Below are 72089 nucleotides of genomic sequence, written 5' to 3'. Positions count from 1 at the left end.
AACTTAACCTAACTAGCGTGAGGTAAACAAAGCCACGTGTTTTTTGACAGCCACGTGCTTTTTGACAGACAACAACGCATCGCTAACCTCAGTACTGCCATCTTGACGGGCCTAAACCTTAGTGGTACCAACTTAACCTAACTTGCGCGAGGTAAACAAATCCACGTGTTTTTGACAGCCACGTGCTTTTTGACAGACAACAACGCATCGCTAACCTCAGTACTGCCATCTTGACGGGCCTAAACCTTAGTGGTACCAACTTAACCTAACTAGCGTGTGGTAAACAAAGCCACGTGCTTTTTGACAGCCACGTGCTTTTTGACAGCTGTCATCTGCCATCTTTAAACCACAGAGCACTGTGCTGCCCTCTTTATCGTAGTAGATGTAGATTCATCACCTGTCATCCGCAGTGCTGCCATCTTGACGGGTCTAAACCTTAGTGCTACCAACTTAACCTAACTAGCGAGGTAAACAAAGCCACGTGCAGCTGTCATCCGCCATCCTTAATCTATAGAGCACAGTGCTGCCCTCTTTGTGGTGGCGGATAATTTGAAAAATGCTTTTTGATAGCAGCCATCTTTGAGCACCGTGCTGCCCTCTTTAGCTACTTACCTTTGAAATGTGGTGGCGGTAAATTCCACGTGCTTTACAAACCTATATGCTTTTCTGACAGCTGTCATCCGCCATCTTTAATCCAGAGAGAACAGTGCTGCCCTCTATGTAGTAGCGGCAAATTCCACGTGCTCTTGTTTGGAAACAAATCAACATGCTTTTTTTTGACAGCTGTCAACCACCATCTTTAATCACCGTGCTGCCCTCTTTAGCTACTTACCTTTGAAATGTGGTGGCGGTAAATTCCACGTGCTTTACAAACCCATGTGATTTTCTGACAGCTGTCATCCACCATCTTTAATCCAGAGAGAACAGTGCTGCAATCTTTAGTTGAAATGTGGTGGCGGCAAATTCCACGTGCTCTTGTTTGGAAACAAAGCCATGTGCTTTTTTTTGACAGCTGTCATCCACCATCTTTAATCACCGTGCTGCCCTCTTTAGCTACTTACCTTTGAAATGTGGTGGTGGTAAATTGTACGCGCTCTTGTTTGGAAACAAACCGGCAATTTTGTTAGCTGTCATCCACCATCATTAATGAACAGAGCACCGTGCTGCCCTCATGCGGGGTAATTTCGTCAGCTGTCATCCGCTCGCATACCCGCAGTGAGGCATGTTTAGACTTGAACACACACATACTACTGTTCAAAACTTATTACAACTTGAACTGCATACTAGTGTTCGATGTTGTTGAACACTGCATTGTATAACTAGAATCGAGCACTGTTTAGAAAGAAAAACAAAATATCTTCTCAACATACTTACTAACTGCTCTTCTTCCTCTATCAAGCTACATCTCTATCGAACGTGCATTACAAAAGCAAGAGTATTGCAAGTTTAGACATGAACACATACTACCGTTTATAGTTCGATGTTGTTGAACACTGCATTGCAATCAAACACTGTTTAGAAAAAAAATTCTCTTCTCAACATGAGCTAGACAACAACATACTTACGAATCTGCTCATCACCTTCTTTCTTGCTTTTCTTCTTTGAGTAATAAACAAAAACTCTATCTTGCAAATAAAGAGCGGGTGGAAGGTAATACCTAACCTAAAATAAAAAAAATATGCGAATTCTACATTATTTATTTACATCTTGTATGTACAAGTTTTATCTCGAATCATTTTACCCTAGTGATGTTTGCGTACTTCTCAATGCAATTCTTGTATGTACAAGTTTAAACTTGCAGTACTACGCTCTCAGCGTACGTTTCCCTACAATATGTACAGTGAATTGTGATGTAAGACAGCGTAACGTAAGTACACACCTCTAGCATAATGTTTACACACACACATCTGCTTTATGTAAAGTAGTACCTATCAATACTACTATGCCCCCAGGCTAGAGTGTTGGTAGAATTTGGAATGACAAACCGTTTACAATCATCGCTATTAAGGGCTACCTTACTAATTAAATGAGTGTACAACTGATGCTTCTTGCTTCTAATGACAGACATTTGCTTATGCAAAACAGGTGGATTACTTTTAATGCAATTGTTATAGTTTTCAAAACTTAGCTGATTCTGAACGACATTCTTTTTAACCCCCTTCAATCTCTTTATTTGTAATTCATTTAAGAGTTTTATGCAATATGACTTGGATTTAGTACCTACAAATGAATCGATAATATTCCCAGCACATTCATCTTTCATTTTACCTAGAACCTTTTTGTTCACTAGTGGAAGATGATATTGATTATTTGCAGGATAGTTACTTGTATCAAACCTACCCAAGTCTGGCTTTATATCATTGTAATAGTCATCAGTTTTGATTTGATAAATAAACGAATCGGTATCTGTGTAGAGTAATTGCGCATTATGCGCGTACTTCTTCATCATATAATCGTAATGGAATTCATACATGAGTGTTTTAGCCAATTCAAGTACTGCGAAGCCGACGTAGGTAGGTTTGTCATACTTAACCTTAACACGATTCATCTGTATAATAACTAAATTCTCATGTATGATGGTGCAGCTGTGGAAATTTGGTTTACTTATTAAATAGTTAGCACCATACCTTTTCTTAATATTCTCCCAGTTTGTAATCAATTTTACATCAACGCGTTTGTCAACATTTTCTATAGTCTTACCAAACACACTGTTATTCATGAGCTTGTAGAAATCTTTTTCAAACTCGTTAACCGCATTCGTTCTTAAATTATTGTTCAGATCGATATATGGCTTTAGCCACGGTGACTGATTAAATTCTAGTACGCGGTGAATTTTGGATAACTTCAAACCATGCTGCAAACACTGTTTTAAATTTCGGTAATGAATGATATACTTAGATTTATCTCACAAATTAGCAATGAGCATTTTCGTCATTGATGCGATGTACGGGGGCTTCATATTTTCAGAGCAACGGTAAGTCATTATGAGAAGTGTGTAACTCTTTAGGATACTGTAAGTCAACTTCGAGGAAATAGCCTTTATCAGCTTCATCGTCTAGGGCGTGCAGCTGTAAAGCATCAATTTCACACTGCGTTAGCCAGCGGAAACCACTCACCGGTAGATGCTGACTCATCGCCCACCCATACTGATTATTAGCATCGAGATAAACGATATACTGAGATTCCTGACTAGAATCGAAACTCGGCATGTACTTACTATTTGCCTTGGAATACCGCCCGCTGCACTGACTTAGACCGCCTCGAATAGATGATTTTATAAAGTGCACCATATCAATATCAGTTAGCAGTTCCAAATTCACCTGCGTGTATTTTAACATCGCGTCCCAACTTAACCCAGGCGCAGTAAAATACTGACATGGGTCAAGGCTGTAGGTTTTCTTGCAAACACAGCGAAAATTTTCAAAAACATCAGCTAACAAAAGTACATCCGTCATTAAATATAAATCGGAGTATTCACCTAGCGTTTGAATGTGGAACTGCTCCCAGATATGTTGTGCATGTAAATAGTCATCATCACTAATATCTGCTGAATTCAGCGAGCTGTAAAAGGATTGTTTCGATGGTAAGGCACGTTCTTCGAGGCGTTCTAAGCAGTCGAGATATTCATAACAAAAAACACCCTTACGCCGAAGTAAATTAAACTGCGCTTCTTAGGGAAAAACGCGTCGAATTTCCGTAAATTGTTCAGGCTGTAAATGACTAGAAAGTTTATCGAGGCTACTCGCCATAAAGCGAAACGAGTCAAGGAATCTCAGTTTTATAGAATGCTCAGCATCTACTTTTACAGACTTTGCAAACGCAATGTACCGCTCTTTAGTCTGAGGGATTATATCTACTTTTTCATCTGAAGCTCCAAATTGTGAAATGATGAAATGAGAGTCGTAACCAGATAAGTTATGAAAAATTACAGGGATAAATTTAGGAACTCTATACTTAAGATTTACAGCTATAATGAGCGGCACATCTGCAGAAACCAGTTAAATGATCATGATCAAAAACTTTAGGGTCATTTTCGGAAAATCCCCCATCACAAATGCTACACTTTGTAGCACGTTCATGATCATTTAACTGAATTTCGGTGAGTGGCTTCATAGGAATATTACTATTTAGAATACGACCGAGACGAACTGCATCACTTTCAAGTCTTTCTAAAAATACTTTAGCAGCATCATGTCCTCGATACAGCTCTAACTTGTTAAGCGTACTATCGTAACTACACTTGATGTAATACGCGAAGATATACGGGACATGCATGTGCGTAGTATTAGTGAAAGAGTTGTCAGGATTAGGTGAGCATGTGTTGCATGGCATGAGGATGGCTTCAAAGTCTGCATAAATCACGAACGGTACCCACATCTGCTTGTGAAAATTTGTAAATTTTAAAACACTATTGCCTGTAGTAGGTATCTCTGTACGTACATGATTGCAGTCATTCTTGGAATGCTTCGTTAACTGATCTTCAGTTCTAAAATACTGCAAGCATCCATCACATAGCCACATTTTACACCTTTCTTTGGATAACTGACTACCAACAAGTCTACTCAGATTTTTAATCCAGCAAAAGTGGCTATTTTCACTGTTTTCGATATAGAGTAAGTTAACATGAGTACTCTTCTTATGACATGTATAATACAGAGGACCTACTACAGACTTTTTCTCTACACCATACACATTAATGCTAATGCTATTTAGTTCCTCAAAGCGCTTAATATCTTTTAACTGCACAGGGAATTCTATACTATCGAAATTTAGCTGCGTTGAATAGTGTGGATACGATGATGTTCTATTCGCTACATTCGATTTAGCAGGATTTAAAGCCGACATCACCGCCCATGCAAAACATGCTTCGTCATTGTTTTGGATGTTTACAACAGCTTTTCTTTGCTGAATCCATGTCGGCAGCTCGATGTACGATGAACCTCGCATGGGATTGTACTTATTGATGTTAACTTCTAGATACATTATCTCAACTAAAGCCCACCCTGATTCCTTTTCCTGAAATTCCTCGCTCTTAGTTGAAATAATGTTAGAGACATCCCTAAGTACATCACCAAAATTAGTCGACTCACTTATGACAAAATTCTTCGTATTAAATGATTTAATGTCCGTTATTTCGGATTCATACGTGCTTTTAATGTACAAGGCGAAAAGTTCAAAATTAACTTTAAATAAAATACGATTGGACAAAGATTTAGCAAGAAGCTGTTGTACATCCGGTTAAACGTAATTTAAAAAGGTTGAAGTGCTCTGAAACGTTTGACTGGTGCGAATTCTGTAACTAGCAATCCTACTTTTAAATGCTGTATTAATTTCCTCGATGTTTGCGTTACTACCACTTCTACACGCATTATTTTTATGCGCATTACTCCGTAAGTGTCCCTGAAAATGCGAAGATTGTACATCAGTGTTACAGTGCTCGCAGTGAATAGTTTGAAGTTCATGATTTTTTCTAGGTTTTTTACTACTAGTACTTTCTACAGCTACATCAGTAGCTGCACGCTTTTTCCCTACTACTACCTGAGGGCAAGTAGATATTTGATGTACCTCTACTAAGTGAGCCTCGTATCGCTCTACGTTAGCGAAATACACACTACAAACTTTACATAAAGCAGATGTTATGCTAGGGTGTTTTGATTTCATATGGCGCATGAAGTTATCTCGCCTTGTAAACGTTACATTACATTCCTCGCAGCAGGGGAACATCTGAAAAGAGAACGACCGATAGAGATTGGGCGAAAGTTACGATGTTCGGAAGAAACCAAGTTTCAGCCTGTTGAGGTCAGACATAGCTATGTGTGTTTGAAATTATAAAATTAACCTAGCCTATAGCATGAGGATTGAAGAGAACGACTATTTATCAATTGACTAAAGTTACGATGTTTTAGAAGAAACCAAGTTTAAGCCTGTTGAGGTCAGACATTGCTGTGTGTTTGAAATTATAAAATTAACCTAGCCTATAGCATGAGGATTGAAGAGAACGACTATTTATCAATAGACTAAAGTTACGATGTTCGGAAGAAACCAAGTTTCAATGTATAGAGGTCGGACATTGCTGTGTGTTTGAAATTATAAGATTAACCTCGTCTATGGCATGAGGATTGAAGAGAACAACTATTTATGATTATCTTAAAGTTAAGATTTTCGGAAGAAACCAAGTTTCAACGTATAGAGGTCGGACATTGCTGTGAGTTTGAAATTATAAGATTAACCTCTTGTATGACATGCAGATTAAAGAAAATAACTATTTATCAATAGACTAAAGTTACGATGTTTTAGAAGAAACCAAGTTTCAGCCTGTTGAGGTCAGACATAGCTATGAGTGTGTTTGAAATTATAAAATTAACCTCATCTATAGCATGAGGATTGAAGAGAACAACTATTTATGATTAGCTTAAAGTTACGATGTTCGGAAGAAACCAAGTTTCGGCCTCTTGAGAACAGACATAGCTATGTGTGTGTTTGAAATTATAAAATTAACCTCGTCTATAGCATGAGGATTGAAGGGAACGACTATTTATCAATAGTCTAAAGTTACGATGTTTTAGAAGAAACCAAGTTTCAGTTTGTTGAGGACAGACATAGCTATGTGTGCGTGTTTGGAATTATAAGATTAACCTCGTCTATAGCATGAGGATTGAAGAGAACAACTATTTATGATTAGCTTAAAGTTACGATGTTCGGAAGAAACCAAGTTTCAACGAATAGAGGTCAGACATACCTTAAAATCTTCGCACTGCAGACTGTTACTCGGATGAATAAAATGCGTACTTTCAAGCCTGTAACTCGAATGATAATATTCTGGTCGTACCTAAAAGAAAAGAACAAACATATATGAATGTAGTGTAGGGTACATCAGTTAGCCTAGCTATCTTTACAACTCAAAGTTCGAAAACATACCTTAAAAATGCACGTGCTGCAGACTGTTACTCAGATGAATAAAATGCGTACGTTCAAGCCTGTAACTCGAATGGTACCTAAAAAAAAGAAAAGGACAAACATATATGAATGTAGATGTCTATTACCTAGCGTAGAAGTTGCTTTGCAAACAGTAACTAACAGTTCTAGCTTACCTTAAGATAAAGGCTGAAGAATAATATTCACAGCAGACAGTACTTAGACGAGAGATGTGTGCGTAATAAACGCATACAGAGAACTGTGAGCGCTTCACGCAGACTGCAGCGAGTCAATATGCTGCTTGTTACCAAGCGGATGTGAAAGTCGCTGACAACTGCAGTACAGTCGGAACTAAATGTTTATGCAGCAAGAGCTCTCCTGAGGGTCCTACACTGAGTTCTGCAGGCTGACATATTTAAGCCGGAATCGAACCTCCTGTTGATGCCGAGGTGTCAGAATTTAAGAGTTCTGCAGCGGATCGAGCCTTGGAAAGTTAGCGCGCGATCCTCGACTTCTGGACTTAAACGGGAGGGTACTAAACTACATCCGCGGTATTCCTTACCTGTAGGCACTTAAAGGTATTGAGCTAGATCATGTAATTACACGTTATGACGATCGCGCAGGCCCCTCGCCTAGCATTTGCTATTTTTTACGGCTTCCAACAGTAGGAGTTCGAACCCGCTATCTTCCGAAGTAGCGAGAATGATTGAAGAGTGTTGAGGGTGATTCATTTGTCGGATGGAGGCGTTAAGCTGTTTGCAGGCTTCTTCGGTAGGAGTAGGCTATGTGCCGGTACCGGGACATCTAGTTATAAAACCCGCTACAACAAATTTATCGAGTATACTGCGATTTAAAATCCTAGTCGGGTAGGGTAACCGGTCGTAAAACTATGGTGTATGATCTAAGAGGCGGGGTGTGCATTAAGTAAGGGCTGTTGATGGGGACGTTAAACCTTGTGCAGGCTCCTTCGAAAATGATTTTGAGTACAAGACGTTGATGGTGATTCATCCGTCGGATGGAGGCAATAAGCCTTGTGCAGGCTTCTTCGGTAGGAGTAGGCTATGTGTCGGTACCGGTACATCTAGTTATAAAACCCGCTACAACAAATTTATCGCGTATACTGTGATTTAAAATCCTAGTCAGGAAGGGTAACCGGTCGTAAAACTATGGTGTATGATCTAAGAGGCGGGGTGTGCATTAAGTAAGGGCTGTTGATAGGGGGCGTTAAACCTTGTGCAGACTCCTTCGAAAATGATTTTGTGTACAAGACGTTGATGGTGATTCATCTGTCGGATGGAGACAATAAGCCTTGTGCAGGCTTCTTCGGTAGGAGTAGGCTATGTGTCGGTACTAGGATATCTAGTTATAAAACCCGCTACAACAAATTTATCGCGTATACTGCGATTTAAAATCCTAGTCAGGAAGGGTAACCGGTCGTAAAACTATGGTGTATGATATAAGAGGCGGGTGTGTAAAAAAGCCAGCATTAAGTAAGGGCTGTTGATAGGGGGGCGTTAAACCTTGTGCGGACTCCTTCGAAAATGATTTTGAGTACAAGACGTTGAGGGTGATTCATTTGTCGGATGAGGCAATAAGCTGTGTGCAGGCTTCTTCGGTAGGAGTAGGCTATGTGCCGGTACCGGGACATCTAGTTATAAAACCCGCTACAACAAATTTATCACGTATACTGTGATTTAAAATCCTAGTCAGGAAGGGTAACCGGTCGTAAAACTATGGTGTATGATCTAAGAGGCGGGGTGTGCATTAAGTAAGGGCTGTTGATAGGGGGCGTTAAACCTTGTGCAGACTCCTTCGAAAATGATTTTGAGTACAAGACGTTGATGGTGATTCATCTGTCGGATGGAGACAATAAGCCTTGTGCAGGCTTCTTCGGTAGGAGTAGGCTATGTGTCGGTACTAGGATATCTAGTTATAAAACCCGCTACAACAAATTTATCGCGTATACTGCGATTTAAAATCCTAGTCAGGAAGGGTAACCGGTCGTAAAACTATGGTGTATGATCTAAGAGGCGAGTGTGCAAAAAAAAGCTAGCGTTAAGTAAGGGCTGTTGATAGAGGGGTGTTAAACCTTGTACAGGCTCCTTGAACAGGAGTAGCCTACATGCCGGCGCCGTGCAGGCTCTTTCGATAGGAGGGGGCTATATGCTAGCACTGTGTGTTTTAACCGCTCCGTACAATCATGATAATTTATGTTAGGAGCGTACACGGTGAGTTACAAGTAGCTTATCACCACGCAGTGTCTTCGTTCAAGGTTACTACAGCCGGAAGCCGAGTGTACAATTTCAGCCAACACATGCATTCCATACATCGCTCTGAATGACAACTTCAAAGATAGTGTTCTATGCAGTAGAACAAAAAATGTAACCCATAACCCGTTCCTAAAGCTTAAAACTGTAAATGTTTGAAGCTCCTGTTTTTACAGCTAGATGTGGTTCCTAACGTAGCAGGGCCGGGATTGAAAATATGTTTTAAAGCCGAGTGCCTCCTCCTGACGCATGAGTTTAAATCGCAAGAATTCGTTTTACGACCGGTTGCCCTTCCTGACGCGAGATTTTAAATCACAAGAATCTGTTTTACAACAGGATGCCCTTCTAGGATTTTAAAAAGAAGTATCTAGCCTCTTACATCATACACTATTGTTTTCGACCGGTTGCCCTTCCTGACGAGAGAATTTAAATCACAAGAATCTGTCTTACAACTGGATACCCTCCTAGGATTTTAAATAGCAGTATCTAACCTCTTACATAATACCGTACTGTTTTCGACCGGTTGCCCTTCCTGACGTCAAAGAACTGGGATTAAGAATCTGTTTTACAACTTCTAACACGAGAATCGGGGTTTTACAGCTAGATGCTCTTCGTAGATTTTAAATCGCTGTATCACGAACTATTGTTTTACAGCCGGATGCCCTTCCTGACGCAAAACTAAGACTTTTAAATCGCAAGAATTTGTTTTAAGACTAGTTGCCCTTCCTGACGCAAAACTGGCAGTATCTAACCTCTTACATCATACACTATTGTTTTCGACCGGTTGACCTTCCTGACGTCAAAGAACTCGGATTAAGAATCTGTTTTACAACTTCTAACACGAGAAACGGGGATTTACAGCTAGATTTTCTTCTTAGATTTTAAATCGCTGAATCATGAACTATTGTTTTACAGCTGGATGCCCTTCCTGACGCAAAGCTAAGATTTTAAATCGCAAGAATTTGTTTTAAGACTAGTTGCCCTTCCGGACACAAAACTGGCAGTATCTAGCCTCTTACATCATACACTATTGTTTTCGACCGGTTGCCCTTCCTGACGTCAAATAACTGGGAATAAGAATCTGTTTTACAACTTCTAACACGAGAATCGGGGTTTTACAGCTAGATGCTCAAAGCAGTATCTAGCCTCTTACATCATACACTATTGTTTCACGGTATGGCTGGTTGCCCTTCCTGACGCTGAAAGACCGGGGTTTAGCCAGTTACCCTTCCTGATACAACAAGACTAGGATTTATTTTTTTAGACTGCACTTGGCTAGAAATAGCCACACGAAATTATTATATAGAAAGAGAATTGCTGGGTGGATGACAGCTGACGCAAGAGTGTGACACGGTGATTAAAGATGGCGGATGACAGCTGTCAAAAAAGCATGCTGATTTGTTTCCAAACAAGAGCACTTGGAATTTGCCGCCACCACATAGAGGGCAGCACTGTTCTCTCTGGATTAAAGATGGTGGATGACAGCTGTCAGAAAATCACATGGGTTTGTAAAGCACGTGGAATTTACCGCCACCACATTTCAAAGGTAAGTAGCTAAAGAGGGCAGCACGGTGATTAAAGATGGCGGTTGACAGCTATCAAAAAAAAGCATGTTGATTTGTTTCCAAACAAGAGCACGTGGAATTTACCGCCACCACATAGAGGACAGCACTGTTCTCTCTGGATTAAAGATGGTGGATGACAGCTGTCAGAAAATCACATGGGTTTGTAAAGCACGTGGAATTTACCGCCACCACATTTCAAAGGTAAGTAGCTAAGGAGGGCAGCACGGTGCTCAAAGATGGCTGCTATCAAAAAGCATTTTTCAAATTATCCGCCACCACAAAGAGGGCAGCACTGTGCTCTGTGGTTGAAAGATGGCGGATGACAGCTGTCAAAAAAGCACGTGGCTGTCAAAAAGCACGTGGCTTTGTTTACCACACGCTAGTTAGGTTAAGTTGGTACCACTAAGGTTTATGCCCGTCAAGATGGCAGTACTGATGTTAGCGATGCGTTGTTGTCTGTCAAAAAGCACGTGGCTGTCAAAAACACGTGGATTTGTTTACCTCGCGCAAGTTAGGTTAAGTTGGTACCACTAAGGTTTAGGCCCGTCAAGATGGCAGTACTGAGGTTAGCGATGCGTTGTTGTCTGTCAAAAAGCACGTGTCTGTCAAAAAACACGTGGCTTTGTTTACCTCACGCTAGTTAGGTTAAGTTGGTACCACTGAGGTTTAGGCCCGTCAAGATGGCAGCAGTGAGGTTAGCGATGCGTTGTTGTCGATGACAGCTGTCAAAAAGCACGTGGCTTTGTTTACAAATTCAAATCTCGCGCCAAAATTCAAATTTCCCGCCAAAAATTCAAATTTCCCGCCAGAATTCAAATTTCCCGCGGGAGGAGGCGGCAGAATCCCTGTATTATACTACTAACACCAACAAAAGTTCAATTTTTATTTATTTTTAAAATATATCTTTTATGGGATATTCCATTTTAAAACAGTGTCCTTTTAAAAAGACCTCAGTAAAATGGTTTCAGTCCGCAGGTCTGTGCTGTTATCCAGAGTCACTGAGTAGTGAACAGAATATTTCACGCACTTTTTTAAATTGCTCGTCCAAATTCCCCCGCGCACCCTCGCCCCCCTCCTCCCTCCGCCCAACAAATATTCGATGCTCTGGAAAGGGAAACAGCTTTCAACTTAGGCGTTTTTGAAAAACAGAAAGTTCTTGACATTGTTTATAAACACATTTTTATAATTTCTCTATTTTTAAACGTACGCGCATTGTTACCAGTAAACAACAACGTAACAATAACAAACGGGGTTCTGTATCCTGTGGTGCGATGAGGTGATATCGATAAGAGTGTATCTTTTTGATTACGTTCCGAAATTGTGATTGGATGGGAGGTGGTGAAATTGACTTACATGAAGGAAAATGCGCATGATGATGAAGATAAAAGCAAGACTATTACGGCGCTGTTCGATCTTTAGTGGGTGGGTGTAACATGGCCTTAGTAACGTAGGTCACATTATATAGCGAATGGTTGGCGGTTGCAATATAGCCTTTGGTCTACAAGTGGCCAGGGTTGGTCCGCGGTCACACAGCTCTGCACTCTGACCGACCAACCGAGCAGAGGAGGGGTGGCGTAGCTCTACCGTGGTTCTGCACCTCCGCATATGGGAGAGGGAGGGTGTTTGGTCCCCACATTAGGCTGTCCTGGGAATGGTTTTCTGAGGTTTACCATTCTCCTGCACGACGGCGAATGCGGGGACAGTTCCTAGCATAGGCTACGGCCATCAACCCCTTCACCTTCTCCGAACATCTCCTTCACCGAATCTAATCTCCCTGGTCTGAGAGGCGGCGTTACCGTCTTGGAGGCCCACCCACCCCCTTCAGGATCGGATTAAAACTTGTCAGTTGTAGTATAGCGAACATGGGCGTTTTGCGCGTGTTGTAGTTCATTAAGTGTGGTGTACATGGCAGCAGTCGAAATGAGGAAATACCTGAGAAAAAATTAGGCAAATAAATTAAAGCAGGTTACAGCCCTGCCCTATTCTTCTCTGATTGAGAGTAACTCCTCATCTATAGCACCTCAAAATTTCCTCTATTGCAATAAAAATTTGCACCTAATATTTTTCATAAGCGTGTTCTATCATATAAATCGTAATGGTATTGACAGTGAGATATTTTTACATTTGTAACTTTCTTTTTTTTACTTTGAAAATCTCTAAAATTTAATAAAAGACTAATTTCATCTTTAATTCTTAAATTCATCGGAGAGTGACATTTCCCCAATGAAACGAGGGCAGTACTAGCAGTTTTATCATTTAATCGGATCAGTTTACAATTAACCAGGTTCCCGCTTCAACTCGTTTGCCTCGTAGAATGTCCCAAGGGCGCATCGATCGTTTTAATCATGTTACAATGCTGTCTATCGATCGTACACAAGTAATGTTGACTCTAACAAACACGACACTGGATTGTTTTCCGAACTCGAGAAGAGGCTAGTTTTCAGATCAGATTTCGCTCTCAAAGCAATTGAAGATCAATGAAAGTAGATAAACAAAATATCTTCTTTCAGTGAATACTACTTTGTGTTCTGAAAGTGTTCCTGGTATCATGAGTATGAAGAACACACCGACGCCTACGAAGCAATATCTCGTATGTCACAATGCTCTTCCTGTACATTACTTTCCTTAAGACTGGTTACGTCTCCCAGCCCCGTATGGGTGGTATGCATCCTTCTTTTTCCGGTGTATTCATTTTGGGATGCGTGTGTATAACGGAAAATGAAGATCATTTACAATAAACTGTGTGAGTGCGTAAATTCGTCAAGCTAACATGCATTCCTCCAGTACTGTATGGTACGGTGGCTGGGAGGCGTCACCAGTCTTAAGGAACATGATGGTTGAGAACAGCATAGTGAGATACGAGATATTGCTTCTTAGACGACGATGTCGCTTTTCTAACGTTCTTAACAACGTGTATCCTCATTTTGGAAAGGAGATAACTTCTGAAATAGGCGTGATTTATTACTGATATACTTGATTATACAAAGGCAGATCAAATAAAATGTTACGAGAGCTCGCGAAGACAATTTTTTATTTTAGAGACTGGTAGGAGGATACACCGTAGTGGGGCACTGACAAGCATTGCTATTCATAATAGTTACCATTCTTGACCAAGAATAAAAACAATGACCTTGAATTCAGTCTGAAAATGAGCGAGTTTTTAACTGAACTTCGTCGCGCAATTGTATGAAGTTATAAAAATAGGGGAATCTAACAACTATGTATTCTATGGTGAAGTTCTATAATATCATGCTTATACGTAAATTGGTTCATTTCTTATGTCTTTAACATTGTCGTGTTTTTTACCACATTAATGTAAGACTCTTTAGTTTTTAGAAAAATACTTTTTATGTTATATTAACCTCATACGAGATTAGGTTACATAAAATTAGATTATGAGTACTGCCATATCAATTGTAGATTGTACAACGTAGTTGCCACAGTAATTGGGACATTAAGTCCTGTAATGTGCAAAAATATATAATTAAGTAGCACACCATTTTTCACGATCCTGGACAAAACATTTTCTCCTATGGTACACAAAGGGATCGATACTGGCATAGAATAAGTCTGCGGCCAGTCTCTGAAGACAATCCATGACGGCCATATCGCTGTTGAATAGCTTACTACAAAGGAGCTTCTCCAATTGTTCAAAGAAGTAGAATTCACTGGGTTCCAGTTTGGGGCTGTAAGGAAGACGGTCCAGGCGACTGATTTTCTCCTCAGGAGAATGACATTGAAGATACTTTACAGTGACACACTGGACAGTTTGTGAGAACGAATAGGGGAAATCTAGGAACTACACGACAACGCCAGGCCACACTCAGCAAACAGCATGCGTGAATTGTTACGGCTCTTCCGGAGGGAAGTTGTGTTCTGCAGTAGGCCATACCACTGAAATATCCTTTTATAAAACATTTCAGTTAAATTCAAATCTTAATCTTTAATCTCAGTCACATGAAGAACTTTCTATACATCCGTTTCTGACGTATTCATATTTACTAGCTCTTATTTATTTTGGTGCCAACGGCCGTAGCCGTGTTGAAACACTGGGTCCCGAGAGATCTCCGAAGTTAAGCAACATTGGGCGTGGTCAGGAGTTGGATGGGTTGCCACGCGCTGTTGGTGGGGGGAGAGGGAATGGAGGAGCGGAAAGGAACTGGCCACCCTACCGAACGTAAACACCGGCTCAAGAACACCTCTGCGGAGGTTCGGACCTGCCTTCGGGCAGAATAACCCTTACCTTACCTATTTATTTTGGTCTGTCAGCTCTAGAAATATGAGCACTGAATTTTGTTACACTCGGATACAACCAAGGCGGTTATAGGACAAATATTTTCATAAGGATATGATAGTCTCCATCGACATTAGCGTCATTACATTTTAGTTTATTATTATTATTATTATTATTATTATTATTATTATTATTATTATTATTATTGTTGTTGTTGTTGTTATTATTATTCTTTTGCATCCTTGAGCTTTAATTCTTTGCCAATACTCCCGCATTCGCTTTCTGTGAGCCTCCTTTCTTTCATCAGTCCACTTCTTGCCTGTTTTCAACTTCGGCTTTTCTTGGAATCGCTGGTATGCTCGAACTTTCTTCTGGAGAGCAACACGTTCCTGGATATCTTCCTGTGTGATCCCTAATTTTTGAAGGTGTTTTTCAACTTCGGTGAAACAGAGTCCCTTGGTTTTCTTGTTTACAAAGTAGGATAAGATCCGGTTGGTCAAGCTCTGCGAGCTCATACGTGTTAAGTGGCCATAAAAATTAATCCTCCATTTCCGAATGGTGTACGTTATCCTTTCCACATGCAGGTACAGTTCGTTGTTATGCCGTCTGCTGTACTCACCATCTTCTCTGATTGGTCCTAGGATCTTTCTCAGGATTTTCTTTCTTCGGCTTCTAACTTTTCAATTACACCCTTCCTGTTCAATACAAGGCATTCTGCTGCATAAAGGGCCTCTGGACGAATGACTGAACAACAATGCCTAAGTTTGGCCTTGATGGACACTGATCTTTTGTTGTAGATATTTCTAGTTAGTTGGTATGCCACTTCCATCCTTTTGTTTCTAGATGTGATTGCAAGTTTCTCAGAGTTGTTAGGTGCTATCCACTCGCCTATTTAAACTTTCCTGCTCGTTTTATTTTCCCCTGTTCTAAAATTAACTCTCTAGGAGGTGGCTTGATATTCGTTATAAACTCTGTTTGTTCAATGGATATCTGGAGGCCGGCATTTGCTGCTTGGGTTTTAAATAGGTTGATTTGTTTCACAGAGGTATATAGGGAATCAGAGAATATCGCAAGATCGTCCGCAAAAGCCAGGCAATCTATCGACAGACCAGTTATCTTGTATCCTATTCGAAGTTATATCCCGACCTCTTCCTTGCACATCTCTTTGCACCATTCGCGATATATTTTCTCCAGTACACAGTTGAAGATTAAAGGCGATAATCCGTCTCCCTGCCTTACACCTGTCTTGATTTTGAAGATGTCCGAATTCTCTCCCCTGAATTTCACTCTAGAGGTTGTGTTGGTTAGAGCCTGCTGGATAATTTCTTTCGTTTTGTTGTCTAAACCCATCTCCTTTAGAATTTGGAGGAGTGTATGTCAATCTATAGAATGATAGAATGATAGGCTTTTTGAAGTCGACGAAGGTAACCACAAACTTCCTATTTCTTAGACTCAGATAGGAAAGAACAGACTTAAGATTCATGATCTGCTCTGCGCATGATCGACCGTTTCTAAACCATCCTTTGCGGTTTCTAAAATGTAGACTTGGAGGGGTGTATTTTGTGAGGTTGAATGTTCTACAGAAATCCCTGGTGTTGTTCCTGTTGAAAACCTGTTTGATCTGTGTCAGTTGGTTCTTGTCAAATGGGTGCTTTGCCTCACGGATGACCTTTGCTACATATTTTCTCGCTGCCAGGAAATCCTCATCTTGATTCTTCTGTGAGTTCCATCTTTGCCAGGCGAGTTGTCCTTGTGCTATTGCTTCATCACATTCATGAGTCCACCACGGGTGTTTCTTTGGTTTTGTTAGTAAGACCGTCTTCTCAGCCGTTTTAACAATGGCGTTTTTCAGTTGATCCCAATTCTCTGGATCCAAGGACTCATGGTTATGAGCGAACTCTCTGTCAGTTTTCAGCTTTTCAGTGTCAAATCTAGTTGTTTTCTTTGTCTGGACTCTTCTGTTGTTCATTGGAAGAAGCTTGATTTTGATCTTGAAGAGATAGTGGTCCGAATCAAGGTTAGCGCTTCTCAGCACTTTCACATTTTGAATTTCTCGTGTTGCTTTCCGTGCAATGACTACGTGATCAATTTGAAACTCACCCAGGTTTGGATTTGGGGATGTCCACGTCTTTTGCTTCCTTGGCAGATATTTGAAGGCCATTTTAGAACTAGATTGAAAGCCTTACAGATTTCTATAAGACTTTCTCCATTCCGATTGATTCGTCGATGGGCTGGGTAGTTTCCAACTATGTTTTGGAATTTCCTTTCTTTGCCAATTTGAGCATTGAAGTCTCCAAGCAAAATGATCGTGTGTTTATCGGAAACTTTTGAGATGACATCTTCCAGCTCCTCCCAGAATTTATATGTTCCATCTGCGTCTTTCTTGTTTGACCGGTTGATTGGTGCATGTACATTCACAAGCGTGTATACTTCGTTCGTGCTTCGGAAGCTAAGCATCGATACTCGGTTGTTTGGAGAGCTGAAGTCGATGACCGTGTCTAGAATCTTTTTGCTGACAATAAATCCTGTGCCGAGGTGTGGAACAGTTTTCATCACACGTTTGCCAGTTTTCTCTTTGAATATTCTATTACTTTGTGACTCAATTGCATGTTAATCCCTAAACCTTGTTTCTTGAATTGCTGCGATTATGATTTCATAATGAGAGAGGATATCTCGCGGTAACACATGGAAAGGTACCATGGAAAGTATTGGAAGGGAATCAGCCATGGCCTTTATTCAGGTACAGCCCCAGCATTTGCCTGGTGTGAAATCCGGAAATAACGGAGACCATCTTCAATGGTAGGATACGAACCTACCATCTCCCGAATCCAAGCTCACATCTACGTGACCCCAACTGCACGCAATCTAGTAATTAGAAATTATATACCACCGACTCTTCCACCCTGCCGGTCAAAGTTCTGAAGGTTAAAATATCCGACCCAGCCGGCAATCGAATCTGGGACCTATTGGACGAAAAGCCAGCACGCTAACCATATAGCCATGGAGAAAATGTGTGTCCTCAATCCGAGCTCCTGCAGATATTTGCAGGCACGGCCCCAATGAAGGATACTTGTTAGACATTGCAAATACGCTTAACTTATTTTGATGAGTGTATTTATGACATCACTATTTGTACCCAAATTCTACACTGAAAGTTAGCGTTGTCCATTTTTTATCACTTACAACCATATCCTGTCCAAAGAAGTAAATTATATTCAGGATATGCATATATTTTTAACATTAATTAATATAAAGTTTATTTCCCATAAAATAAAAATTATAGGAAATGCCTTACGTGGTGTCTGTTCAACCGTACTTACAGACAATTTGTGTCTAATCGTGTACTTTCACCATGTCCTTACCGATGAGATTGATTTGATTAAAAGTAGGGACAGATAATTCTATGACCTTGTAAACGCCATTTCAGAACTTGTGAACTTAGAAGAAGCATTATATAGAAATTCTATATAGATTTTGAATATGTTAATAGAACAATTCACGGAAGCTAGGATCTCAAGTCGTGAAAATTACGAAATAATAATAATAATAATAATAATAATAATAATAATAATAATGTTATTGGTTTTATTTCTCATTACTTTTATGTTTCAAATGTAATAGAATATTGTCTCGCAGGATTTCTGTTACATTCTTGTAAATTTACGGAGGTGAGCCTGAAGTTCTTAAGGATCTTCAAATACCTCCGAACTGAGTCAAGAATAAATCTGAAAACATGGGTTCAGATAGCCAGTGCTCTCTCTAACAGACTGAGCTGGTCGGTCCAGAGAGAAGGACGTATTGTTAGAGGTTACTTTGAGAAAATGAGATAGGAGGTTTGATCTGAATCATTTATTCATTTTAATTTAATTATTTAAATACTAATAGTACCCGTGTAGGCCATTTTATTCATTCCTCCATGAGCCGATAGTCTACAAGGCTGAGAGATAAGGCGAGAATTACATCATTTTAAAAATATGATGAATGACAAGAAAGATGAATCCAACAACTCCCAATGGCTCGAGCTGATTCATGTGCCTCCACTTTAATTAAATGCTGCTGAGACAAGCTTTGTGTTGCTCGTACCCTGTGTGTGGTCGACTGGTATCCATTGTACACAACTCAGAACTGGCCGAGGACTGCTCATTCTATACATCTTCACACCATCCTACTGTGCTATTTAATTCCCTTTAGTCCGTCCAACAGTGTAGCTGTCAGGACAATGCGAAACTATTCATCTGGGATAATGCAGGCCAGTCTTCGTCCGCTCATGGTACTCAAGAGCCGGTACTGAATTAGCATCCAGAATCTCGACCGGAATAATTAATTTATATCTCCCACTGTATAGTTATCAGTTAAATGGACCGTGTTGGCACATAAGCTAAAGTCTCCATAAAGTAACAGAAATCATATATTGTTACCAATTGTTTGAATCGTATAACATAATTCGAGAAACTCCGAGCTGGGACACAGTATTGTGTACAGGGCCACAAATAGAGCTCAAATTTGCAACATTAATAATACAGTGAGTCCACATTACAAAGTGAGCACATCAACCTCAGCCGTAGCTATTCTAACCAAGGACAAAGGGATCTGAAACAGAGTCGACATAACCAAACAATGTAGGAACCACACTTCAAGCACAGTAGTCGGAAGCAGTTATTTCCTAACTCCTTCACATAACGCAAATTTCTTAAATCTGTGAAAACAGTGCCTTGGACCTATATCAGAAGTTGCTCCTTTATATTCTTTTGGCAGAATATTTAAGATGATATATCATTAAGCATTATAGGTCGAGAATGTTACGTGTATCATGCGCAGAAAGAAACTTAGCATTAAGAAACATCTATCTTCATGTGTGAATGAGAGTTACCTCCAATGCACTGAGCACATTTTTTGAACAGAGAGAATTTGGAAGGTGCCAATTTGCAGGGCAAAGTTTGAGGTTGTAGACAATGGGGAAGAAAAGCTTGTGGATGGTTAGATCAAGCGAAGCAGATCACTGGCCCTCTGTTAAGATTGTATTAGGGAGAGATTAAAACTGCTCTGGGCGGAGACGTCTTGTCAGGGATGCAATATTAAAAATGATATATTAAAACCAGGCCACGACGCTTAGTTAATGAGCGGAACAATTGATGATGTTTCATAATGTAAATATTAAGTTTATTCTATTATGTAAGTAAACTTCTAGCATTATATGATTGTTGATATCGTTATCTAGCCCCGAGCCCTCCACTTTTATATGGAATTCGAATCGTCCATCTAGATGAAAAGTAAGGGATAATGACACTCATATCTCATACACAGATTTTCGATTATGTGTTCCCATGCTTCTGCTACCAACAGTCATGTCCAGTGCTGCTGTGAAGCGCCCCATAGGAATTCTGATGAAACCCTAAATGTCGTTGAGGAAAGACCAGGATTCAGCGTGCAAATGCAGATCCAGACAATCAGCCCAGACAATTATAAGTGCTGAGAACGACAAGGAAACGTTGACAGAAGGGATACAAAACAAATACCTTACAAAGTTACGTTCATATCTGAAGAAACATGCACATGCAAGTAACTACATAACCGTACAAGAAAGTGAAATACCTAATATGAATGTTTCAACCCAAGACTCAGATTAACGAATGTGTCACGGAGATGTGGCTGCTGCGAGAGTCAGAGGGTGTCATTCTGTCTCACCTACTGTACAATGAGCAGCTATGAAGATCATTTGATACTGCCCCTATCAGTGAAAAACTGTACGAGCGTAACTTGCGCTGGTACGGACTCGTACAACGTCGAGATAAAGATCATCGCGTACAGAGAACTACTGCCATCGAGGAACCAAAGAGAGGATGAAGACTGCCTAGAGCAACGTGGTGGCAAACGGCCGAAAAGGCTCGGAGTATCAGAAGAGACAACCCTGAGTGATACTTGGGAGTGTCCGGTACGGGCACAAGACAGACAGCAAAGATTAAAAAGAAGAAGAATAATAACAAGGATTAACGAAGACGGTCAAGGCAATGTCATCAGGGATGTGAAAAGTATTACCAGAGTTCGAAGGGAATACTTTTACGTGCTCCTACGAATGCCAGCTCTATGGTAGCCCCCCTCCGGTATTTCCTCGAAGGGGTGGGTGAGTTCGGCCTGTATCCTACCGGCCAGCCTTCGGTTATGTAACGGCCTATCCTCCTATTGCTCTTTTCATCTGGTACATCCGTGGACTTTCTGGAAGGTGAAAATATGACCACAGTACGTGGATTGGCGCCTGCAGTCTAGGCAATATGGCGTACACTCATGTAGTACAGCCGTTAATAAATTCTTGGACTGGCGCTTCAAGTGTAGGCAACAAAGTGTTCATCCATGTACGTAATGCAGTCAATATGATAGTGGACTGGCACCAACAGTTCAAGGGTCACATAGACTTTTCAATTGCCTTTTCACGTCTTTTTACCCTTCGTGGTGATCCAGGCGATTTCGACATGATCATCCAAAACCTTCCGCTAGAAGATTTGCCTAATTATTGGCAGAACTGGAAATTTTCCCTTTGCTCAAACTACATTTTCTAATTCCGCCGCCGATATTCAACTACCCTTCACAACAGAGATCGTATTTCTGTTCATATTGTTTGCACACAACTGCTTCTTGATGGGATTAGTGCCCTGGCAACATCCTGTGGTGAAAACTCTCCGCTATAGTGCACCACAGCGACACCAAACGGCCAGCCCATGAACATAATGACTCTACTATGTAGAACGTTCATATTATGGACGCACCCTGAAGATACTTGAACTTTATAACCTGATATATAAAAGTAGGCTCGCTGCTAGAGTATTGAGTTGGTACTGTGGTCTTCCCAATGATATTTGTTGAGTAGTTCAGTGTGTGGAGCGGACACATTGTTTTGTTGAGTGAAGTTATTGGCCTTTTCTGGAGTCGAGCTAAGTGTACATCAGTATTGTGTTGTGATAACGAATGGACATGCGTTCTAAGCAGGGTGCATGAAGATCTTTGTGAAGTGTTTGGTGAGTGCGTAGCGAAGATATGTGAAATATAGGACAATCAGTTACTCGTAAGTTAATGTGGGTTCGTCATTCCAGGTAAAGACTGCAAGTTTGAGACCCGCTATAAGGGCAAGATACTTTTGTGAATAGCCGGTAATTAGTGGAATATTGTCATTCAATCTAAAGTACAATATAAGTAATACTACATTAAATTAGTATACACAAAATAATGTCAGTCTTTTAATCGTAACAATATTGTAGCAAGCTGCTCCATGGAGCTTTGAATATTCTTGGCAACGCGTTGCACCTGTGAATCATTATTGCAACAGCTTGGTTCCCAAGATAAGACTGTCATCCAGCATGAGTCAGCGGTACTTCACGTACCTCGGCTCCATTCCCCGAAAACCAGAAGCGTTGGTGAAACGTGTTTAGAGGGGAACATCGATGACTGCTGACCAAGATTGTGAGCAGCAGTTGGACTAAATGAGGGCTCTAATCGAACAGAACATTTGTGAATCCATCCGTCTCACCCAAGAGAGAGACGCTTAGGATGCGCGATGCCTCTTTAACACTTCGGAGGGTTGTACTGAGACCGAGAGGTAATCCTACCGCATATGACTGTGTATGTTTACGTAACAGAACTATAATAATTGTAACATACCTGTGCAATAACGTAATTAATACAAGTAATGAACTTCATTCCGGTTCCGTATTGACTTTAAATATCTAGGATAAAATTCTAAAATAATTTAATGGTGTAAAGTCCACCTGTTCAATACACGTTTGCAATTTGATAAATGGTCTGTCTAAAAAGCTACATAGGACATGCTCCGACATGGATTAGATGTCATAATCAGCTAAAATAAAAGAAAGAATAAAGACATACAAAAAACAGTAAGGCCTTACATAAGACCTTGAGCTAAAATTCAATCAACAAATGCAATGGAAATGTATGTTTAATATGTACATAGTTTCAAAGTTGAACGAATTTAGTTGTAAGTGTGGGTCTAGCGGTATTTAGTAAAGAATACTTGTATTAATACTTGTATACATTAGATATAGCGTAATTAATAAAAATACTTGTATTAATACTTGTATGCATTAGATATAGCGCATTTAATAAAAATACTTATATTAATACTTGTATATATTAGATATAGCGTAATTAATAAAAATGCTTGTATTAATACTTGTATACATTAGATATAGCGTAATTAATAAAAATACTTGTATTGATACTTGTATGCATTAGATATAGCGTAATTAATAAAAATGCTTGTATTAATACTTGTATACATTAGATATAGCGTAATTAATAACAATACTTGTATTGATACTTGTATGCATTAGATATAGCGCATTTAATAAAAATACTTACATTAATACTTGTATATATTAGATATAGCGTAATTAATAAAAATGCTTGTATTAATACTTGTATACATTAGATATAGCGTAATTAATAAAAATGCTTGTATTAATACTTGTATATATTAGATATAGCGTAATTAATAAAAATGCTTGTATTAATACTTGTATACATTAGATATAGCGTAATTAATAAAAATGCTTGTATTTATACTTGTATACATTAGATATAGCGTAATTAATAACAATACTTGTATTGATACTTGTATACATTAGATATAGCGTAATTAATAAAAATGCTTGTATTAATACTTGTATACATTAGATATAGCGTAATTAATAACAATACTTGTATTGATACTTGTATATATTAGAAATAGCGTAATTAATAAAAATACTTGTATTGATACTTGTATGCATTAGATATAGCGTAATTAATAAAAATGCTTGTATTAATACTTGTATACATTAGATATAGCGTAATTAATAACAATACTTGTATTGATACTTGTATGCATTAGATATAGCGCATTTAATAAAAATACTTACATTAATACTTGTATATATTAGATATAGCGTAATTAATAAAAATGCTTGTATTAATACTTGTATGCATTAGATATAGCGCATTTAATAAAAATACTTGTATTGATACTTGTATGCATTAGATATAGCGTAATTAATAAAAATGCTTGTATTAATACTTGTATACATTAGATATAGCGTAATTAATAACAATACTTGTATGCATTAGATATAGCGCATTTAATAAAAATACTTACATTAATACTTGTATATATTAGATATAGCGTAATTAATAAAAATGCTTGTATTAATACTTGTATACATTAGATATAGCGTAATTAATAAAAATGCTTGTATTAATACTTGTATATATTAGATATAGCGTAATTAATAAAAATGCTTGTATTAATACTTGTATACATTAGATATAGCGTAATTAATAAAAATGCTTGTATTTATACTTGTATACATTAGATATAGCGTAATTAATAACAATACTTGTATTGATACTTGTATACATTAGATATAGCGTAATTAATAAAAATGCTTGTATTAATACTTGTATACATTAGATATAGCGTAATTAATAACAATACTTGTATTGATACTTGTATATATTAGAAATAGCGTAATTAATAAAAATACTTGTATTGATACTTGTATGCATTAGATATAGCGTAATTAATAAAAATGCTTGTATTAATACTTGTATACATTAGATATAGCGTAATTAATAACAATACTTGTATTGATACTTGTATGCATTAGATATAGCGTAATTAATAAAATACTTGCATTAATACTTGTATACATTAGATATAGCGTAATGAATAAAAATACTTGCATTAATACTTGTATATATTAGATATAGCGTAATTAATAAAAATACTTGTATTAATACTTGTATACATTAGATATAGCGTAATTAATAAAAATACTTGTATTGATACTTGTATACATTAGATATAGCGTAATTAATAAAAATACTTATATTTATACTTGTATATATTAGATATAGCGTAATTAATAAAAATGCTTGTATTAATACTTGTATACATTAGATATAGCGTAATTAATAAAAATGCTTGTATTAATACTTGTATAAATTAGATATAGCGTAATTAATAACAATACTTGTATTGATACTTGTATACATTAGATATAGCGCATTTAATAAAAATACTTATATTAATACTTGTATATATTAGATATAGCGTAATTAATAAAAATGCTTGTATTAATACTTGTATACATTAGATATAGCGTAATTAATAAAATACTTGCATTAATACTTGTATACATTAGATATAGCGTAATTAATAAAAATACTTGTATTAATACTTGTATATATTAGATATAGCGTAATTAATAAAAATACTTGTATTAATACTTGTATACATTAGATATAGCGTAATTAATAAAAATACTTGTATTGATACTTGTATACATTAGATATAGCGTAATTAATAAAACACTTGTATTAATACTTGTGTACATTAGGTATAGCGTAATTAATAACAATACTTGTGTTAATACTTGTATACATTAGATATAGCGTAATTAATAAAAATACTTGTATTAATACTTGTATACATTAGATATAGCGTAATTAATAACAATACTTGTATTGATACTTGTATGCATTAGATATAGCGCATTTAATAAAAATACTTATATTAATACTTGTATATATTAGATATAGCGTAATTAATAAAAATGCTTGTATTAATACTTGTATACATTAGATATAGCGTAATTAATAAAATACTTGCATTAATACTTGTATACATTAGATATAGCGTAATTAATAAAAATACTTGTATTAATACTTGTATATATTAGATATAGCGTAATTAATAAAAATACTTGTATTAATACTTGTATACATTAGATATAGCGTAATTAATAAAAATACTTGTATTGATACTTGTATACATTAGATATAGCGTAATTAATAAAACACTTGTATTAATACTTGTGTACATTAGGTATAGCGTAATTAATAACAATACTTGTGTTAATACTTGTATACATTAGATATTGCGTAGTTAATAAAAATACTTGTATTGATACTTGTATACATTAGATATAGCGTAATTAATAAAAACACTTGTATTAATACTTGTGTACATTAGGTATAGCGTAATTAATAACAATACTTGTGTTAATACTTGTATACATTAGATATAGCGTAATTAATAAAAATACTTTATTGATACTTGTATACATTAGATATAGCGTAATTAATAAAAATACATGTATTAATACTTGTATATATTAGATATAGCGTAATTAATAAAAATACTTGTATTAATACTTGTATATATTAGAATTAGCGTAATTAAACCAAAAACCACCACTGGTGAAAAATCTTGCAAAGACGTGCATAATGCTAGAATCGTCTTTGATTCGACAAAAGGTCACGGAGGATGTATCATGCAACACATCGTCGTTCTGTAGGAACTACTTTTACTATTACGGCGCACAAAGCGCGTGGACGAACTTTTGAGTTTGTTGGCGTGGAACTAAAACATCAGCGCGTGGTATTCTGTACGTGGCATTTTGTAGAATAAAGAGGTCAAACATATTAAGAATAATATTACCACAGCAGAATCCCGCGATATAGTGTAAAAAGAGGAGTTAGATTAAATTTAAAGTTTATTAATATTTTTCGTAATCAATACTGTACTCCTTTATTGGAAGATATTTAGTCATATTTGTTACCGACCGGTGTAGCCACGCGTGCTAATGCGCTACGGACATGGAGGCAAGCTCTGCATTCGGGAGGCGCGTGGGTTTGAACTCCACCGTCGGTTGTCCAGAGAATGATTTTCTGCTCTTTCACATTTTTACTTTTAGGAAAATGGCGGGACAGTTCCTATTCATAGGCCACAATCGATTAGTTCCACCTCATAACCCAATTGCATTCACCATCTGTTAGTTCATCTTCATTAGCTCCTCAACTGAGGATTGCGTTTGGCAGGCATCAGGCCGTAAAACCTGCAAAGCTTCAGAGTGCACTCCGCAATGTTAGTTATTTTATTTAGCGTATGATGAATAGAATATTATATACAATTTTTACAACTACCATCTCAAGTTCATAACTTAAGTTCCATAGCAAAAGTTGAGAGCCAGAAAAGAGCTTCGCCTGAGACACAGCGTAAGTCCTCTATAGAGCCTCTATAAGCACGCAAAGGACACTCAAATGTAATGTGATCAACTGTCTGCTCCTCTTCTCTGCAGTCACATTTTGCTGATGTCTTCCATCCCCATTTGAAGAGAGTGGTTCCACATCTAGTTTGGCCGATTCCAATTAGATTTAGCGTCCTCCACTGTCGTCTGGGAGGGGAGAAACCAACTGGGCACTTGCAGGGGTTCTCAATGAAGTGATGATTTGGTAACAAGGATTGCTGTTGCCTTTGTTCTTTCCAGGCGTCCGATATATTAAAGGAGGTATCCTGTAGATTCATTGCAGAACGCCAAGAAGGGTGTCTGGATTTCTGTCGTTTAGCTGGAGAAGCTTGTATGTCAAAATGAACAGGCAGGTGGGGATTGTTTTCTATTTTCTTCCATAAGTTAAGCAGTGACTGTGATACATGTCCTTAGATTTAACTTTAAATTACCATACACATGTCCGCCGGGTGGGGCTAAGAGTGCAACGTCAGAATATTATGAGACTGAACACTCGTATACGACCTCTCGGTCAAAGAAAACGGAGAAGGAACACACCAAGAGGCATCTCAGGGCCCTCAAGTTCGCAATGTTAGTAACACAAGGCAACACTATGTGGCGCACGCGAACTGACTGTCCTTCGTTAATACTCACTGTAGGTATCCACCAGTAGCGCCGGGATAAGTAGAGATGAGGAAACTTGCCCTGCTCCCAACTGTTGGTTGTTAGTTTGATATGGCTATACATTTTTTCTTGCCGTGCGTACAGTAGGCGCCGCGGCGATTAAAAAACAGCCTGTCGAAGGAAGTGTGGCCCTGAAGGGACAGAGATTGGCCTGGATGTGAAAAAGTACGTCAAAGAAAATAAATGGCCTTTATTTCTTGCCGTAAGCCCCGAGATTGAAGGACGAATTGAGAAAGTGTAAGGTTACCATCCGACGCCATGACAATTTCAAACTTCGTGGGCTTCTTTAGTATTTTATCTTTTGCAGTGGTTGGTAATGCTCATGATCGTTGGAAGAAACAATGGACTATGCCATATAAAAGAGTATTTTGGTTATAAAAGTAAATATACTCCTAGGGGCGGGTGTGTTGGTCCCTGGCAAGTGTACTCAAGAAATCTCTCGTCCAGAATCATTTTTAAGTAAGAATAGCAGCACCGAAACTAACATATTATGTAATAATCCTTGCGGAGTGCACTCCAAATTTTTATTGTAAACATGTACAGGTCGGGACTAAGGCGTAGCTATAAGATGTAGTTATTTAGTTATATTTGTTGTTCTAAATGTATAATAAGGAAGTGATTTGTACGAATTACCGTATTTTGTTTTCATGGTCCTTTAATATTGTTCATCATGTATAAATAAGAACATATAGTTACTCCGAGCGAAGTTCGTTCAACCAATTACTGGACATAATTTATGTATATCCTATCTATATATGAGTATTCTGAATCGGAAGAAACTGCAGGACTAACGAGGATCCTCCCGATAACATAATTTCGTGTTCTTTTTCCTGATGCACAGGAAGGCAGGATATCCGCCTCTCTCTCACGCCAGACTGCAAATAACCACGGATTGTGTACCTTAACCTTCAGTGGTTAAGTCTTCTTTTTCGTAAACTGAATATTTATGCAGCATTCAACATTAGATTTCATCCTAGATAGGTCATTATCCTCACACATACACAGGTTGCCCATGTTTGTCAACTCGAAGCACCCACGTCGGGCTCCTCCGCAGGCTATACGCCACTTAGAAAATACCACCTAGCTGCCTAAGAACTATGTAAGCACTTGTAGGCAATGCGGGGGTTGCCATGACAATCGACAGAATCAGCGCCTAGCTGCGAGAAAGCCAGTAACTCGTGGCGTAACGTAATTTTCACAGAGAACATTTATTCGCTCCATTATCTGAAGAGAAAGTAAGAAAAGTACTAAGTAAAAATAATCAAAACAAACTTACTTTTAACAACAGTTCATAGTTTTTACAGACAGTGGTGACATATGAGAAAACATTAAATATCGTAACATCTTATTCAGTGATTATGAAACACATTTATATTGGGGCCTGATTTTGGATGAATATGCTTTACATAATACACTGACTGACAGAGCAAATGCAACACCAAGGAGGAGTGGTTCGAAAGGGATTAAAGTTGGGGAAAAATCAGAGTCGGCACGGAAGAATAATTGATGTTTATTTCAAACCGATATGCAGGTTACACAATGCGCACGGCATCGACTCAGTAGGATGTAGGACCGCCGCGAGCGGCGATGCACGCAGAAACACGTCGAGGTACAGAGTCAATAAGAGTGCGGATGGTGTCCTGAGGGATGGTTCTCCATTCTCTGTCAACTATTTGCCACAGTTGGTCGTCCGTACGAGGCTGGGGCAGAGTTTGCAAACGGCGTCCAATGAGATCCCACACGTGTTCGATTGGTGAGAGATCCGGAGAGTACGCTGGGCACGGAAGCATCTGTACACCTCGTAGAGCCTGTTGGGAGATGCGAGCAGTGTGTGGGCGGCCATTATCCTGCTGAAACAGAGCATTGGGCAGCCCCTGAAGGTACGGGAGTGCCACCGGCCGCAGCGCATGCTGCACGTAGCGGTGGGCATTTAACGTGCCTTGAATACGCACTAGAGGTGACGTGGAATCATACGCAATAGCGCCCCAAACCATGATGCCGCGTTGTCTAGCGGTAGGGCGCTCCACAGTTACTGCCGGATTTGACCTTTCTCCACGCCGACGCCACACTCGTCTGCGGTGACTATCACTGACAGAACAGAAGCGTGACTCATCGGAGAACACGACGTTCCGCCATTCCCTCATCCAAGTCGCTCTCGCCCGGCACCATGCCAGGCGTGCACGTCTATGCTGTGGAGTCAATGGTAGTCTTCTGAGCGGGAGCCGGGAGTGCAGGCCTCCTTCAACCAAATCGACGGGAAATTGTTCTGGTCGATATTGGAACAGCCAGGGTGTCTTGCACCTGCTGAAGAATGGCGGTTGACGTGGCGTGCGGGGCTGCCACCGCTTGGCGGCGGATGCGCCGATCCTCGCGTGCTGACGTCACTCGGGCTGCGCCTGGACCCCTCGCACGTGCCACATGTCCCTGCGCCAACCATCTTCGCCACAGGCGCTGCACCGTGGACACATCCCTATGGGTATCGGCTGCGATTTGACGAAGCGACCAACCTGCCCTTCTCAGCCCGATCACCATACCCCTCGTAAAGTCGTCTGTCTGCTGGAAATGCCTCCGTTGACGGCGGCCTGCCATTCTTAGCTATACACGTGTCCTGTGGCACACGACAACACGTTCTACAATGACTGTCGGCTGAGAAATCACGGTACGAAGTGGGCCATTCGCCAACGCCGTGTCCTATTTATCGTTCGCTACGTGAGCAGCACAGCGGCGCATTTCACATCATGAGCATACCTCAGTGACGTCAGTCTACCCTGCAATTGGCATAAAGTTCTGACCACTCCTTCTTGGTGTTGCATTTGCTCTGTCAGTCAGTGTATGAGTAAGGTAAGGGTGTATTCTGCCCGAAGGCAGGTCCGAACCTCCGCAGAGGTGTGCCTGAGCTAGAGTTTACGTACGGTAGAGTGGCCAGTTCTTTTCCGCTCCTCCATTCCCTTATCCCCCACCAACAACGCGTGGCGACCCGTCCACATCTTGACCACGTCCAATGTGTCAACACAGCTACGGACGTTGGCACATACAGTAATATGAAGTTTGGTCGAAACATATTCAGCTATTTCCTTGCGATTTCACAACAAGCAAACAAACAAACAAACAAACAAACAAGCAAACAAACAAACAAAGCTTGTATCCGTGATATTTTACTTTTGTTTGGCTTGTGGCTTTACGTCGCACCGACACAGATAGTTCATATGGCGACGATGGGATGGGTAAAGGATTGGAGTTGGAAGGAAGCGGCCGTGGCCTTCATTAAGATACAGCTCCAGCATTTGCCTGGTGTGAAAATGGGAAACCACGGACAGCCATCTTCAGGGCTGCCGACAGTGGGATTCGAATCCACTATCTCACAGCTGCGCGTTCCTAACCGCACGACCAACTCGCGCGGTCATCCGTGATATGATAATGAGTTGACCTGAAACGGACATCTCAAACATTTTCAATGGAAGGAAATGTACAGACAGCAGAATCCCTGCAGTTTCAATTCTATTGACACACAGCTGTTCTGAGCACTGCCCTGAGAATTATACTCTGTAGTTTTCAGTTATTCTTTTTGACTATGAAGTATGTTTCACTCTGTCATATGTCAGGGTTAATATATTCGCTAACTGCTGACAGTAAATACTTCTCCTTGACCTGGCTGCTGGTTTCACTTTGATATTTCACCAAGCAATCTGTCTTTATGATAGTAAGTCGTAGACCAAGCCTGCTAAATCTGTCATTCCAGGCTTGGAGCTAGTGCTGCAGATCAACCACGGTGATGCTGACGAGCATGGTGTTATCAGTGTAAAGCAATTTCCAAGGACTTTCAAGCAGTAGATATAGGGTGATCGTATCCATAACCTGTATGTAAAATAATGGTGGTAGTATGCACACTTGGTGAACACTATCGTTGATGGCAAATGTATCTGAAATACTAGTGGTACACTTGAGTCGGTTGTAGATCATCTGAAGACAATTAGTGAGCTACTCTGCAACTTCATGATAACGCAACGTATGTCCGAGTAGTCGGTGAGGTTTATGGTAGAGGGCCTTCTCATGATCCGTAAACAAATTTCACAGATGTATTATTTTCTAGTAGTATATTCCAATGAGTACTTGAGAAAAAATTGCATTCATTGCAGCTAAGATATTTAATGTAACGTAAACTCTTGTCGAGAAGCATTCCGAAGATTTTCATTGTGCACGACAAAGGCGAATAGTACAATAACGCAAGCACACTATTGGATCACCTTTATTTCTGATATCTGGAACTGTGTGATGTGTCCCCTGGTATATGACCAGCAAGAACTCTGAAAAGTGGTGGCAAAAGGGCTCTGGTTAAGACGCAGCAGGTCGTTGTGCTACTTAGGTTCCAAAATGGGTAAAATATAAATATGTAAATAAATACAATGTTAATTTTAATCTTATACCAGTTGTATAGTATTATTAGAAGTAATTTCACATACTGTATATGAGTTGACTATGTTTGTAAGTACAGGAGATATTATAATTTTGTAAACAATATAAATTTATTAAGGATGATGTGTGTTTAATAAAAAAAATATTAGTGTAAATTGTATAATATTGTATTCTTGGAAAATTTACTTCGTCTCTGGTTAATTTAAAATTTAGTGCTTGACAATAATGTATTTTAGTGTAGCATTTGCCACCGAGGTAGACAACTCATTTGCAAATAAAGAGATTTTGATTTGATTTGATTTGATTTGATTTGATTTGATTTGATTTGATTTGATTTGATTTGATTTGATTTGATTTGATTTGATTTGATTTGATTTGATTTGATTTGATTTGATTTGATTTGATTTGATTTGATTTGATTTGATTTGATTTGATTTGATTTGATTTGATTTGATTTGATTTGATTTGATTTGATTTGATTTGATTTGATTTGATTTGATTTGATTTGATTTGATTTGATTTGATTTGATTTGATTTGATTTGATTTGATTTGATTTGATTTGATTTGATTTGATTTGATTTGATTTGATTTGATTTGATTTGATTTGATTTGATTTGATTTGATTTGATTTGATTTGATTTGATTTGATTTGATTTGATTTGATTTGATTTGATTTGATTTGATTTGATTTGATTTGATTTGATTTGATTTGATTTGATTTGATTTGATTTGATTTGATTTGATTTGATTTGATTTGATTTGATTTGATTTGATTTGATTTGATTTGATTTGATTTGATTTGATTTGATTTGATTTGATTTGATTTGATTTGATTTGATTTGATTTGCATCCACAATTGCTTTATAGATGGTCACCAACCAATATACTGCCGTACTCTGGCTTTATTTGAGTTTCCGTAAGTATGTCAACATTTAATTTAGAACAAAAGCTTTCCTGTTCTTCATTTCCTTAATTTATTCTTCGATCCCCTGTCTAATAATATGTGGAATTTGCCGTGACTTGAGCGGCCTTTAGGAAGAGTGGGAGTGGGAAGTTTTCATTCGAGATCCCGTAGAAGCCCTTATGCAAACATTTAAAGGTCTCATGTTCCTCAAATTGCCTTCTCCCATCGTCCCTTCCTTGCTTCCTTCCTTCCTTCCTTCCTTCCTTTCTCCCTTCACTGCGCCTCACACATTTATAATTTTCTGCTGCCTTCCGTACATTATCCAGCTGATATATTTTATGTCTATCCTCCGTAGAACTCAGTTGACCGTAGAGTTCTTGGAAGAGGGTAGGACTTACTATTGCTACAGCTTTCATGTGCATTGGCATATTCTTCTCATCTCTAGTTGGTTTTTCTGCTCCATCCACTTCTTATAGACATTCTTATTTTGCTCCACTTTCTGCCGCACATCATTTCTACGCTTGTTTATCAGATTAACAAGATATTATTTAGCATCATTGTGACAAATACTCTCCACGTGTTATCAACTGAGATAGCAATGGCAAGAGAAAATGTGATGTTACGGATAAGATTACCCCTCGGGCTTTATCATTTCCACTGTAACGTGTATATAATTAACAATTCCGAAAGATATATATCCAACTCTCATTTGGCCGACTCTATGTAATATTCCATGGATACCCAGCGATTTGAATCTGGGAAAAGGTGTTTAAAGTCTGGCTACTAAACATATCAATCCAAGGGAGGACAGGGAGCATCATAAGAACTATAGAAGGTTTAAAGCAAAGACCCAATGTTGCAAAGTCGATGATTAACATTCTAAGCTCAATAGAAACTGGTAGCATTGAAAATAATTAAATAATTCTGGTTGGTTTACGTTTGTAAGAAACCATTTAATATCACGCAGTTTTGCTAGTAAAATTGGTCCTAGATGTAACGAATTAATTTTCCTAAAATGATTGTACATGCCTTTAGGAGTGAACACTTGACCAATGTGCTGATGAAAAACATTTAGCGACCATATGAAAACTGGTTAGCAGTTGCAAGGATAGTTAGAAGCGTAAGTGATGTAAATCTCTTCCTTCCACTCTCCTAACCGCATCCCCCTGTGGGTGGGGGCGGTAAAATAACACCCACAGTATCCCCTGCCTGCCGAAAGAGGCGACTAAAAGGAGTCCCAGGGGTCCGAACTTTGGAGCGTGGGTTGACGACCACGGCGCTCATAGGTCAGTCCTGGCATTGCTTCCACTTACTTGTGCCAGGCTCCTCACTTTCATCTATCCTATCTGACCTCCCTTGGTCAACTCTTGTTCTTTTTCCGACCCCGAAGGTATTAGATTCCCTAGGCCTAGGGTGTCTTTCATTTTCACGTCCTTCGTGGCCCATGTCTTCCTTTTGCCGATAACTTCATTTTTAAAGTGTCGAATCCCTTCAAATTTCTCCCTCAGATTAGTATTATATAGAGGATTGTTGCCTAGTTGTACTCCCTCTTAAAATAATAATCAGCACCACTCTCCTAACCGCACTGCGCCTCACAGGAGAATGAGGTTATTTTTTTCGGGGGAGGCTATAGTTACGCACATATCACACAAACAATGCGCTCTAGGATTTTTAAATGTGGTTTTCAATTGCCTTTGTACCTCCGAATATTTGTTATCACGTTGAGATGCTTAAAGAGCACTGCAGATCTCTTTAGTGTAACACTAGATAATCATTGACTTGCCTCTAATCTCGGGCTCTCTTCTTCCCTTTTGCCTAATAAAGCAAGGGTACCTTAAATTTTAAGAGGGATTTAAGTCAGCACAAATGCAAGAATTCATGTAAATCGATAAACTGCTTTCCCGTGCAGGATAACAAGCAACTATTGAGGTAGACGGGCAGATAGACAAACACTCTTGGATATTGATACCAGTAGAAATAAAACCATTCAAGCATGTAAATAACTTCATTCCCAGTCAAAATAATCGACGAATAGTCAAAAAGTCCGACATGTTGCACGTGTCGTTAACGGATTACTTTTGTACAATTAAAGCGGAGAAAAGAGGCATTACTAGAGGCAGACCACACTTCACTGACGGTAGACCGTCACTGTAATGCCATTGTAGATTAGATTTAGAGTCTCTGGAATGCGTGCTTCAACTTGAAAAGAGTAATTTTCTGGAGAATCACTAGAATTAGGAAGAAAATGCATTCAAACTTTCTTGTCGAAAAATGAATTATAATGAGTTATAAGTCCACATACTCAACTCAACTTTGTGACAGTACTAACAATTTGTCCATTATTTTGGTATTTTGCGGGTAAGACAAGCAATGGTTCAGTAAAATCTATCACATATATTGTTAAACCACTCTCTCTTTTATCCATCCAATTTAATTCACGGTGATTCAATTAGTACACACACAAATGTACACACTACACAATTACATATGAGAATAACGTCAACAATGGTTATTTACGAAATCTCTGTCTTCCCCACACAGCAAGTAGAAGGACTCGCTGGTATTTCCTGGGCGTCAATAATCCTGATTCACATCTCGCCTTTCACTTCGCTCCGCACGCTCAGTCCCTTCAACAGCAGTTGCATGCAGACAGATACGAACACACAGTCTCTAACAATCACGACGGACGACCACTATTATTTGGCTTCACTCCAGGTGAGTCCGGTAATTCATACAATCAGCAGAATCAACTCACCTAACTCACAGTTAATTCACGTGGCCGTTCCACACGGTGAGCTGCTCAACACTAACAACCAACCAGCGGCCACATAACAGCAACAACTCAACAGCGCTAACAAGCACAACGGTATTCCTCACAACAAAAACTACAACCAACAGAGTTCCAACCCTACTCACATCGACTGTTTTACACCCTGACTCCATGTCGGTGTAGAGTACAAGGCAGTAACACAGTTCTCCAACTTGAAGAAAGAGGCTTGTGTGTGAAATTAATAATGATATACGAACCTACCAAATTTCAGCTTAATTGGTCCAGCAGTTTAATCTTGATTGAGCAACGAAGAAATGACACCGTTCCACTGTGTGATTTTCTGGAAATAATTTCGCAAAAAATCGAAGGTCAGTAGGTACTATGATATAATAACATATTCGTAGTTATTTGGTAGTTTATTATGATATTATTTTGGAGGAATTTCATGTACTTCTACCCAGCGGTTTAGACGTGATTTTATTTCGAAAAAAGACGGACAAACAAACTCCATTTATTTTTCTTATACAGTATGATAATAATAATAATAATAATAATAATAATAATAATAATAATAATAATAATAATAATAATAATAATAATAATAATAATAATAATAATAATAATAATATCGTGTGGCCTTCGAAAAACGGTGTACAGGTGACCGGCGCGTCTATGAGAATGGGGCCCGAACCGTTGGAATTAACCAATGAATGTTAAAATCCCTGCCCCGACCAGGTATCGAGCCCGACAACCGTCCACGCCACTCAGCCCAGAAATGTATGTATTTTTCCATCCGGTAGATATAAAATGTTTCCGTAAAAAGGAGCTGATGTTTCCTTCCTTCTGACAAAATTTGGTTGTGACATGACAAGGCTTGTCGTAGCTCGTCAATGTTGGCTTTTCTCCGCGCTCCTGTCACAATTTCCTGCCGTTCTATCCGCCATGTATCTCGTAATATTGCACTTCCGCCTCTTTTCGATTCGACGTGATGGAGACCTTAACTAAACTAACGGTGAACAAGTGTACAGCGCGATGTTTCGTCTACATTTCGCAATAATCCTCCTTTCCAACTCAAGTTAGAACTAAGAAGTCAGATTCTATCAATAAGTCCCTCTTCACCAAATGTTGACGATTAAGAGATTAGTGACCGGACGAGTTGGCCGTGCGGTTAGGGGCGCGCAGCTGTGAGCTCGAACCCCACTGTCGACAGCTCTGAATATGGTTTCCATGGTTTCCCATATTCACACCAGGCAAATGCTGTGGTTGTACCTTAATTAAGGCCACGGCCACTTCCTTTCCATTCCTAGGCCGTTTCTGTCCCATCGTCGCCATAAGACATATCTGTGTCGGTGCGACGTAAAGCAAGTAGCAAAAAAGGAAAAAAACAGATTAGTGAAGGAGACCATGGGGTCACCGGGTTGGGGATCTTATTTTCTCCGAGATGTTCTTGCACGAAATCTCTTTATTCCGGGTTTAATTGTTGTTGTTTGGGTCGTAAATATGTAGACAGGTTAGATGCAGCACTCCATGACACCCTATCCTGTGCTAACCTTTCAATTCCTACGTAACTACTAGGCCACATGCTACATCTACTATAATCTGTTTTTCATATTCATACCTTGGTCTACCCATGACATATTTACCGCATACACTTCAATCACAAAGTAACTGAACACAATGTGCCCTAACATTTTGTCTCTTCTTCTGGTCAAATTTCGCAAACTCGCTTTCCTCTCACAAATTCGATTCAGTATCTCTCATTTGTGATTCGATCTACCCATCTAACCTCCAGCATTCTTCTTTAACACCAAATTTCAAAGGCTTCTGTCCTCTTTTCTTTCTTTCTGAGGTACGGTAGCTTATCGTTCATGTTTCACTTCCACACTATGCCACGCTTCAGGTGAAAGTTTTCTAAAATTTCTATATCAATATTCGAAGTTAGCAAATTTGCTTTCTTATGTAAGGCCTTCGTCGGCCCCGTGGTATAGGGGTAGCGTGCCTGTTTCTTAACCGGAGGACCCGGGTTCGGTTCCCGCAAGGTCAGGGATATTTACCTGGACCTGAGGGCTGTTTCGAGGTTGACTCAGCCTACGTGATTAGAATTGAGGAGCTGACTGACGGTGAGATAGCGGCCCCGGTCTCGAAAGAAAAGAATAACTGCCGAGAGGATTAGTCGTGCTGATCACACGCCACCTCGTAATCTGCAGGCCTTCGGGCTGAGCAGCGGTCGCTTGGTAGGCCAAGGCCCTTCAAGGGCTGTAGTGCCATGGGGTTTGCGGGTTAAGTAAGGCTTTCGTTGCTTGCGTTAGTCTACATTTTATGTCTTCCTTATTTCTGCCATAATTAGTCATAATTAGCTTTAGTGCATGGAGCATAACTATATTTAGATTGATGTTTTCATAGCCCGTAATTGTAGGCATGATGTAAGCTTTCGGGCTTTTGCCGTGTCAACGAAACAAGGTGAAATACTTTACGTTTCGCAGAGACCTTTGCTCCGCGCCCTCAGAAGAAAATGAGTAAATATCTATTATTTTAATGCTTCATTTCCTAATTGAATACTTCATTCGACAGCAATCCATTTTTGGATTTATCTAGAGGTTTGATTTCCTCTCTTAGTATTGTGATTCCTTTCCCAAATCCCTCTTTGGTTTAATATCCTACTGAAATGAAGGACAAATGAAGGGCTGCATACCAGCGATAGATACCCGACACACAGTACATAAAATAAGTCTCCGGTAGTCAGACAGATCGTGCTGTCGCTTAGGTACTACTAGAATGTCTAAGAAATTTGATCATGAACCTTGCCAGCTGGGTATATCACCTAGTCCTTCTCCACAGTTTTATCCCAGTCTCGCTCCAGGACACTGCCCTTAAGGTGGTGGAGGAGGGATCCCTCGCCGAGTCCTAGGGAAAACCCAACCCTGGAGGGTAAACGGATTAGGAGAGAAAGGCAATTTTAGAGTTTGTTTAATGTAATTCTTGGTTCGAAATTGAAATCATTGATTAAGAACGGAGAAAATGCTGCTTAATTTGTCATTTTTTTCTGTATATCTAATTCCTTGTTATGATTTTGTCTGTTGTTTTCTGGTAAAATTTATAATATCCGACTTTTCACCAATCGTTATTTTAGCACATGCTAGAAAATAAATACTATATTAGGATGTTCCAAGACTCTGCATATGAAAATGAGTGAGAAAATGTTGTTTAACCTCTAATATATGTAACACAGGAAATGGTGGTTGACATCACAGCTTTAGTGCATGGAGCATAACTATATTTAGATTGATGTTTTCATAGCCCGTAATTGTAGGCATGATGTAAGCTTTCGGGCCTTTGCCGTGTCAACGAAACAAGGTGAAATACTTTACGTTTCGCAGAGACCTTTGCTCCGCGCCCTCAGAAGAAAATGAGTAAACAGTCGATATTTTCTTCTGAAGAGGCGAAGCGAAATGTAAATAATTTCACCTTGTTTCGTTGACACGGCAAAAACCTGAAAGCTTATATCATGTCTACATAAAGATAATGTTTTACAAAAATGTAGTAATTAAAACATTCTTCTAATTAAGACACTAACATAATTTATATACTATTTAAAAGTGAAATTATGACGAATTTATATTAGATACAAAATGACATTTTATGAGACGTTTGCTAATTTTCCTCTATGTATGCCCAACCCTCGTCCCGTTTCTCTACCGAGTCGTGTATGAAGCGAGGTGAATCTTCGTAGCGAGTTTTTCCGACCTAAGCCCTTCCTGACGTCAACCTCATCAGATGAGTTAATGAGAGAAATGAATGACGTCATATCAATGGCCGAGAACGAAAGGGTTACAATAATTAAAAATAATTTATTTTTCAGGAGAAGAGTTTAAAGGTTTAGCAGTTTACACCATTCCCCCTAAAAATACACTTGTTGCACATTTTTTATAAAATTGGTATAAACATAGTTCTCAAATCATTTATTATATTCTGAAAAAGAGTTACAAGTCAAAATGAAACATCTCCACTAAGCAGAGCGACAATATGAGAACATTGAAAACCATTAGAAGTGCTTCCTAGCATGAGTACATTACATTTTTTGTTGTAACACTTTGGGAGGTTGTAGCGATCGAAATAAGCATTGATGATAAAATCTCAAGAACGCATTCTTCGTGTTGCAACCTTTTTGATCTTAACCATCAAAATATGATATCATTTATTATATTCTGAAAAAGAGTTACAAGTCAAAATGAAACATCTCCACTAAGCAGAGCGACAATATGAGAACATTGAAAACCATTAGAAGTGCTTCCTAGCATGAGTACATTACATTTTTTGTTGTAACACTTTGGGAGGTTGTAGCGATCGAAATAAGCATTGATGATAAAATCTCAAGAACGCATTCTTCGTGTTGCAACCTTTTTGATCTTAACCATCAAAATATGATATTAGGAAGGGATAGGGTGAAACCAGAGGCCGGCACAAAGCCGGCACCCCTCGAATAACAGCAAGGGGTCTTCTTGTGTCTTAACATTTCCATTCGACAACGTCGACGGTGCGGATTGGTTGGGAATTGAATCCAGGCTTTTGGCACGCAATCAAATGATTAGAAACTTAATATCACCACCTCCCCTACCCTAACGGCAAACATTCTTTACACCAACAAGAGTCGAACCGGCTAACCATTGTGCCGGAACGTATGTACTTATCTATATCCCCATGAAATCCGTGAATGAACCAAGAGCTGAACGCAGATTTTACATTTACTACTTTGTCCGACTGAGCAACTGGCCGTGCCATACTACAGCAGATTTCCCATGTTCACACCAGACTACGTGCTGCCATTAGAGGCAGTGTTAGAGTGGATGGAAGGGCTGTACATCCTGATATGAAGTAGTTTTCTTGTTATTGTATTATATTAGATTGTGTATATATGCTTTACGCTACATAAATAAATAAATAAATAAATAAATAAATAAATAAATAAATAAATAAATAAATAAATAAATAAATAAATAAATAAATAAATAAATAAATAAATAAACCTGACAAATATACCTTGATTAATGCTACGGCCGCTACCTTCCCAATTCTAGCCTTCTCCAATCCTACCGTCGCCGGAAACCTTCAGTGTGTTAATGTGACGTTAAACAACTTTCAACAAAAAGAAGACAACGTTGTTCGATTCCGCAACTTCACTTACAGAGTTCTTTCTAATCGAGGAGAATGCAAAACCTAGAAATCCGTCTATTCCATGCAGAAAATAAAGGTAAAGTCCGAATTGTGTCAGACGTTCTTTCTTGAGGCAGCTCTTGCATAGAAGAATTTAATCAAACTGCTGAATGTTCATTACAGGCTACAGCTGATCTAAACTCGTGTAGGGCTTCTGTACTCAGCTTACTCAGCAATTTTGTGTAATTATTAATCTCTTTGTAACACAACTTTTGCATGATCAGCGAAATACCATCCCCTTGTAAATAAATAATCAGATTACCTTAGTTAAATAAGGTCAAAACAAGCTTCAGGATTTAAACTCCATGTGTGATAATTGCAAGTGACGCCCACCACTCCACCTCCGTCCTTCACACTTTAACATATAATCTACTTGATATCTGCAATATCATTTCTCTCTGACTACATATTCGCCGCTCTCACACCGTTAACTCACTATGTAATTTTCTATATTTTAAGGTAGCATACTGCTATAGTTTTGGAACCGAACTTGAGTCTGTGAGTGTTAAAGAATACGGCAGTTATAAATCGAAATACTTTCTAGACAACACTCGGGGTGGGTGTTCAATATCTCATAGCAAAGGGGAATACACAAGGATTATCTGGAAGGCTGTAACGAAGCGAACGCCCAAATACTTGAATATCTCAATTTTAACAGAGATATGATTTTGGTCTGGGGGTCTGTTTGGAATTAGGGAGGACAGGAAATCGACACAGTGGTAATCAGGCAACTAGCGTTCGTCATCCACCTACACTGGTAGAAAAAATCCAAACACCATGAAATAAAGAGTGTAGAATACGGAAATTTTGGAAATATATTTGACGATGTACAATATAATAGGTTAGGATCCACCTTTCAATACTCCGTAATAAGATGGTAAGAAGTAGTTACAACCTGTTTAATGGGACCGGTTTCAACACATTTTAAGTGTCATCATCAGCCAATTTTCGAAGATCTTAAAACAACTAGCACATTGAATACAGGCAAAAAATTAACAATGTATCATAACGTAGCAATTCAGTAAATGTTCAAAACACAATAATCACAGTCAAGAGAGTGTTTGAACATTTACTGAATTGCTACGTTATGATACATTGTTAATTTTTTGCCTGTATTCAATGTGCTAGTTGTTTTAAGATCTTCGAAAATTGGCTGATGATGACACTTAAAATGTGTTGAAACCGGTCCCATTAAACAGGTTGTAACTACTTCTTACCATCTTATTACGGAGTATTGAAAGGTGGATCCTAACCTATTATATTGTACATCTTATTTCTCTATTCAATACGGAACAATAATGAAGTTTTTAACTTTAAATATATTTGACGAGGTAACATATTTAATTGATTAAAGGCACACGACTACAGGTTAATATTTGCGCGAGAAAAGCCATCGCAAATGTGCCGAGCTGGTCCATTAACCGGTATAATCGTCTGACTGTTGAATGAAGACATGCAAACGTACATCCATTGTGTCGTACAGGTGCCGGATGTCAACTTGTGGGACGGAGTTCCATGCCTGTTATACTTGGTCGATCAATACAGAAGCGGTTAAATGCCGGTTGTGAATGACGCTGGAATTGTCGGCCAATGATGTCCCTTATCTGCTCGATTGGTGACAGATCGGGGAATCGATCAGGCCAAGGCAACATGTTGACACTCTTTAGAGCATGTTGGGTTACAACAGCTGCATGGGGTCGTGCATTATCCTGTTGGAAAACACCCCCGGGAATGCTGTTGTTGAATGTCAGCACAACAGGTCGAATTACCAGATGGACATAGACATCTGCAGTCAGGGTGCTCGGGATGACCACGAGAGTGCTCCTGCTGTCATATGAAATTGCTTCCCAGATCAGAACTCCCGGTGTAGGTCCAGTGTGTCGACACTGCAGACAGGTGGAATTCAGGCGCTCACCTGGCTTACTTCTAACCAACACACGGCCATCAATGGTACCAAGGAAAAATCGGGTTTCATCGTAAAACACAACGGACCTGCATTCCATTCTCCAATGAGCTCTCGATTGACACCACTGAAGTTGCAGACGGCGGTAGTTTTGGGTAACTGAAATGCACGCGTCTGGCTCGGAGATGTCCTTAAAGTAATCGTTTTAGAACTGTTCGTTGCGTTGCTCGAAATGCTACTGCAGACAGCGTCCACTGCGCCACAGCCATACGTCAAATTCGGCGGCCTTCCCTCTCGGTTGTGCCACGGGGTCGTCCGTAGACCGGTCTTCTTACGAGGGTACCTCCTCGCGATCACTGCTGCCAGCAGGCATACACAGTGAGGACATTCCTGCCATGTTGTTCTGCAATAGCGCGGAAGGAAAATTCACCTTCACGTAGCCCTATTATACGGCCTTGTTCAACCGCAGTGAGCTGTTGATACTAGTCTCTTCGTCGTCGTAAAGGCATTCTTGAGCCAATCAAAGTTACTCCGCCCAATCTCACAGGTAACTAACGCTCTCGCCGTATTTAAACCAAACCCGATGTGCAAAGTCATAGGACCGCTACTAGCACCATGCGAATGCGGTTTGTGGGAAATTTGTATCAACGTCATTTTCCAGATGTTTATACACGCCTACCAACGTTCGGTAATCTAGCACAACACCTTGTTGTTAGGATACTTTTTCCTCCAGTGTATTCTAAGTCTTCGTCATCTTCTTCTTCATATTATTATCGTGTGTCAGAACTCTGCCTTCTAAATACAGTAGGTACAAATGGTGCCGTGTTTTAAACAAGTTTTCCCTGTCTGACTGACGTTTCGTCTGGGTCATAGCAAAGACCTTTAAACACGGAAACGTCACTAGCGGCAACCAGTGTTCGTGATATATTGATTCAGTAGAATAATCTATAATATACAGAGTGTCCCAGAAGTAATCGTCAAAATTCACGGATATGACGGGAAGGATCATTTGAAGCAAAAGTCTACGTATGGACATATGCCCTATTCCGAATAATTTCCGAGAGAAAACAAATTTCGTGTACGTGAGTTTGTTTTTGGTTCGTGGTGCGTAAGTATGTGTCTTACCCACCCAACCTTCTTGATGTTTCATTATTCTAGCCCATTCTACCTCGTCGCTTTCTATTTATTCGCTAGGGATGTCTTTGTGCCATTAAACTACCTCGCTGAAGGCACAGTTGTCCATGGTGTGTTGTGAGTGAAGTAGTGCGAAGGATTAAGAGTGTATCAGAGAGAAGCATCGGTTAACCCTTCTTTAGTCGCGCGAAAATTATTACGTTACTAGTCGCGCACGGACGTAACCTCCGGGGCTAAAGATGCGCGTAATTTACGTCCTTTGAGATGTTGTTTTGGCATGTTTGTTTGCAGTATGCTTTGGTATAATTAAAAGAAACCCTTTTAAGTATTAGTAGGTTATTCTTACACAGTTTGTTTGATCTAAAATCAGAATACTGTAGACCTTAACTGTGACCATAGTCTTACGATATTACCCACGACGATCACATCATATGAAATAATATTCTTCTAAAATATGTTTAGAAGAACAGACCAACAAAGTCATAAACGTAGGAAATAAATAATATGCACTAAAATGTAAGGTTTTTTGCTTATTTGCACACGGAGGAAACGTCCGGGTGATGTCACTTGTCACAACAATGATCCCACACTCGCTCACAGGATGCACGATCGCGACGAAATGCTGACAGGACGATTCCAAATGAACAAGGTGAAACGTATAGGGGTGGGGAGACCAACAGTTCAACTGCAAAGATCAGTACCGTGCAAAATGTAATCGGCCCGGAGGAAATCTCCGTGAGCGACTAAAGGAGGGTTAACTGTGTTTGTACACGAGCTGGCTAAAATGCCACACATCTACACCAACATGAAGAACATGCAGATAAGGTGTACGTTTACGTCTTCTGCGATGGTAGTGCTCCTGCTGAAGTCGATGAATACTGTCGCGCTTTCGAACACGTCGAATTCTTGATTGTAGATTGTTTACCAGAGTTTCCTGCACATTGCATGAAATATGAAATAGGTGGTGTTCTAAATTCCCATTTTTATTCTGAAGTGTAGATCAACAACCTGTGCAGCAACAGCAACACATCGCTGAAATTGGGAAGCGTAGTCCTACTACCAGTACACTGCGACTTTCTGCACGTACTAATGCCCCACAAACACGTGTATGGCGAACATTATATGCAGAGAGAAAACTTTTACCCACCTCAATAGGTTACAGAGGTTGGATGGATGACACTACATGCATGCCACTAGCCCAGAAAATAATCTACATTAAATGTGCTCTATGTCGGAAACCCTTCGGAATAGAGCAAATGTAAATATGAAGTTTCTTGCTTCAACTGATCGTTGCTGTCATATCCCTGAATATCGAACTTTTCTCCTGGGACAGACTATATACATCTTCTTCTTCCACCGCTTTTCCCACACCTGTGGGTTCGCGGGTGTGAACCGTGTCGCACATGTGGATTTGGCCAAGTTTTATGGCCGAATACCGTTCCTGACGCCAACCCTATATGGAAGGATGTATTTATTATTGCGTGTTTCAGCGGTGGTTGGTAGTGTAGTGAGTTATCTGAATATGAAGAGTAAAATGTTGGGGAAAAAACACAAACACCCAGTCCCCGGGACAGAAGAATTAATCAGACGCGATTAAAATCCCCGACTTGGACGGGACCCTCTGAACCGAAGGCCTCGCTGCTGACCATTCAGCCAATGAGTCGGACACAGTCCGTGCCGATGGGGCCTGAACGTAGACTGAAACGACATCCTGAATATATGTATGTAAATACAAAATCCCCATTCCGTCTGTCGTTCACGACGATATTTTGAAAAATACGAGAATGTTTTAACAGCTCAAAATCGCACCAGATGTATTTTTTTGTCACCCCTTTACAAAAAAAATACAACGATATTCGCACTACCACGAATTTCATTCTTTTCAAAGAAAATTACGTGTCTGAAGCTTCGCTGTACGTGGTTTCCAAAGAGCAAAGGCTAACACAGAGACGGCGACACATGTTTGAATTTGAATTTGAATTTTCTCGCTGAGGCTGCATGCAGAGTGTCACGGCACATCTCGGCGACCCGCAAAACTATGGATTCCACACCGTAATCGGTCGTTTTCGGTTACTTTTTTACAATTTACCTCCTCTCCTAGGGACCCTAGGAGTATCTTGCTCCCACATTCATTTATCCATATACCAAGTCATATGTGTACCAAGTTTGGTTGAAAGCTATGCCAAAACATTATCCACATTGATCAATATTCTCAGTCATTTTGGACTTTTTTCATCCTTTCTCGCCCCTCGTGGCGATCAGGCCTAAACGAAAACAACATCCTGAGAGTCACTATTCATCTCAGTCACTCCGAAAACTGTGGATTCCACATTATATTGGTGCTTTTTTATTATTTTTATACTTTGCCACCTTTTCACACCCTACAAAAGGGGCGCTTTGCTTCTCACCCCCACAATGTATTTAACAGAGAGTATGTGTGTACCAAAACACACATACATCCATAATTTTTTTTGTTTCCAATGGATGTATACAGAGGTTGCCTCCAACTTGGATCCTGTGTTGTTAGTAATGAACCAAACAAATATATAGTTAAAATATACAAACATGCTGTGATAAGTAGATTAGACCTTCCACGCAGCGACCATCACCAGGTGTGCCCTCCGCGCGGTGTTCACTGCGTTTTGGAGTCTGGAGATTACCAGGCAATCGGCGTTTGCTAGTAATAGCGAGGCTGCTCAAGATATTGAAAAGCATTTTGCAATAAGAGGAATAGCTCCCGCCAGTAGTGCTAACCGTTGGCGTGAGGATATTCACAATAATAATTATTGGGAATCGTGAGGCTACACACTATCCTGAAAGGATGAACTAAATAAAGTAAAGTAAGTAACACAACATTGTGCAAACTAATACCTGGTGCTTACTCATCTGTTCCCTGCAAGGGGCCAGCCGATCTGGTATTACGATATACAACTGTCCCCTGGTCCCGATAGAACATGACCTTCTGCTGAGTGCGCAAACCTTTTTACTGCTGAAACTAGTCTGCCCTCTTTACCATTTAAATTCCCTTCTTGTTAATCACTTACATCATTATTTACAATTACACAACATTCCAAACTCAATTTATTTTCACACAGATTCCTCACGGCACGTAAATATTTGTTCAAATTGTTTTCACTGTTCCACTCTTTTACTATCCAAGCGATAACACTTGGATTATCCTTGTGTCTGCACATCATTATTTGCTTCTCACTTAAAAACTTTTTTCTCAATTTCTCGGTCCTCTCACACTCCCCGATCAGATGTAGATCATCCTTCTCCTTTTCACAGAGGATACATAATGAAGTGTCTTTTCTCCTAATCCATCCCTTATTCTTGTACAACCCCATTATCCACCAAAACAATCCCCCTTTATGTCTATTTTCAAATCTTATACTAATCTTAGACTTGAAGTACCTTGTAAAATAAACTAAGAGAAGCTCTCTGCGCACATTCTTTTGTCAACCTTTGCGTTTGGATGTCCTTAATTCTAGCCATCATAGCTCTCTGGACCCTACATCCTTTGACCTTCCATGCGTCCATCCAAATATAACCCAACCATATCCTCTCCACGTAGGTTTCAATTTTCACCAACCAACTCTCTGCTTCATGGCCTCTTTCTGCTTCTTGAAGCTTCCTGGACACTCGGCCACCCTGTTTTCTTCTCAATCTCATCAAATAGTTCAGAACCCTCCCAATAAAATCTAATTCTATACGATACTCCACATAATAATTCCACCCGCACGTTCGCTGTGCATTGAGGTAGCCCCATACTTATTTTGCTGAATTTATGTTTGATTTGGTTTAACATATCACTTTTTTCAACCCCCATATTCCTGCCTCATATAGTACCTTACTCAAAACGATCGTCTATAACACTAATATCAATATCCTATAGCTTACCCCGGGAATTTTGATGTAAAGATTTTAACCATAGAAAATGCTGTAACTCTCTCCACTTTGCCCTCTTGATATGACCTTCCCACCTCCCCCCACTTCTGTTTAATAGCACTCCTAAGTATTCGAACGTGTCTACTTCTTCTACTTCTTCTTTGCTTTCTCCCTGTACCTTCCATTTCTTTTTCGCTTTCTGCCTCTTGATCTTGCTTATAGGTAGTACCTTGGATTTCCTGCTATTAACTCTTTGCCCACTTCTTTGCGAACTGCGACAGTTCGTCCAAACTCTCCTGTAGAACCCCTATTGTCAAAGTCATTAATATGACATCGTCTGCGAAAATCAAACCCGGGATCTCTAGATTGCTCATGACCGCTACTTCCCATTTTTCTCTACCATGCCCTTCCAAAATATCATTGATGAACAACAGGAATAGCAGCGGCGAATGTTTACATCCTTGTTTTAGCTCCGTCTTATAGTCTATGGGCTCGTTAATTAAACTGTCTTTTAGCTTGATACAACAATGAACTTTCTTGTATAACGTCTCTATCATTCGTATCATTTTTTGAGACCCCAACCTACCTATTTTTTCTACCAGTGCTTTTCTGCGGACTGTATCAAAGGCTTTTCCAAAATCGATATCAGCAATGTACACACAACCTCTTTCTCTACTTAAATATTTGTATAATATCATCCTGACTGTCATAGTATTGTCTGTTGTTCTTCTTCCTTTCCGGAATCCTCCTTGGAGTATTGTTGTTGATTGATTTTCTGCCCAGCTCATTAACCTGTTAGCCAAAACGCTGTATACATCTTTTTCAGCGAGTCCAGTAACGGTAACGTTATTCCTTGATAATTACATGGTTCATTTATGCTCCCTTTCTTTTTGTTAATTGGACGGATGATTCCGCTTTCCCGTTATTTCGGTATGATGCCGCTATCGTAGATCCTATTTAATAATTTAACTATTACCTCCCTCAGCTGACGGTAATTCCATACTTCTTTCCAGCATAAAGTATTTAGGCCATTTCTTCCCCCCGCCGATTTATTCTTAAGTTAGCCTATTATACCTCATGTACTTCTATAGAGATCTCTTTGTCTGGTTCGTATATAATAATTTCTAAATTTCTCCAAGTATTCGTCATCCCGTCTTCACACTCCATCTATCCCTGACGCCTGACAAGCCACTGAAGTAAGTTACCCGTTGGTCATAGGCGATTACAGCGTTATCCAACTTTTCCTTCCTTTATTAATTAAGTTTATTCCTTCCCATAACTTACATTCCCTGTTAATCGACTCTGTTTGTTCTGTTATCCATAACTTCTTCCTCTCAGCAACTTTACTTTTGTATTCCTTCGTTAAACCTACAGAATGACTCTCTGTCCTCCATATCTTCCCTTAATCTGAATTTTCTAAAATCCTTCATAACTTGTCTTCTTAATTTCTTGCATTCCTTGTTACACCATCCATCCATTCCATTCTTCCTCCATCACTTTCCTTACTCTATCCGTGCCACCCTCCTTAGAGGATACTCAATTATATCCAATGCCCTCTCTATGTTATTCTCATCTAGCGCTACTACACACCCACACTTTATTAACTGCATCTCCTTTTTCAGGAAGTCCTCTATTTCTCCACGTGTACTCTTAGTCCATATATACTTAGAATAGCACTTTCCCCTCTCTTCCACACTAATTTTAAGCCCTGAGCTATCTTCCCCTACATTCCTTTCTATCCCCACCCCTGTCGCTGCTTGGTGTGACTCTATCCAGTCTACAATTTCTCTCCTTCTAATTATCCCTAGAATATATCTCGAACACAACACTACGTCAATCACACTTCCCCCTTTGGCTGCTATATATGTCAATTTCCCTACTTTGTTCCCCTCCCAAAAGCCATTTATAATATAGAATCTTCCTGCCTTACAGAACTCCAGTAACAACCCTCCATAACAGTTTCTTTCCTCATCTTCATTCTGCCCTTAAGTCTATTTTTTCTTTCTTAGAAAACATTGGGTATAGTTCCCCTATCTTGGCGATCCTATAACACTTACTTCCAAGAGTTGCTCCTCCAAACGTTTATCACTAGCGTACGGAGATCCCTTGGGGTGACAGTAAACATACGCCATGCATATCTTTCTTTCTTTTCCCTCCTCCCTTACTACATTAAACCTTAAATATAACACTTCATTTAGATCATTATCAATTTCCTCTAAAAACTCGTTAATTTCTTTAATTAACACCAATATTCCTCCAGGCGCTCTTCTCTTCTCCTTTTGTTCTTTTCTTGCCTTGCATTTAATAGTGAGCCGGTTGTATCCAAGTCTCCAATGATGCTACAATATCATAACTTTCAACTACCTTTATCACCTCGTTGTTATTTCTTTTGCTTAACAGACCTTCGTTATTTACATATTGTAATTTCCAATCTAGTTATATCCTGCCCTCTCTTCCTCCTCCATTGCCTTCTTTGCTTTTACTTCTCGTCATCATTAGCCTTTCTCCATCTACCTCCAACCCTTCACATCTTGACGATTTAGGGCTTTTTTCTCATATATTTACCTTTGTACCCTTATTTTTCTTACCCCACGGATCCTTCAAACTCCTGCTCCTTCCCTTCAACAGCATATCTCTACCATTTTTATGGTCCTTCCATCTCCTACCTTAATCATTATGCCCATGCCCTCTTTGTCCTGTAATGGATTTTCTCAGGTGTCGCCTTCCACCCCTACATCCTGGGATCTTGTATTTAGTTCCATGCTGCACCGCACACTTACCCCTTCGTTGGATTCACTTCTTGTCTCGTTTCCTCGCTACTCTTGATCTGCCGCCTGCCTTCCGTCTTGTCTTGAACCCAGGTCCTCTTCTTTCAGGTTCTCTTCCACAACTTTCAGCTCTACAACAGTGCAGGTAAGTCTCCAGTTTCCGTTGGACACCCACAGTCGTTGCCCACTAATATACGCTTTCAGCCCCTGCACTCTTGTTCTCCCTCGATGCCTGTTCAGGATTCTTAGGATCTTGCTGCCTTTCACTCCACATGTCTCTGTTAATCCGAATTTTCTTTCCTTGCAAATTGCTCGCGTTTTTTAATAATATGTCCGCCATTATTTTAGGTACCAACTGAAATTTTATCGGCCTCCTACCTTTCACATTCCCTGCTCTTACTACGTCGTCAATATCCACCTCACTGAAGTTGATTTTCTTTTTGTTTTGTATAATATCCACGACTTTATATAATATGTCTATCTTCGAATCTGTCCCCTCTTCCTACACTCCATATGTGAAAAGGCATTTCTTCATCCTGTCCTGGCTTGTGCCCGCCATCTCTCTCTCCTCCTCTTCAGGACATTTTACTTTTTCTCTTACTCCTGAATATCTTTCTCGTGTCTTCCTAATTTCTTCTCCTCCTCTACAATAAGTTTTTCATCCAATCTCTGAGTTCCCCTTGTCCCTTGCTCAACTCCTCAAGCCTCTCCTTTAGCTTTTCCGTATTCGTTTGCTCCTTTGACACTACAATCACCACCTCCCGTATCCTCTCTACATCTTTCCAATTCAAGCTGCCGTTCGGGTCGAGGTTAAATTCCACCGCACCCTATCACCAACAGCACCGCTATCACCGCCGCCGCCAGTAGCACCGCTCCGAACTTCCCATTTCCATCCTTACTTGCTGTCTTCCCCGTAGTTATCTTCCACCTTCTCAGCTAGCTCCCGATAGCCGCCCGGTATTCCTCCACTCCCGCCATGTCTCACCTCACTCCTCTCTCCACACGTCGCACTTGTCGCTAGCTGACATAAGACTGTACACATCCGTAATATCGGTCAATTTGGACTTTCATTCAGACCTGCTCACCCACCATGCCGATGGAGGCTGAACTTGGATTTAAAGGACATCCGGAGTGTCATTGTTCATCTCAGCGACCCCGAAAACAATGGACTTCGATACTATTTTTGATTATCTTGATATGCCGCCCCCTCATCACCTCTACCGCTAGGGGTGGCTGATTCCTCTAGACAGTAAGTCATATGTGTACCAATTTATTAGTTTAAAGTATTTAAACACAATCTCTTGTAAATAGCGAAAGTAACACTTAGGTGCTATACACAATCATTATCGTGATAACAGTAAGTTACCGGAATGATACCAGGCCTGTATTCCACTGTATAATCCGTGAGATGGCGTTGTCATAGTTACGGCTGATCATTTCTTCATCCGATTCCTAGACGGGGTGTAGTGAGGACACTGCAGGATAAGATGGGCAGAGTCCTGCAGAAGGAGTGCAACATTAAAGTAAATGAGTCCAAAACAAATGGACTGTAGGTGAATGAATTCAGGTGATGCAGGAAATATTAGATTAGAAGAGAAATCTTAAAGGAAGTACTTCTGTAGTAAAATATCTGACGATGGAGGAGGTAAGGAGGACATAAAATGCAGACCAGCAGAAGCAATAACGGCCTTTCTTATGAAAAGAAGTTTGTTCACTTCGAACATTAATATAGGGATTAGAAATTTTCAAAGACTTCAGTTTGGAGCTTGGCATTGTATGGAAGTGAAACATGGACAGTTTTTAGCTAAGGAGGGAGCGGAATATATTTTTAATGTGGTGTTATAGAAGAATGCTGAAAGTGAGACGGATAGATAAAATCACGAATGAAGAGATACTGGATCGATTTGGAGAAAGGAGAACGATTTAGAGACTATTGACCAGAAGAAGAGATAGAATGTAAGAGACATCTTATAACACGCAGGACTTCTTCTGTTGGTTTTTGTATGTACAGTAGGGGGTATGAACGGTAGGTGTAGCCCAAGGTATGAATATCACAACATGATTAGAGCAGATGTAGGGTATAGTAGCCACGTAGAAATGATTTTTTAAGAATATGGTGGCATTGACGGCTACAAGAAGCCAGTGTATGGACTGATGACCTAAAGAACACACATACAGTAGACTATATACCAATTTTTAACAATCAACTGCTTCAGATGAAAAAAAAAATATTATTAGTCCAGGCGCAGCCCGAGTGACGTCAGCACGCGAGGATCGGCGCATCCGCCGCCAAGCGGTGGCAGCCCCGCACGCCACGTCAACCGCCATTCTTCAGCATGTGCAAGACACCCTGGCTGTTCCAATGTCGACCAGAACAATTTCCCGTCGATTGGTTGAAGGAGGCCTGCACTCCCGGCGTCCGCTCAGAAGACTACCATTGACTCCACAGCATAGACGTGCACGCCTGGCATGGTGCCGGGCCAGAGCGACTTGGATGAGGGAATGGCGGAACGTCGTGTTCTCCGATGAGTCACGCTTCTGTTCTGTCAGTGATAGTCACCGCAGACGAGTGTGGCGTCGGCGTGGAGAAAGGTCAAATCCGGCAGTAACTGTGGAGCGCCCTACCGCTAGACAAGGCGGCATCATGGTTTGGGGCGCTATTGCGTATGATTCCACGTCACCTCTAGTGCGTATTCAAGGCACGTTAAATGCCCACCGCTACGTGCAGCATGTGCTGCGGCCGGTGGCACTCCCGTACCTTCAGGGGCTGCCCAATGCTCTGTTTCAGCAGGATAATGCCGGCCCACACACTGCTCGCATCTCCCAACAGGCTCTACGAGGTGTACAGATGCTTGCGTGGCCAGCGTACTCTCCGGATCTCTCACCAATCGAACACGTGTGGGATCTCATTGGACGCCGTTTGCAAACTCTGCCCCAGCCTCGTACGGGCGACCAACTGTGGCAAATGGTTGACAGAGAATGGAGAACCATCCCTCAGGACACCATCCGCACTCTTATTGACTTTGTACCTCGACGTGTTTCTGCGTGCATCACCGCTCGCGGTGGTCCTACATCCTACTGAGTCGATGCCGTGCGCATTGTGTAACCTGCATATCGGTTTGAAATAAACATCAATTATTCGTCCGTGCCGTCTCTGCTTTCTTCCCCAACTTTCATCCCTTACGAACCACTGCTTCCTGGTGTTGCATTTGCTCTGTCAGTCAGTGTAGTTTTGCTATTGTTGAATTATGTTTCATAGTTGAAACAGTTCTTTGCAACTTATTGTATTAATATGTTGCGTAATTAGTGCGTGACGATGGCTCCATGTCGTGACATTTTAGCTTGGTTTTATGAAATTCCTAGTGATCAACTCGAGGGCGAGAACAGTGAAATGGACCGTGAAAATGAACAAATGAACATAAAACAGATACTGAACTGCCCGAGACAGAAGAACGTGCTGATGGAACTGTACCTGGAGAGCAACCTGTAGCTGGCGAACAACATATGTTGGAGGTAAATGAGAATTTCATGTTTAGTGACATTGTTCATATAGGGAAAGGTAAGATGACAAAGTGGAACAGACACTCACCAAGAAGAAATCCACGCTCACGGACTTTTGCTGAAAATATAGTGACTCATCCTCCTTGTGTAAAGGGCATTGCGAAAAACGCACACACTATTTCAGAAAGTTGGGAATTTGTTTTTCCAAGTACAGTTAAGTTATAAGAAATTGGGATTTATTCCTATTTGTAATTTAATTTTTAATTTTTAACGTTCTATATAACCATTTAATATTTATTCTTATGTTCATTTAATTAATTATTACATCTACGCTTGAAATCGGTTGGTATTTATTACGTAAAAACGTCATATCACACTGTGAGCATTTTGCTCAACGCGCGACCACTCGCGTTACTTTCATCCTAGCGACCATTGTGGGTTAACAAGAGAAAATATCCATGTGATATGGTTATTTCACAGGATAGTAATGATCAAACAAGGAAAACTCCTACTCGTGCATCAAAATTTGAATCTAAGAATGAACTACCTAAGTGGAAATCAAAATTCTCTCAAGACTTTATAAATGATGACTAACGCCACAATCAATGAATTCATCAATTTCCTAGCCTATGTACCTCGTCTTTTACCCGGGCCGAAACTTCCAGATCAGAAATACTACGAGAGAAGAACGAATGGTTAAACGGACACTACACAACGAACGTACAAGAATTATACAGACCCTGAGAGGACAACAAAGGGAGACAGGGCTGAAGAGAGGAATTAAACGTATGAGTTAACTCATTCGTAAGATTTTGCAAGTGAGCAACTTACTTCTACACCAAGAGATGACGTACTGCACGCTTATTCTTCTGGCATTCCATCTCGTCCTACTGATCATGGACGACAGGTCTGCCCACCACAGGTTCCACAGATGGAATGCATGCTAGTAAATGATAACGTAGAAATGTCGATATGAAATCGCTTTCCCACTTTCTAGACAGAAAAACACACCAATGACTATCATTTTCCTGTGTAGCGGAGAATATTTTTCTGCATGTGACTTTGTATTTAGCTTATTATTTAACATCCCAATGACGGGAATGAGTAACGCTTTGCATATAATCCGATTGATGTCAAAGAAGTGGTGAATCAGACAACTCGAAAGATCTCAATAAATATCGCCAGTAGTCCTGAGTTTTTAATCGTCAGGGCTATCAAGAGCACAGCAGTTTCAAGGATAATTGTCATTATCGCTACTAGGATGTTAACAGCTGGGTTAGTTTGATCAAATTTTAAGCTAGCTCGAACATTTCTCATTTACAAAGGCGGTGGTATAAATGGCTCTAACAACTGGCGTCCAATTACAATTTGTTGTATTCTTTCCGTCTCGAAAGGAGTCACTTAGGACGACGCGGAATTACAATTCCTTTATTCCTCTATACGTACTGAATTGGTGTGTTTTCAAAGCAGGGACTATAAATGTCAGTTAGCCCTTCTCTCATCATCCTTAAAACCCCGTGTGAGTGTGATTTTCCGATTTCATTTCTGTTGAGTAGATTTGGTGATCCTAATTCCTTTAGGATTTTCTGTGTGCGTTTGTATCATTTTTAATCTATGGATTTATTATTTTCTAATATTTATATTACTTTTCATTATTATTGATCGCAGGGAATTGTGTGACTAGTTTTTGTTTCAAGCAATGATGAAAATTTCCTCAGAGACGAATTTCATCTTATGAGAAAAATGTTTACGCAAACACATAAGTAAACAAGCAGATGCTCTGGTAGTGGTCTATCGAGAACCCAAACTGGCACAGTAGTGGTGACATGGAGCAAGTGTCACAAATCCTAGTACAGTGTGGATTATTATTATTGCTATTATTATTATTATTATTATTATTATTATTATTATTATTATTATTATTATTAATCGATACGGCCACCTGTGGGCCACGTTTACACAATCTTCCTTCTGTCACGCAGACTGATACCCTTCTCTTTACACTTTCGCCAAAGATTCTTGAGTCTTTGACTTCTTCTTGCTCGTTCTTCCTCCGAGATGTTCCGTGGCTTCGCATGTTGCTCTTCAGACGCATCCCTCAATCCCGCAACCTTCTTCCTAAATGATGTCCTTTCTTTTATATCCTCCTCCTTGATATCTATTCCTGCCAAGTCATTGTGCACGTGTGTAAGCCATCCCGGTTGTTTTTTTCCACCTTTCCTGCAGAAGAAGTATCCTGTTGGCCAATCTCTCAGGGTTCATTCTTTTGATATGTCAATAAAACGTCAGTCTCCTTTTTCTCATCACAGTCGTGATTCTTTCTACTGTCTTGTAGAGCTCCAAATTCGATCTTAACCGGAATGTGTTTGGGTCACTCGTCGACTTTCTATTATTATTATTATTATTATTATTATTATTATTATTATTATTATTATTATTATTATTATTATTATTATTATTATTATTATTATTGTTCCGAGGTATCTGTGGAACAGCAGAGGTGAAAGAAGGTGCTGGGATGAATAGGTCTCAACTTACGAAATTGAAGTTAATTTAAAATTTAACAAAGGTTTTTTTTTTTTTTTAAGATCAAGAAATAACAAGTATGACAGGTACTCAGTAGCATATCAAAAAATTAAGAATGTACAATTGCAATTTGTTAATGGATTTGGGCTTCGAGCCCCCAGACACGCAATTCATGAGCAATGAGCCCAACTTTACATATGAACAAAGTTCAACAAAGGGGCAGAAAACCCCAATCATGCCAAGGAGCACTAGCTCCCAATTACCCAGTTAAGCCTGCTCGAGGCACACAGAAACCAAATTTAAGAAAGAGCAACCTGCTCACAAAGTTCAAGCCTATTCAAAGGCCACACCAAACTCAACCTTCAAGCTGCCCTCCAGGCACACAAGAACAGGGGTAAAAATACCCAACCTACTGAGGCTTATTCAGTAAAGAAACAGGACAATTACGTGGCCCCAAAATACCAACTTGAGTGGAGGCGTAACTTGCACTCCTAATACACCTTTTTAAAACCTATTTGCCACTAGGCCGCTTATGCAAGGGCTAATCCCATACTACGGAGGTGACACGATAGGAAAACTTTATTACATTACGAAGAGAAGGGAAACTGATATGAAAACGTAGTCACCTCAAAACAATATGAGTGGGAGCTCGAGAGGGATAGGCACTCTCTATCCCAATTTGTAGTTAAAGAGACAGAATTTATACCAAGTGTCTTTTACATTTTAAAGGAAAGTTACATGATAAAAGTTTCGAACCTGCCCCGAGGGTTAAACTGCTGAGCTAGCGAGCAAAGAAGTTATTAAAAGGCCATTACCTGATAGATGAACTGCTGCCCCAAGAAAGAGGCGCTTCCCGCCCCCTGCTACATAACCACACTAGGATAGATGTTACTGAAGTGGCCCGGAGACCAGAAAATCAGCAGTTTAAATACCCTCGTGGAACATTCGAGACCTTTCAAGAATGAGAACCCACACCCCCCTCAATTTTATTGGGTAGCATAGAGCAACATCTCCATATCGGAGAAGACATACGTTATTGGTCAAAATTTAATTAGAGAAATTCAGGATTGGCTAAATTCAAAACAAGCGAAAAGAGAAGGGTTATACTGCCAACCCAAAAATAACTGAAAGAAATTTAACAAAGAACAAACTTATGACTACAAAATTTCTTCAAAAAAAGTTCCTTCACTTCGCACTAGGGTGCATAATTGTAGTTCTTAAGTAGTGCCATCTAGAAGAGAATGTTCACACTTGTTACTACAGAGCAAACAAATATAAATCGAAAAGGAGACAGTTCAGAACTCTTCAAAATTTACAATAGCGACATCTTCTGAGAAACTTCAGAATTAACATGGTTGTTAAAGTTCAGGCTTCCTCCAGTAGAGGAGTTTCAACTGGCGCAATGTTTGAATTAGCGGCGCGGAGGTGTACCGCCCGGTACAATTATTATTATTATTATTATTATTATTATTATTATTATTATTATTATTATTATTATTATTATTATTATTATTATTATTATTATTATTAATAATATATGGGTCATGGTGTGGGTTACTGTAGTCACGCCCTAGTTCGTGAACCATGGACGACAGTTGAGTTACCTAGTAAGTGGTCCTGAGAGTCGGGATACCAGTTACTATGGAATGGGAGTGGGCATCTCGGACATATTCTTAGTCATGGCCCTCCCTGTGCTCAGGTGGCTAGGGCTATACAATCCACGGTGGTCCATAACCCGTTAGGGGAGAGATCCGCACTTGGACTATGTGTAAGTAGGGCAGCATCCTGCTTCACGAATTTATCGAACTCAGAACATTTTAAAGAAAATCTCGGACCTATGGGAGTAACGGAGTCCCACTCCCATTTGAATGGCGAGAGATTCCTTGGAAACAACTTGGCGAGCGGAATGGAATTCGATGGGGAGCTATCAATATTAATGGGGCTTATGGAAGAAAGAAGGTAGAACTGGCTGAGTCAGCAAAGAGGATGCATTTGGATGTGTTAGGAGTAAGTGATATTCGGGTAAGGGGTGATAACGAGGAAGAGATAGGAGGTTATAAAGTAGACTTGACGGGTGTTGAAAGGGGAAGGGCCGAGTGTAGGGTGGGGCTTTTCATCAGGAACACTATTGCCCGCTACATAGTTTCTGCTAGGCACGTAAACGAGCGAATGATGTGGGTAGATTTGTCAGTGGGAGGAATTAGAACGAGAATTTTCTCAGTGTATTTACCATGTGAGGGTGTAAATGAGGATGAAATTCGCAACTTTTATGAAGCACTGACTGACATCGTAGTCAGTGTAAACAGCAAGGATAAGATAGTGCTAACGGGCGATTTCAATGCGAGAGTTTGAAATAGAACTGAAGGATATGAAAGGATAATTGGTAAATGCGCGGAAGATATGGAAGGTAATATGAATGGGTACAATTTGCTGGACTTCTGTGCTAGTATGTGTTTAGCAGTTACGAATACATTCTTCAGGCATAAGGCTATTCACCTCTACACATGGGAGGCTAGGGGTACCAGATCCATGACAGACTATATCTTAACCGACTTTGAATTCAGGAAGTCTGTTAGGAATATACGAGTTTTTCGGAGATTTTTCGATGAAACAGACCACTATCTGATCTATAGTGAACTAAGTATCTCTAGGGCTGGAATAGAGAAAGTGCAATCTGTCTGCAAACGAATAAGGGTAGAAAACTTCCAGGGCGAAGAAATTAGAAGTGCATGTATGTAGTTAGAGCGAAGTTTCGAACAGTGAGCAGAAAGCAGGTTCAGGATATAGAAAGAGAATGGGCGGTGTTCAGGGACTCTGTGTTAGAAACAGCAAGAGAATGTCTAGGAACAACTGTGTGTAAAGATGGGGAAAAGAGAACATCTTGGTGGAATGATGAAGTTAGAGAATCTTGTAGACGAAGAAAGAAGGCTTATCAGAAACGGCTCCAAACAAGGTCTGATGCAGACAGGGAATTTTACGTACATGAAAGAAACAGAGCGGAAAGAAAATAGTTGTTGAATCCAAAAAATCGTGGTAAGATTTTGGTATTAACCCGCAAAGGCTAGGGCAAGCAGCAGGGAAACCTTTCAGGACAGTAATAAAGAACATTACGAAGGGAGGGAAAAGGAATTGAACAGTGTTTTGGGTAATTTAGGTGAACTCATAATATATCCCAGGGAATCACTGGACAGGTGGCGGGGATATTTTGAAAATCCTCTCAACGTAAAACGAAATCTTCCTGGTGGTGTCACGAACAAGGGAGCTCATGGGGAGGAGTAAAATGATGTTGGTAAAATTGCGCATGAGGAGGTGAAAAGGATGGCAAATGAACACCATTTTCATATAGCAGCAGAAATAGATGAAATTAGACCTGGAATGGTGAAGTATAGTGGGAATGCTGGGATGAAATTGCTTCATAGAGTAGTAATATTAGCATGGAGTGTTGGTAAGGTACCTTCAGATTGAACGAAACTAGTAATTGCAACTATCTATAAGCAAGGGAACAGGAAGGATTATAACAACTATTGAGGTATCTCATTGATTATTATACCACGCAAAGTATTACTGGCACCTTGGAACGGAGGGTGCGATTAGTGATTGAGAGGAAGCTGGATGAAAACCAGTGTGGATTCAGACCACACAGGGGCTGTCAGGATAAGATTTTCAGTATGCGCCAAGTAATTGGAAAATGCTACGACAGGAATAGACAGGTGTGTTTATGTTTCGTAGATCTAGAATAAGCGTTCGAATGTGTTGTTCGTAGTTTACATGGATCATCTGCTGAAGGGTATAAAATATCAGGGAGGGATTCAGTTAGGTGGAAATGTAGTAAGCAGTCTGGCCTATGCTGACGACTTGGTCTTGATGGAAGATAGTGCCGAAAGCCTGTTGTCTAATATCTTGGAACTTGAAAATAGGTGCAATGAGTATGATATGAAAATTAGCCTTTCGAAGATTAAATTGATGTCAGTAGGTAAGATATTCGACGGAACTGAATGTCAGATTGATGATACAAAGCTGGAACAGGTAGACTAATTCAAGTGTTTAGAATGTTTGTTCTCCCAGGGTGGTCATATAGTGAGATTGAATCAAGATGCAGTAAAGCTAATGCAGTGAGCTCGCAGTAGCGATCAACAGTATTCTCTAAGAACGAAGTCAGCTCCCGGTCTGTTTTTCTATTTTCAGACCAACTTTGCTTTACGGGAGCGAAAGCTGGGTGGACGCAGGATATATTATTCATAAGTTAGAACTAACAGACATGGAATAAGCGAGAATGATTGCTGGTAAAAACAGGTGGGTACAATAGCAGGAGGATACTCGGAATGAGGAGATAAGGGCTGAGTTAGGAATGAACTCGATGAATGAAGCTGTACGCACAAACCAGCTTCGGTGCTGGGGTCCTGTGAGCCGAGTAGAGGAGGATAGGTTACCTAGGAGAATAATGTACTCTGTTATGGAGGGTAAGATAGGTAGAGGGAAACCAGGACGACGATGGTTCGACTCAATTTCTAAAGAATTAGAGATAAGAGGTATAGAACTAAATGAGGCCACAGCACTAGTTGCAATTGGAGGATTTTGGCGACGTTTAATAAATTAAAAATGGCTTGCAGACTGAACGGTAAATGGCATAACGGTCAATAATGATGATATACAGTATGTACGTACGTATGTATGTATGTATGTATGTATGTATGTATGTATGTATGTATGTATGTATGTATTATTAATAGTTTACTATTTGTTTTACTTCGCACCGACACAGATAGGTCATATCTCGAGGATGGGATAGGAAAGGTACAGGAGTGGGAAGGAAGTGGCCGTGGCCTTACTTAAGGTACAGACATAGCATTTGCCTGGTGTGAAAATGGGGAGCCACGGAAATTCAACTTCAGGGCTGCTGACAGTGGGGTTCGATCCCACTAATTCCCGGATGCAATATCACAGCTGCGGGCCCTTAACCGCATGGCAAACTCACCCGGTATTATTATTATTATTATTATTATTATTATTATTATTATTATTATTATTATTATTATTGATACACACGATCTACTGTGAAATATTTTAGTACTAAATGGACCCAAATCCGGTTAGGTTGTCCGCGTGTATCCATACGATCGAGAGTAAAAATATATTCTGAAATCTCATGCAGATTAACTATCCGATGTCTTTCAAATTTTTTTACAAAGGAAAGTGTTGAAAATATGCTTTGGCCCATTACAAAAACTTACTCGTAAGCAACCTCTTACTGAAAATATTATATGACAAGTCTAAAGACACGCAAGTAAAGTAATCATACGCGAGCTTCTAATAACATTCCACCCAGTGATAGCAGATTATAATGCATCGTACTGTTATGTTATTAATATGAATGCTATCTCGGGGGAACGCGCTCAGTAACAGTGACAGAACCGCAAGTTACGTGAACTTTCCTCTATAAATTAAATTGCTCTGCTCACTTGGTGATTCAATATTTGTTCTGTAAGCAGACTACGTATCCCCGAGCTACACCAAGTTCAAGCCCTGAGACAACACGAGTGAGTGAGGATCTCAGAGCAAAGTGTCCCGGTTAAATGAATTATATGCGGTATTACGAGAATGAAATAGAATATATTGGTCATATTATTATAAATTCGAAAGGAGGAAGTAGTACTGATAATCACAGAAAATATGTATTATAATAACCTGCTTAATTTATTCTAGCAAATTTAGGGGTGTATTTCCTTCCTTACACTTAACCAGTCTTAACCTAGAACACTGTAAACTACCGCTACTTTTAATATATTAAAAATAATGACAAAATAAAAACAATATTAACTGTAATCGACAGGAATTCTAAACGTCAAAGTAAGAAAATGTGCCAACATCGACTTTGGCCACTACCTCTCGGAGATCAAAGTAAAATTCCAGCCGAGAATCTCAAATCTTTAGTCAGCAAGAAGCCCATAATGAATACAGAGACACTGTAGCAGAATAAAGGTGAGTATCTTGAAAACCTATCTAACCTACAGATGAATAGCTGGGAAGAGTTCGGAGAAACCTTGACCGAAGCACCTGAATATTTGAGAAACCCTCCAAGGAAACGGAGCCACAGGTGGTGAAATGAAAAGTGTGACGAAGTGTTTGAATAAAGATTAAAATGCTGGAAGTGGTGGAATTCCAATAAGGCCGAGAAAAATTGGAAGAGTTCAGGAATGAAAGGAAGAGAAAAACGAAGATCATCGAGAAGAGAAAATATGACAGAAATAGAGTAGAAAAGGTGGAAGGATTGTTTAAAGAGAACACCACTAGGGGGTTTTACAGATCTTTCAAACAGGAGCTACAGCGATAACAACCACCAAGTCTTTGCTTCAAGTTTACAGATGTAAGTATAATTACTAACAATAAATAAAATCAGCGTTTAGTAGAATATTTTAAAGCGCTGCAAAAGAGCCTCTGAAAAGACTAGATTCCGAAAAAAGCAAATTATCAACAACCGAAACTACAAACCACAAACCCTTGACAAAATCAAGGAGATAATCAAGGAGAACAAAGATAAAAAATGACAGGTGAAGATTATCTTACGCTGAAAAGTTGAAGATCGGAGGAGAAATCTTTGCAGAAAAAATCCACCGCCTTATTGAAGACATATGGAAAACTGAAAAAATCCCGAATGACTTCAAATATGTGCAAAAGCAGCCTCCCCATAAGAAAGGTAACCGAACGGACCCGAACAAACACAGCGGAATCTTCCTACTTCTAATCGCATATACGTTACTCTCTACAGCCGTTCCGAAAAGTTGGAGATCAAGCTGGTCACCTCACTGGAGAATACCAAGCTGGATTCCAAATCGGGAGGTCGTCAACCATAAAAGCATTCCGAGAACAAGAGCGGTAAGGAGCCAGAACACCGTGATTATAACAAGCATACGACTCGATTGATAGACAGATCGTATTTATTGTCTTCAAGGAGTTTGGAAATGACAAGGAAACGAAAGAAATCATAAAAGTAACACTGACGGACATGATATCGAAAAGAAAGTTCTTAGGAGAAATCTCTGCTACGACAAGGGTCAGAAAAAGAGAGGGATTATTTCCGATCTTCCTCAGCGTCGTACTGGATAAAATAATGAAAACCTGGGAAGAAGCTCTGAAATTGGAAGGAATAAGTGCAATGCATCTGAGGAAGAAACGACAGAACCTAGAAATCAAGTGTTAATATTTTTTTCAGATAAACTTGCCACCTTAGTCAAAAACCGAGAAAACACTCAAAAGATGCTGAAGAGCCTGCACGAAATAGCCGAAAAAGTGGGTCTCAAATTATCTTATGAAATGTCCCAATATATGGAGTACAAGCACCAAAGCGAGAGGTACCTGGAGGTAAAACATAACAAGATTAAAAGAACAGTCAAGTTCAATTACCTGGGGGAATGGATCCAATTCAACAGACTAGATTAAGAGGTGTACAAGGCAAGAGCCAAAAATATTGTGCAAAAAGCAAAGAGCATGAAGTTTCCGGCCATCTGGCAAGCGAAACCACCCGAGCCGCATGACACGGTCACTGTAACTATACCCACATATAAATCTCACTCACGCATTATGAGCACAATTTAATTTCCTTCCCGATTCTACTCCTGGGTTTCTGTAAACTGTATCGCAATGATCAAAACGAGATAATGCAAACGATTCAAAAATAATTTTCTTTCTTTTATAAGGGAAAGTGATTTTAATTTGCCTAGACAATGTAGCGTTCCTTGTATGTTGCAACACACAGATCTATAAGTAGTTTGGGCAGACCAAGACAGATGTTCATCAAATATTATACCAAGACACCTTACGTTTTGGCTCTACTGTATGAGAATGTCATTTATGGAAATTATTTTTATTACACGTTGAAAACTTCGTCCTTGCTCCGTATTTACTCATAAATTTTAATTATGACGGTTGGGGACATCCTCCAGATCGATACAGCAATCACGCTTTGTGATCAAATATATTCACAAAAAACACAGTACATGTTTCATCTCCTGAGAGCAATTCTCAACTTTTACAAGTAGTCTGAATTTAAATAACCAGACATTATGTACATAATGGTGTGCACAAACATAATAATTTAAAACAATGCCAAAGACATTAAAAACACTGTATACACAGTTTGAATCCAATATATTCAACTTGAATATTAAAATGAGTTCATAGTCTAAAATAGAGAAACGCCGTTCCTTCAAATTACGAGTACAACAGTCCTACTGAAAAGCAAACCATTTTTACACCAGGAAAATGCTGGGTCTGTACCTTAATTAAGGCCAAGGCCACTTACTTCCCACTCCTAGGCCTTCCCTATCCCATTGTCGCCATGAAACCTATCTCTGTCGGTACGACGTAAAGAAAAGTGTAAAAAAAAAAGAAAGGAAAAAAGAAAGAAAAGCAAACTTTACTGATTGAGTTAGGAAAGACAACTATCCAAACGTTTTCCGGCACTGAAATTCAGTTGGTTTTATTTCTGGATGCTTCAGATTTTGCTGTCGATGCAAAAATTACAGGATACACAACGGAGCCGATTGGATTCTTTTCGGAGAAATTGTCATCAGCCTGAGAGGATTAGTCCACTAGCGACAGAAAGCTTGTCTTTGTCTACTTGACTGTTGAGTACTGCAAGCATCTTGTGGAAGAATGATACTTCACAACTTTTTCGATTTCGAACACAAGAATGAAAAATGTCACTAATCCAATTTCGTTACCTGCAATATATTTCCCAGTTTACTAAAAATGTACGACACATATCTGGCAAATACAACCTTGAAGCTAATTACTTGTCAAGAATTGAAGAACTAGTGCAAGCTGACTATGAAGAAATTGTCGCATCTCAATTTTGATAATGAAGAGTTTTTTCGAATCCACATCAAGCTCAAATACTTCACCACGATTCAAGCACACCTAGTTTTAAACAACTATGGATTGATGTAGTAAAAGAAACACTATGACTGTATTTATCCAGTTATAAATAATTTCGTGTGGCTATTCCTAGCCGAATGCAGCCCTTGTAAGGTAGACCCTCCGATGAGGGTGGGCGGCATCTGCCATGTGCAGGTAGCTGCGTGTTATTGTGGTGGAGGATAGTGTTATGTGTGGTGAGTGAGTTGAAGGGATGTTAGGGACAGCACAAACAACCAGCCCCCGAGCCACTGGAATTAACCAATGAAGGTTAAAATCTCCGACCCGGCCGGGAATCGAACCCGGGACCCTCTGAACAGAAGGCCAGTACGCTGACCATTCAGCCAACGAGTCGGACATTTATCCAGCGTCTCAGCGTTACAAGAACATGACTCATCCTCGTGTAAAACAAACAGAGAAGCTTCTACCAACGGCTTATGCTCTGGCATAGCAAATACCGTATGGCGAACTCGCCAGTTTAAATCGAAAAGAACAATTTTCTCCACCCGATCCTATTTCACCATCGTTCTTAATGTAACCCGAAGAGCACCGCTGATTTTTTTATCTAGAGAGGTCTGATACACTCTGTATTGATATGAATCTCAAAATATTATTAACCTGTAGGTTTGTAGCACCATAACACCATAGCAGTGCGTTGTGGTTGTTCTTCTAACGCGGCGATTGATATAACCGCCTATGTATTTTGCTTGTGATATTGGTGCACAATCTGAAAAAATGATCCCTTTTGACTTCTGGGGCAACCTGTTTAGGAACCCACACTGACATGATGTTTCTGTACATCGCAATCTAGAGCAATTTTTACTGATATTATGCCATCACTGCTTCCCTTCACTGCAAACACACGTTCTTGTAATGCAATGTCGAACACAATATCAACTCCATTATGCGTTGTGTTGATGCTATAGCAGATTATTTTAAACTTAATTCTGGTGTTTCGTTTTTTGGATCCCTTACACTTTGTCTGCTGACTACAACATATGTCGATCCATTTTCGATCCTGGATATAGGAGCGCATTCAGTTCGGCTCTAGTCATCAAGCCTATATTTTACAATTCAATTTTGGAGTCATTGTGGTTTGCTTTGACAGTCTTTGTGTGTTACGTTTCCATTTCTAACAGCGGAGAAGGAGGGTCGCTTATGGGGTACGTCCAGGTCTTTTCACTTGCGTTACTCATTTTAAAATATTCGCTATTGGCTATTCGCTTTGCGGCCAGTTGCCTGTTTATATCGGGAAAGTAACCTCTTCATACCTGAGACTTAAGATGCTGCCGTTGACTGGTTGGTTCCTCCAAGTCCATCCTTCAGGGGATATCCCGCCTTACACCACTGATCATCATGAGCCTGCCCTCAGAAACGTCCAATCGGCCCCCTACTCGCAACCTGGGGACGCGCCCACTAGGAGTCACTTGGGGATATTTATAGAGCCCTGTCCGACTCGTTGGCTGAACGGTCAGCGTACTGGCCTTCGGTTCAGAGGGTCCCGGGTTCGATTCCCGGTCGGGTCGGGGATTTTAACCTTAATTGGTTAATTTCAACGGCACGGGGGTTGGGTGTATGTGTTGTCGTCATCATCATTTCATCCTCATCACGATGAGCAGGTCGCCTACGGGCGTCAAATAGAAAGACCTGCACCTGGCGAGCCGAACCCGTCCTGGGATATCCCGGCACTAAAAGCCATACGACATTTCATTTCATAGAGCCCTGAGCGGATATACAAAATATTATCCGCCTCTGCTATGCATCCACACTTTCTTCATCCGCACCTCCATCCGCATCCTCGAACGGTTATTCGCGGACATTATAAATATTTGATTATATATTACCAAACCAAAAAAACCAAAACCCATGGCGCAACAGCCACGAAGGGCCATGGCCTACCCAGTGACCGCTGCTCAACTCGATGGCCTGCAGATTATGAGGTATCGTGTGATCAGGGCCACGAATTCTCACAGCCGTTATCCTTGGCTCTCTATACCGGGGCCGCCATCTCACCGTCAGATAGTTCCTCAATTATAATCACGTAGGATGAGTGGACCTCGAAACAGCTTACGGGTAAGAATCCCTGACCTAACAGAGGATCGACCCCGGGGCCTTCATATAAGAGGCAGGCACGCTACCCCTACACCGCGGGGCCAGCGACGATATATTACCTCATAACATAATGCAACATGCCTGATACCTGCACCCGACCCCCTACCGTGACAGGTTTATCAGGGATTTCCTCTTGCGACAACTATTGACATATTAAGCGGTTCTCTTCGGAACCTATCTTCCTTCAATCCTTGCGGGCAGGCTTAGGTCATATTTGCAGTTTTAAGGCCTCAAGGCTCTTAATACATCACCATTTTTCCATAATAATATCAAGGATCGTCTAAGCACAAACGAATTGAGTATAACTGAGTGAAAATAAATAAACTTCATTATTTTGAAATTATCACTAAAGTTATCCGCAATGCCATACAGATTGCATCCGCCAAGACACTAACTTGTGAATATCAGCGGATAAATCCACACGTATCCGCATACGTGCAGGCCTCAGTTATTCAGACACTGACAGGAAATAAAATCAAACTCTAAATTACATTTTAATTTTAATTTAATATAACATTGCCTTTGTATATTTTTAAAATGATCTAACTATTAGTAATTAGTCTTCATATTATGAGTAATGTTCAGCGGAGATGAGTGTAGTAGTTAGGGAAAGTGCTAGGTTAGGAAACAGGGGATATGAATTAGAAATGGTTATCATTCCTTGAATGATGTTTGCTGTTTGATGTTTAGAACACGTTATGCTTCTAGAGAAGAATAGCTTACAATTAAAAAAACAAAATTAAAACACGCTCACAGTTTCAATCGATGGTAGTACATTTTCAAGAGTAAATTAATATAAACATACCTAATGCAAGAAGGAAACTACATACATACATTCATTATCATTAGAGACTGTCATGCCTTTCAGCGTTCAGTCTGCAAGCCTCTGTGAATGTACTAAACGTCGCCACAATCGTCTATTTGCAACTAGTGCTGTGGCCTCATTTAGTTCTATATCTCTTATCTTTAAATCGTTAGAAACTGATTCTAACCATCGTAACCATCATCGTCTTGGTCTCCATCTACTTCTCTTACCCTCCATAACAGAACCCATTATTCTCCCAGACAACCTATCCTCCTCCATTCGCCTCACATCACCCCACCAAAGAAGCCGGTTTATGCGAACAGCTTCATCCATCGATTTCATTCCTAAATTGGCCTTTATCTCCTAATTCCGAGTACCCTCCTACCATTGTTCCCACCTGTTTGTACCGGCAATAATTCTCGCTATTTTCATGTCTGTTACTTCTAGCTTATGAACAAGATATCCTGAGTCCACCCAGCTTTCGCTCCCGTAAAGCAAAGTTAGTCTGAAAACAGACCGATGTAAAGATAGTTTCGTCTGGGAGCTGACTTCCTTCTTACAGAATACTGCTGATCGCAACTGCGAGCTCACTGCATTAGCTTTACTACACCTTGATTCAATCTCACTTACTATGTTACCATCCTGGGAGAACACACAACCTAAATGCTTGAAATTATCGACCTGTTCTAGCTTTGTATCATCAATCTGACATTCAATTATGTTGAATTTCTTACCTACTGACATCAATTTAGTCTTCGAAAGGCTTACATTCATACCATACTCATTGCACCTATTTTCAAGTTCCAAGATATTAGACTGCAGGGTTTCGGCACAATCTGCCATCAAGACCAAGTCGTCAGCATAGGCCAGGCTGCTTACTACATTTCCACCTAACTGAATCCCTCCCAGCCATTTTAGACCTTTCAGCAGATGATCCATGCAAACTACGAACAGTAAAGGTGAACGATTACAGCCTTGTCTAACCCCTGTCATTACCCTGAACCAAGAACTCATTCTACCATCAATTCTCACTGAAGCCCAATTGTCAACATAAATGCCTTTGATCGATTTTAATAATCTACCTTTAATTCCATAGTCCTCCAGTATGGCGAACGTGTTTTCCCTCGGTACCCTATCATATGCTTTCTCTAGATCTACGAGACATAAACACAACTGCCTATTCCTCTCGTAGCATTTCGCAATTACCTGGCGCATACTGAAAATCTGATCCTGACAGCACCTCTGTGGTCTGAAACCACACTGGTTTTCATCCAACTTCCTCTCAAAGACTAATCGCACCCTCCCTTCCAAGATGCCAGTGAATATTTTGCCTGGTATACTAATCAATGAGATAGTTGTTGCAATCCTTTCTGTTCCTTTGCTAATAGATAGGAGCAATTATTGCTTTTGTCAAATCTGAAGGTACCTTACCAACACTCCAGGCTAATCTTACTACTCTATGAAGCCATTTAATCCCTGTCTTTCCACTATACTTCACCATTTCAGGTCTATACTCCGTACGCCTCTACTTCTAAATTGACGTTTTAGCAGATTTTGGCTCTGTCTGGTGGTTATGCGCTGAAGCATAGACATCCCAAGCTGCCATTCATATCGATTTATATCGGCAGAGCACGATCTCGAAACTTAGTTGCCAACTCTAATATTTACATTCGCCACGTGGTTAACCTATCTCGCTCAGCGTGTTTGGTATTCGGTACGGTTCGCGATCTTTTGCATTTTCCTTCAATATTTAGTGTGTTTTTCATATTGTTGGAGGGTTCCAGTGACTCTGAGATCAGTAGAGTGTTCCCTTTGTAGGCCATAACCTCCTTTCTGTGCCAGCCATTAGCCGTTAATGATGTGTTATTTCCTCATTCTCTTTTATTGTTAATAATATATTCTCTTATAGTGCCAGATATTGTTTGAAAGTGTAGTTCTTGTGAATTTGTTTTCAATCCATATTCATTCGTTTTTCTGAGTACTGTATTACAATTTAAAAGTGCTGTTTACCACGGTCATATTGCATCAGCTGTTCTCGCAGGCGTAGCGCGCTGGCAACAGAGGGAAGGCGATGCTCATTTGTTTTGCGAAACTTCAATTTAGAAGTAAGGCCGTGCGGAGTATAATTTCATCTATTCCTGCTGCTTTATGACAATGGAGTTTATTTACCATCCTTTCCACTTTCCCAAGCGTAATTTCACCAACATCATTTTCCTCCTCACCATGAGCTTGGCTGTTCGCAACACCACCAAGAAGATTTCCTTTAACGTTGAGAAGATGTTCAAAATATTCCTTCCACCTCTTCAGTGATTCCCTGGGATCTATTATGAGTTCACCTGAATTACTCAAAACACTGTTCATTTCCTTTTTCCCTCCCTTCCTAAGATTCTTTATTACTGTCCAGAAAAGCTTCCCGCTGCCTGACCTAGCCTGTCCAGGTCATTACAAAAATCTTCCCACAACTTCTTTTGGATTCAACAACTATTTGTTTCGCTCTGTTTCTTTCATCTACATACAAACCCCTGTCAACCTCGGCCCTTGGAAAATATAGTAAAGTAAGAATAAGTGCCTATGTGTTCCACGACACGGGTTAAATGTTATATCAAAAAAATAAAGTAAAAGTATCGATTTATGTGAAAGCTCTCATTTGATAATTGAAAATTATATCAATTCTGATCACCAGCTTTGGTAGAATATGACTCAATAGCTTGTACCGTAATTTCTGGACTGTTAGCAGCACGATTAGTTAAACTTGGTAAGTCGTGTATATCTGTGAGCACTGATCCAGGGAGTTGTCAGTAATAAGCTATACTTTTTGAAGAAATGTATTTTCCCCTTCCTGAAACCTGCTTACTAGACGAATATTGTTCAAACAAGTGGCATACTGTACTTACTCAATACGCGAGCGGCTTGCTGTGCCCTAGCTGATGGACTGTGCAAGTTAATGCTCTCTTCTGAGTCACTGAGCTGGAAACGCGCTTTTAATGAACGAAATCATTATATATTCGTACCAGAAGAAGTGTTTTTAGTTCGTGCTGAAAATTACAGGTGGTAACAGACAGTAAACATGGGGAACTTTTCATGTGTCTGCTCCTTTTATGTGAAGACTTAGCTTATTTCAGGTAATAAGCCATGCCGGTGTACAGAATACTTTTTGGCATGGTCCTCATCAGATAACCGGAATATTTATCCAACCACCCAATCACGAGGGCAACGCCCAGTTTCATTGTAAGTTAATTTGTCTGATAACAAGTACCTGCCTCTGATCACATCGCACCTCATTTAGAATGCTGAGAAGCACATTGTCAGAATTCTTTCATTTAATTTGCACTTTTTTGAACAATAGACCTCTGATGGTTTCAACGCGAGTTGCTTTCTTGGAAGATTTGAAAGCCCTGCCACAATATTCTATCCGGTGATTAATTCAGAGTAGGGCACAGCGAATTCAGACCATAATCGGAGCCCGAAGAGGCAACACCCGCTACTGATGTGTCATATGGGGCACATGGCTTGTGTCATCCC

This window comes from Anabrus simplex, chromosome 7, assembly GCF_040414725.1.
Source record: "Anabrus simplex isolate iqAnaSimp1 chromosome 7, ASM4041472v1, whole genome shotgun sequence".
NCBI classification, from domain to species: Eukaryota; Metazoa; Arthropoda; class Insecta; order Orthoptera; family Tettigoniidae; genus Anabrus; species Anabrus simplex.
The sequence above is the reverse complement of the archived record's forward strand: the minus strand, read 5'-3'. Positions refer to the sequence as shown.